Source organism: Crinia signifera, chromosome 5 (assembly GCF_055691185.1).
Source record: "Crinia signifera chromosome 5, ASM5569118v1, whole genome shotgun sequence".
Taxonomy (NCBI): Eukaryota; Metazoa; Chordata; class Amphibia; order Anura; family Myobatrachidae; genus Crinia; species Crinia signifera.
This window is the reverse complement of record NC_139221.1, coordinates 41,989,532-42,061,620: the sequence shown is the minus strand read 5'-3', so window position 1 is coordinate 42,061,620 and position 72,089 is coordinate 41,989,532. Positions and strand designations below refer to the sequence as shown.

General features: G+C 46.2%; 2 protein-coding genes across 3 annotated transcripts; one reads left to right on the top strand and one right to left on the bottom strand.

Annotated features, from left to right (window-relative positions):
- Nucleotides 1-21,655: 21,655 nt before the first annotated feature.
- LOC146080152 (cytochrome P450 2D20-like) lies at nucleotides 21,656-63,758 on the bottom strand. Of its 2 annotated transcripts, XM_083187093.1 has the most exons (9): nucleotides 63,373-63,755; nucleotides 60,872-61,034; nucleotides 46,503-46,655; nucleotides 30,788-30,948; nucleotides 28,285-28,458; nucleotides 26,486-26,627; nucleotides 25,699-25,886; nucleotides 24,281-24,422; nucleotides 21,656-22,121 (listed from the first exon to the last, which is right to left on the bottom strand). In XM_083187093.1, the coding sequence occupies exons 1-9, from the start codon at nucleotides 63,574-63,576 to the stop codon at nucleotides 21,943-21,945; spliced, it is 1,506 nt and encodes a 501-aa protein (XP_083043219.1). In that variant the 5' UTR covers nucleotides 63,577-63,755; the 3' UTR covers nucleotides 21,656-21,942. The 2 variants fall into 2 exon arrangements, with proteins under 2 accessions (XP_083043219.1, XP_083043220.1); XM_083187094.1 differs by lacking the exon at nucleotides 24,281-24,422 and having other exon boundaries at nucleotides 63,373-63,758.
- LOC146080153 (uncharacterized) lies at nucleotides 34,786-38,366 on the top strand. The gene is made up of 4 exons (XM_083187095.1): nucleotides 34,786-35,403; nucleotides 35,474-35,617; nucleotides 36,000-36,641; nucleotides 38,016-38,366. The coding sequence occupies exons 1-3, from the start codon at nucleotides 34,902-34,904 to the stop codon at nucleotides 36,620-36,622; spliced, it is 1,269 nt and encodes a 422-aa protein (XP_083043221.1). The 5' UTR covers nucleotides 34,786-34,901; the 3' UTR covers nucleotides 36,623-36,641; nucleotides 38,016-38,366.
- Nucleotides 63,759-72,089: the final 8,331 nt, after the last annotated feature.

The following is a 72,089-nucleotide window of genomic DNA, read 5'->3' as shown; positions in this document are numbered from 1 at the left end:
CTAGGTCAAAGAGCCAAGGGCACTCAGTAAACGAGATCCCTGCCTCATAACTTTCTGAATCTGGATGGTCTGAGCAAGGTCGGTGTTACTATGTGTGTCAGCCTGGTATCACATGCAGTAATCAGTGGTAAGATACTGTAAATTCATCAGAAAGAAAAATAAAAGTTTAGTGATTGCAGGTGACATGGTCAAATGGTTCCTCAGCAGTCAGATAGTTAGGGAATCATTTGGGAGATACATTATTAGACTTTAGAGATGCTGAGTAGCAGGGTTGCCTACCCTCCTGGAATGGCCGGGAGGGTCCTGAAAATGGGGTCCCCCTCCCGGACCCCCGGAAAGGTGGGCAACCCTTCCGGATACCGGCGGACCCCCGCATTTCCCCGGTGGCAGAGGTTTAAATTGCCACGATTCGTGGCTGTTTTTTTTTCTCGGAGGGACAGGGCTTAATATGCAAATAGCGTCGATTTTGCCTCGCCCCCTCTTTGGAGAACCACGAATTGTGAGATATCTCCATCAAACCCCACCCCCAGAAGTACTACTGACAGTGTCCTCACCAGGGTTCTCCCGGAGAAATGTAAAAGTCGGCAACCTTGCTGAGTGGTGGGTAAAACGTTCTCTGTCTGCCTTTAGCCCCAAAGTTATTGAACCTTTGTTTAGTAAAATGTATTTACTGAAGATTTCCAAATGGATATGGAACATGGTAATTGGTGTGTGAGAAGTCAGGGACAATAGGGGTTATTCTGGTTCACTCGCAAAGGCAAATTCACTCTCCAATGGACAAAACCATATGCACTGCGGGTGGGGCTGATGTAACGTGCAGAGAGAGTTAGATTTGGGTGTTATTTTGTTTCTGTGCAGGGTAAATACTAGTTGCTTTATTTTACACTGCAATATAGATATCAGTTTGAAGTACAAACCCCACCCAAATCTAACTCTTTCTGCACATGTTACATCTGCCCCACCTGCAGAGCACATGGTTTTGTCCATTAGAGAGTGTATTTACCTTTGCAAGTGAACCAGAATAACCCCCTAAGTGAGTGTTTGTAGTCAGGGACTATGATATTCTCCGGTTTAAATAGGATTAGAATAGTAGCTGAGCTAAAGCCACAGTACATTATAAAGTAGGTTTGTTTGGCTATAGAGATTCTGGTATACAATATTGCTAAAGCTTTCCAGGCACAGCGCAATAGCTGGCCACTGACTTAAGGCTCATACACAGTAGACAATACCGTCTGCGGCTGACGTAGTTAACAATATCGGCCGTGGGTCCCGATATTTAGCATACAGACTAAACGATATCGGTAAATGACATCATCCGGTGACATAAGCTGTCCCCGCTAGACATGCATGTTCAGCAGAAATCAATGGTCATTAACGATGCATGGGAGTGCGCATAGTTCTGGGGGAGCCAACTCCAGTCCTCCAGAGCTACCAGCAGTTCATGTTTTCCAGATCTCCTCACAGAAGAAAAAGTGAAGTAATTAGCTTCACCTGTGGATCTTTTAAAATGTGTCAGTGAGTAATGAGCGCACCTGTGCAGCAGCTAGGTTGTCTGTAAAATGTGAACTGTTGGTAGCTCTCAAGAACTGGAGTTGGCTACCACTGGCATAGTTAATGGTACTGAGTGTACACACTAGACGATATGTTCAAAGGGTCCCGGTGACATCAATGAACGATATCATTTTCCGATATCACTCAGTGTGTATGCTCAGTATCGACCACCCGTAGCCGCGGCCCATATTGATAACTATGTCAGATGCGGCCGGGGTCTTCTAGTGTGTTTGGGGCGGCAGCTGGGTGGCAGCTGGCTATACATACTTTATTATGAGTTATGTGTATACCAAGCATCATATCTCTTGCCAGAGCCAGATTAAGGTGTAAATGGGCCTGGAGCTGAAAATTATCAAGGGCCTATTATGCGCAACAATAGGGGCTGTGACCAGCACCTAATAATGTGGGGGGCGTGACCAGTGTTCTGGTTGGGTGGTCTGCTCATGGGTGTGTCTGTATTTGTGTAAATACTTTCAACTAATTATATATGCCTGGAAAAGGCAGGGGGCTGGCATAGGAAAATAGGGAGATATATTGCAGGGTGCCCTCCAAAGGTGCACCCGCAGGATGCCAATGTCCTAAGATACTTGCGGGGTGAGGTGGCACTGCAGTCATAAAAAAATTACTGAAAGCCGAAACTTGGTAGACAACATTTCAGCACCTTTTATGTGGTCACCTAAGTTTACCACACCATATACCCCTAATGCTGCTTTCAGACAGCATAACTGGCTTTGACCCTGTATTTGAAAACGTTTCCAAAAACGGGTCTGCCAGGTTTAACCCCTTTCACACCGCATCTCTTAAACGGTATATTACCGTTTAAGTGCCTTTTTTTTTTACCTGGCAGACCCGTTTTTGGAAAAGCTTTCAAATACGGGGTCAAAGCCAGTGCAGGCAGCCCCCCCCCACTTCTGTTCCCATGCTCCTATTTGGGGAGACCCGCTGTGCAGTGGCCGGCAGCGCTGGGACCAGTATACACGTGTGTGTCCCCCCAGAACCCCCAGGCAGCAGCGTCGTCCATCCCCCCCCCCTCGCAGCCCAGCCTGAGCCGCCCGTCCCCGCTCACCTCCTCGGCTCCCCCGTCCATCCAGCCCCCCCCGCCGGTCACTGCCCATCATGCGCCCTCACATGGAGCTGGGGGGGCGGCGGCATGCTGGCCACAAGAGGAAACTTCGCCCGATTCCCTGCGCTGCCCAGGGGGGGGAGGGCGCTTTTCACAGGGGCTGCTGCTACTACTGGCACCGAGGAGGTGAGCGGGGACGGGCGGCTCTGTCTAGGGTGTGGGCGGCTGTCTGCCCTGACTCACCGTCAGCCTGTAGGTTCCGGAGCGGGGCAGCAGCGGAGTGCGGGCAGCGGGAGCCCGATGTGGATGTCCCGCTGCCTCCTCACCCTCTGGGGGGGGGATGTGGGTACCGCTTTAAACTATGATCGGAGAGACACAGGCAGCAGCAGTGCAGGGTGTGCTAATAATGAGAGGGACAGAGAGCAGCCAGCGGTGCTGCTGATGGAGAGCGGGCAGGGGGGCGCATCACTTCACCATGCACCCCCCTGCCCGCTCTCCATCAGCAGCACCGCTGGCTGCTCTCCGTCCCTCTCATTATCAGCACACCCTGCGCTGCTGCTGCCTGTGTCTCTCTGATCATAGTGAAAAGCGGTACCCACATCCCCCCCCCCCCCAGAGGGTGAGGAGGCAGCGGGACATCCACATCGGGCTCCCGCTGCCCGCACTCCGCTGCTGCCCCGCTCCGGAACCTACAGGCTGACGGTGAGTCAGGGCAGACAGCCACCCGCACCCCAGCCAGAGCCGCCCGTCCCCGCTCACCTCCTTGGCGCCAGCAGTAGCACCAGCCCAGCTCTCACCCCGGGCAGGAGAGACCACTGCCCTGGACACTTGCAGGGACCCCCTGCCCCCAGCGTGACCATTCCCTTCCCTGCGCTGGGGGGGGGGGGGGGGGGAATACCGTTTCAGACCCGTTCTAGACACCAAATAAACGGGTCTGAAATGGGTAGGACCCTCCATATTTACCATTTCCCAAAAACTTTTTTTGGAAACGGTAAAGTCACTCTGCACTTTTCAGACCGCACACATTACCGTTTTAAAACGGTAAAAAAAGGCAATATAACGGTTAATAAGTGCGGTCTGAAAGGGGCATTATTCAAATCATGCAATACAATAGTAACCCCCTTATACTGTACTTGCCTCTTACACAATATACCACATGGAATGAGCCAAAATTCACACGGACTGAGCCAAAATTCACACCATGGCACATGGATTGAGTCAAAATTCACGTTATGTCACACAGATTAAGGCAAAATTCACATTTTGCCACATGGATTGACCCAAAATAAACACTATACCAAACAGATTGAGCAATAATGCATAATATGTTCCACAAACTGGGGCATTGCGCGCCGAAGGCGCACATTAAAAATTTACACCATAATGCCCATTACATGTTAAAGCCACACACCATAATGTCCATTACGTATTATGCCAAACACCATAATGCCTATTAAAAATGATGCTACATAAGTGCTGCTTACCTACATGCTCATTGCCATGTGGGATTACATGCTCATTACCAAAGGGGAATACATGCTCACAGTAACTGAGGGACAGCCGCGCCGGGCAGAAAGGATAGCCGGGCCGAGAACAGGAGGCTGCCCGGCTGTATTCAGAGCACTGCAGGTCCCGGCTATTTGAAATAATACCCCTTTCACACCATAAAATGCAGGGATTTACCCAGTAATATGGTCCCACGATCATGCAGGGACATTCCCGGGCATGCCCCTTTTATACCAGCCTAGTCCCTGCATTTTCTGGTGTGAGGGGGATATAACCCCCCCTTTAAACAACCAGCTATATCTTCGGAACCAACTGACCCATTTTCATGTGGGCTTCAAATGATTTTGGTCCTGTGAATCTGGGCCATTTGGTTCCAGAGAAATCTGCCCTCAAACAACATGAACAGCCATGAAATTACATTTCAGAAATTAAAAAAATCAGTTTACCCGCAATATATCTAGAACCAATGAACCCATATGGACCAGCCTGGTATAAGATTGAAGGCCCAGAGATTTGAGATCAACCTCAAGCTTCTGTGATGCCGGAGGGGGAACTGGCAGCCGTTGGAATTAGCGGGTCCCATGTTATCCTATGGGGAAACGTTCCAGCTTTGCCTGGCGGTATCTCCGGTTCCCGGAAGGCTAGCAATGCGGGGCCAGGCTCGTTGGAAAGCCCTGGCCCTCAGCTACATTTGAAGAGTGGGCCTGGAGCTGTAGCTCCATCAGGCCCATTGTTAATCCGGCTCTGTCTCTTGCAAGGCAGGTGTAATTTCTTATAGTACTGGAGATGATGCAGCCATAGAGATCAGTGTGGCTCATAATATGGATAAAACTTGCATTAGATTCCCCCTCTGTACTGAAGTTCAGCAGAATCATTCAGTCTTACTGTAGTTGCATTTTTTGGTTAAAGGAGTTAAAGCACTTTAAGTGCAGTACGTGTTACAACTTTACAGGGTTCTTATTAGTGGATCACTGTCGCCATCTAGTGGCAATTTATAAGAAGGATCAGAGGCTTAACTAAACATGACAGGACAAAAGAGGAAAAGGCTGAAATAAAGGCCTGATGCTGAGTGATATATGTATGATGTAATTTCCCTTTTATAAATGCATCACAAGTTGACAACATGTACACATACCTCCCAACTTCTGCATATTGGAAATAGGGACACTCGCCCGAAAATGGGGTGTGGTCTATGCTAATTAGGGTGCAAAATATGCAAAAATGGGACAGTTGGGAGGTATGTGTACAGATGTGAGCAGCATAAAGCAAACAGTACACTTGTATACAAATATAGGGCCTAGTTGGATTGCTAATTAGAATCAGAATCAGCTTTGTTGGCCAGGTACACTTGCGTATACTAGGTATTTGATTTGGATCACTGTGCAACAGCCAATTGGTTAACAGTTAAACAGGGACAGTACAGATATACATACCATGCAGGTATAGGGTACATGTACCCTGGGGATTAAAGACGCAGGGAACACATAACCACTGAGCTGCACAGCGCCTAGGCAGTCGTCAGCGGCGCCACTGGTCATTGCAGCAGCCAGGTAGGTAACAATATAAGCAGAGACAGTACAGTTATCACACAGGGAACTCATACCCGCCGAGCTGCACAGGACCTAGGCAGCCATCAGCGGCGCCACTGGTCGTTGCAGCAGCCAGGTAGGTAACAGTTAAATAGAAAACAACAGTATTCACCACAGGGCGCAACAAGCAGCTAGGAAGGCACTATTTCATGGGTATTTCTTCAGTACACCCAAAACAAGACAATATGTAACAAAAAAGTGAAACAGTCCCTCATACCTCCCAACTTCTGTCCGGAGGAAATAGGGACACGAAAAGGGGGCGGGGCGTATGCAAATGAGGATGTGGCTTATGCTAATTAGCCGCGACCTCATTTTCATACGAGAATAGACGCTGTGCTCATGCGCACAGCGTCTATTCTACTAGATTGGGGGGTCTCCCAACTGCCACCCCCCGCAGCGGGACAATGCCTGCCGCGGGTGGGACAGCGGGACAGGTCCCGAAAATCGGGACTGTCCCTCTAAAATCGGGACTGTCCCTCTAAAATCGTGACAGTTGGGAGGTATGGTCCCTCAACCAGCGCTAGTGTTAGATGTGCAAAATTACTTTCCTTCTTAGGATTTCCTCATGCAAATTTCTTTCTTGTCCCCTCACAAAAAAAATCCGTATCAGAATGCCAGAAGAGTGGTACATGTGAAGATATAAGTACGGGATTTCATCGCATAAAACCGTATTTAATTTGAAACAATGTCATAAAAACAGTACAATTTAAAATTCCATATACATGTCAGAAATAGGCATTCAAGTAAAAAGTGACTGTGTGCATTAGCTCTAAAGAAGGTAATTACCAGATGGATAGGAACTGTTAGGTAAAAAACAGTTCAAGCAGGCATATGAGAATCACAAAAACGGATCCCGGGTCACGCAAGTGTTTCCACAGACTGCTGGTAAGTCCCTCTCTTCGGCGTCCGCCAGTGCGTCCAGCAACGCGTTTGGATCAGTCTCTGGATCCTTTATCAAGCCGCCAGAAGCTATAGCTTTAGCGAGACAGGCATGCAACACTCCAACTAAATAACTTTAATGAATCATGGGGGCTTGGCTAAAGGAACATTTTCATTGGTTGCCTTCTCCTTTATTAAGCAGCCAGACCAGTCACCACCACTCCATCCTCATCTAGACCAGTAGGAACCAGAGCCTTATTGTACTATTACTGTCTGAGATCATCAGGTTGTTTTATACAGATGGAGCCTCCCTCATTGTTGCATTTCCTCTGCCTAAAAAGAGGTATTGTTGCACCTTAGTTGGAGCACGAACAGGCGCTTTTGTGGCACAAAAACTGTAAACATCCAGAGCATGATGCAATACACATCTCCAACACTGAATGGCTAATGCTCCCCTAATCCAGTACTGTAGAGTGAATAGCAGTGGGTGGATATACTGTAGCAGTGGTGGAACTCCGGGAAGCAATGGAGTCATTTGCCGCCAGGCTCCTGACCAGAAGGGGGCACTGACTCCATTGACTCCACAGCTGTCTCAGCCCGCTGCTCCCTCTGCTGCACACAGTGAGTCACATAAAAGTCCGTTCCCTAAATCACCCATCAGCCAAGAGCTGTGCCTTTAGTGTCCCAACCCAACATGCTCACCTCTGTAGTAGCTAGACAGAGTCTGCTCCGCTGCATGTTACGCTAGTAGCGCGCCCCGCTCCTCCTCTCATCTCTCTCTGCTGCTGCTGCATGGATGCCCGGCGGCTCCAGCACTGTGTGCTCAGAGAGGTTATGACATCACCCACATTGCCGTACGAGCATCCAGCCATGCAGAAGCCCAGCTGCGCTGTGGCTGGTTACTGTAGGTAGGTGCAGCAGGCGGACTGGGTTAGGAGATCATGCTCCTTCTGGCCAGTCCCACTTCAGATGGACAGAAGATGAGGGGCTCTGAAGATAAGCACGCCAGAGAAATTAGTCAGTTTTAAACTGATCCAGAATGGAGGAACTGAGGCTTGACAGGGACACATAGACCAGAAGCACACACCACACAGCAGGACCAACCTCATCACCGAGCACCAAACGCTCGCTGCTCACCTCCCTCTCCCAGTGTGTGTATGGGGGGGACCTTTCAAGATTTTGCAATGGGGCCCTCAAATTTCTAGTTATGCCCCTGGCAGAGTTCCTCTTAGGAAGATATATTTAGTGCTTTCAGGCGGCAGCATTGGCGCATACAGCAGCAGTACTGTCAGTGTGAGTAAGTGACCTGGTGCAGCCTGCAGGGGAAATTGAGGGGCAATATAATTTTAGGGACCATGAGGGAATAAAGGAGGTGACCATCCAAGATTTCATAACCTGTCACACAAGCAACATTGTATACATGATTAAATGTGCATGTGACTTGGTGTATATTGGTAGAACCTCCAGGCCTCTAAAAGTGAGACTGGGGGAACACCTACGAAACATAAAGAAAGGGGTGGAGACCCATGCACTATCAAACCATTTCAAACTAAAGCATAACTGTTCCACCGACTCAATAAAATGTTTTGCTGGTATTAAACTCATTAAGAATAACATGAGACATAAAGACACCGCATCGTTATTAGCAAAAAAAGAAATGCAATTAATCTATGAATATGGCATTTTAATACCTGGGGGTAGGGATGCCAATCCCGGGGCATTTTTTCAATCCCGGGATTCGGGATTGAAAAATGCTCAATCCTGGGATTCCTGGGATCCCGGGATTGGCATCCCTATCTCTATCTCACACAAGTGTAAAAATTGAACGGCAGTGTTCAGGCTCCGAGATAAAGCCAAGTGTAGAAGTTAGACTGTGGCATAGATATTTTAAAGTTTACTGGAAAAGGAACAAACGATTACTAGAACCAAGGTGGATGCAGGTTTGAAGCTTTTGATTACTTGATTAACATTAAGTACAGATGTCCACATGCATAATAAAAAACGCCCTGGCCGCCCACTATTTACTTACATTTGCGGAGGTTGCTGAGTGGGCGGCCGGGCTGATTGGGTTGCCGGGAGCCAGGTATGCGTGCGGGAGGGCTGCTGGCTGGGTTGCCGGCTGGGTGGCCGTGAAGAATGGCTGGGTGTGATGGCGGGGCGGACCGGCAGGCGGTCATGATGGCTGGGCGGGCCGGAGGAAGGCTGAGCGGCTGTGCCCTGCGCAGCGTGACCTCTGACCTCGTCACGCTGCGCAGGCCACACGCCGGGTATGGGAGAAGCCGGGCAGCGTCTGAGCAAGTGCTCAGATGCTGCCCGGAATTAGACTGCAGTCTAATCCCGAAATCCCGGGATTGGAAACTCCAATCCCGGGATTGAAATCCCGGCGTTTTAGGGGCCAAATCCCGGGATCCTGCCGATCCCAATCCCGGGATTGGCCACCCTACCTGGGGGCCTGAACTCGGATTTCGAGTTGAAATTGTTTTTATAGATATTTTTTCTTCATCTTTCCCCTACTTGTCCTGCACGTGTCACCTTAATCTAAAAAAGATACCACCCTTCACAGTTTTCACTTTTTTTACTTCCCTTTTAAATAATATATTTTTAAATAATATATTTAGGTGAAATTACTGTTTTTAATATGTACTTTTTTATGCTTGATTATTTATATAGATAAGAAAAGTATGACCGATGAGAGATAAGTTGCTACGGCAACCAGAAACAATATCCTGTGTTTGAGAACATCCAGGGCCGCCAAGAGAAATCCTGGGCCCCAGTACAACAACTTCCTGGGGCCCCCACGGACGGTGCTCCCGCACACTCTACGGACCCGTTGTTACGCCACTGCTTCCAAGGTGGATACACGTACAACAATTTATACTGTAATGCCTATTACACATGTCACACACCCATTACATATTATACCACATGCCATGATGCTCATTACACGTTATGCCACACACTGTAATGCTCATTGCATATTAAGGGGTTAACATGCTCTGCCAGGGGTTAGCATTCTCTGCCAGGGATTAACCTGTCTGCCCTGATTTACATGCTCTGCCAGGGGTTAACATGCTCAGCCAGGGGTTACATGCTCTTTGCAAAGGATTTACACATACCCTCCAACTTGGCCCATTCCATTAGGTACAAAATGCTCTGTTCCTGGACTTCCCTGCCAGTGGCAGTTACAGATGTGAGCCTGCAGCACAGTCCAATATTCAAAAAGGGGGGGTCATATATACTGCCACCCCAAGCATCACTGTCCTGGACTCACTGGCAGTTGATGTGACTGCGCCTCTTTAAATTTTGGACTGTGCTGGAGTCCAACCTCTGTAACTACTACTGGCAGGGAAGTCCAGGAACAGAGCATTTTGTACCTAATGGAATGGGTCATGTTGGGGGTACTTGCCACCAAATAATAAAAACCCTGTGTGTCCAGACCAGGGCCCCCCTGACAGTCCCGGGCCCGGGTAAATTGTACCTGCTCCCCCCCTCTCTCGGCACCCCTGAGAACATCTACTGGCTGCGGCGATCACGTGACCCAAATCATGCGGGCGTCACGGTAGAATCTTTCCCATAGCCAGACATACTCCCACCCGGAAGCCAGGGATCGGCCATTTTGGATAAGGGAATAACGTGCCCATACGCAAGCAGTATGTTTAGCCTATCAGCGGACTGACCGGCAGGAGCGGGTCATGTGACCGCCGGAACGTCAGAAGCGTCAGAGTGCTGACGTGAGGGGAATCGTCTCCCTGATTGGACAGCCGGCTAATATGCGGGACTTTAAATACTGCTGAACGGGGCTCATTCAGGAACACTTCACAGCCTTGATAAAGACCACGGTCGTGGTCGAAACGCGTCGGCCTATTACTGAGAGGACCACAAGGGACCCACCACCGATGCAGAAATAAGGAGGAGATAACGCTACCTGTGGACTTACTGCAGAAGTCCGGGACTAGCGCTGAGTCGCATACATTGCCCATTTGAGAATCTAGTGGCCCACTAGTTCTCCACAACATCTGGTAATTTGCTGACGTTTTTTCTCTCCTGCTTGTGACACATCTGGAGTGGTTTTCCTATTTGTACTATCTATGCTTACTAGAGAACTTTTTAATTTAAGTTCTCCATGTTTTATGGTAATTGTGAATTCAGTCCTTTTGTAAGGATTTTTTTATCCTATGTTATTGTGTGCTATATGTATTAAATCTGTCTACGCTATGATGGCTTTTCTGTATCTCTTTTTCGCATGATATATACTGGAGATACCTGAACAGAGAACAGCACATGATCAATTGGATTATAAAATAAGATTTTAACGTATAATCTGTCTGATTTAAGTATACATGTGGAAGGGTTGAGGCGCAAAAGTGTTGGGAGATAATATCTTTTTCTGTGGAATAAAAAGAACACCTATTTATACTACCCCGCAGCCAGTCGGTGTTCCCCAAGGGTCAGTCCTTGGCCCTCTCCTCTTCTCACTCTACGCCACCTCTCTGGGCACCCTCATCAGCGCCTATGGTTTTCATTACCACCTTTATGCTGATGATACCCTAATCTATCTCTCCTCCCCCGACCTATCCCCATCACTCCTGTCCAAGGTCTCCGAATGCCTCACGGCCATCTCAGCCTGGATGACCCAACGCTTCCTGAAACTAAACATGGCTAAAACTGAACTTCTAATCTTCCATCGCCCGAACATCCCCTCTTCTCCCACTATCTTTATCAGCATTGGTGAAACCGAGATCACCTCCACCGACCAAACGCGCTGCCTCGGTGTTATCATTGACTCCTCCCTCTCTTTCACCCCCCACATTCGTGCTCTCTCACAGTCTTGCCGCTTTCACCTACGCAACATCTCACGCATCAGACCATTCCTCTCCACTGACGCGACCAAAATTCTCATTCACTCTCTTGTCATCTCCCGCCTTGACTACTGCAACATCCTTCTCTCTGGGATACCTCTCACCCGCCTCGCACCTCTCCAAACCATTCTTAACGCTGCTGCTAGGCTCATCTTCCTCTCCCGCCGCTCTACCTCCACCTCCCCCCTCTGTCTATCTCTTCACTGGCTCCCCATTCCTTTCCGAGTTCTCTTTAAACTCCTCACCACCACCTACAAGGCTCTCTCCTCCTCCACCGCTCCTTACCTCTCTTCACTGATCTCTATCCACACTCCCTCCCGTCCTCTTCGCTCCATCGCTGACCGCCGACTGACCTCTCACCTAATCACCTCCTCCCACTTCCGTGTCCAAGACTTCTCTCGCGCTGCCCCCCTGCACTGGAACAACCTCCCGCCACCCATCAGGCTTTCTGATTCCCTTACCTCCTTCAAGCGCTCCCTCAAAACCCACTTTTTTCGACTAGCCTATCCCTCCTCCTAACCTCTTTTGATCCTCCTATCCTGCCTCCGTTCCCCTCCGTTCCTACTTATCCTGTTGTTTTTCTTTCGTCCACCCACCTATTTTTAGTATGATAACTCTTATGAATAGTGTCCTCCTGCCTCACGTACTCACCCTACCTCTTTACCTCACCTGTCCTCCTGTCCTGTTCTTCCCTTCCTTTACTTCATCTTCAGTCTCCTCGACAATTTTGACACCTACTTCTGAACTGATGCTGATTTAATTTCTACCAGCTATACACCTATTTATACTGTATTTTTCAACACACCCTGTACGTTACCTTGTCATTTGTTTTTTTGTTTGCTATGTACGGCACTGCGGACACTTTGCAGCGCCTTATTAATAAACGTACTACTACTACTACTATTTATTTTTTGGGATTATTCCACCATTGCAGGATCTTTGGCACATCAAAGACTTAGGGGTAGATGTATGAAGCAGTGATAAGGGAGGAGAAGTGATCCAGAGAAGTGGCCCATGGCAACCAATCAGCTGCTCTGTATAGTTTTATATTATGCAAATTACAGATGATCCGAGCGCTTTTTGGCCGCCAATGAAAGCCGCCGCTCCCGGCATTTGAACAATGGCGCCATTCGGGAGCCAATCACGGCTCCCGAATCGGCAGCTAATCGGAAGCGGCCGCGGCAAGCCAATCAGCACTCGCCGCGCCGTAATCCACCCTGCCCCCGGCATCTGACGTCAGATGCCGCTGGGAGGCGGAAGAAGAGAGTTCCCTGTCAGTGGGATGCAGGAGCACCTGCAAAGAGAGAAGACGCCGGAGGGGGAAGGAGACAGCAGCGACGAACTGAAGAGCTCCGGCGGCCGCTGAAGAGGCCAGAAGACGCTGGGATCAAGAAAGAAGATCTCCGGCGCCTCCTGCAAGAAGAAAAGAAGCGGCGCCACCACTTGCCAGGACAGGCCAGTGGCATAAGAAAGAAGATGGCGGCTGGTCCTGGAGAGGCCAGTGGGGGTAGTTAGCACTAGAGCTGACTTCCCCCCGTGGCCTCTCCCAACACCAGGTAGGCGGCCCCCAGCCACCTAACCCCTACCCTAGACCACCAGGTGATTGGGCACTAGGTCCGTGGGTAAAATCAGGCCCTTCCGGCCTGTGGGCAAGTGAGTCGGGCCCTCTCGGCCCCGGGGCATGTTATTGTTGGGCCTTTCTGGCCCATTGTCTCTGGTTAGGCCCTAAGCCTGTTTGTTGTTAGTCAGGCCCTCCTGACCCATAGGTGAAGCAGCTGGGCCCTCCTGGCCCAAGGCCCCCCTTCCTGGCACTAGGCCCGTGGCACAATAGTCGGGCATAAGGCCCGAGGCCCGGTAGGACAGGCTCTAGGCCTGGGGGCTATTAATTCAGGCACTAGGCCTGTGGCCATTGAAAGGCATTAGGCCTGGGTGCAGCTAGGAGGGTGGTAAGTGGCTCTGGTACTAGACCAGAGTCACTGGTGTAATTGTTTAGTCAGGCTCTAGGCCTGCGCAATCGCTTCAGGCCTGTCAGACATTTTAGGCCTGTGTATTCTTGTTGATTGGGGGTGATTTTCATTCCCCTGAAGTGTCCTGCCTCTGGGAACATTTGGCTCAGCGGCAGCTCTTCCCAGGGTCAGGATTGAGTAGGGAAAAGGGAACGGTTGTTCCCTTCACATCACAGTGAATGGCTGTTTGTGAGTAGGGCCGGTTCTACGTAAGGGGAGGTTGGTAAGTAAACTTCCACTGAACGTATTCTCTGTCCCTATTATTGTTGTTTGTGTGTTTTTGAGATGTTACTGTTTTGCATATTAGTCAATTGTTTGAGGGACTAGATACCTGAAGCTTAAGGTAATGTTGTTAAGTGAGCGTAGGGCAGTTAGTCTCGTGTTAAGAAAGTTATAGGATAGAGAGGTTGTGTTTCCCCTACAGGTGCGGGAGAACGCCGTCAAGGTGACAAGAGCCTGGGAGTGAGTAGTCTTTACGTTTGTCTGTCTCCCCTTCCCTTATGTACCGGCTTAGGGAATGTACATGGACGTGTGAGTCCCCTATCTAAACACTTGGGTGCACAAGCGCCTATAGGTGAAACTGGGTGGCTGAGGCTCCGGCCAATGATGACCATTCACCCAGCCGGTGAAGGTCGCGGCCACCCATAACCCCGTCCACATTCAACCCTCCGTGAGTTGAATTGTGGAGCCCTCTTAACCACCCTTTTGTTCCTGACAGTACGGCGAAGAATACCGGGAGAGGAATCTATCGGGAAGCAGATCCATCGTGTCCGGGTGCGGCGCCGGAGACACCTGCACGGCAGCAGGCACCACACCGCACCTCCCCAACACCCCTCTCAAACACCACTGCATAGGAAGGAGATTATACACCACCACCCCCCCACCCCTGTGCGCCACTGTGCGTCCACACAACATTTAACTGATACATTATTTATTATATCGATATCATTCTGTGGCATCTTAAAACTTATATTAAACTTATGTATTACATTTCTAACTATATAATAGACAGTTGTAGAACAATGTATAACTCGTATATAACACTGCTGCTGTACACCTGCTTTCTGTGCATCGGTTGCAAGTACTAATTTATTGAGTTTGGCCGTATTGTGCTTCAATGGTTTACTGATACGAAGTTCCTGAAGCTTCTGATCCTCTAGAATGTTTTTTTATTTTTGAGAGGGGACACAGGGACAGAGAAGCCAGTGCTACTGCTGAGTATGGAACTTTGAGAGGACTGTCTGTACAGATTGACCTGTCTGACTAGCATAAACATGACGAGACACATTTGATGTGACAATGATGACTTAACTGTCCTGTGTCCTGAGAGCAGCTTAGGACAGAGGATCAAATGAATACAAGGCAGTCGATTTCTGCATGAAGTTCAGTTTATGTATTAAGAGCGATCTGCTGCAGGCCTTCTAATTAGATCCACATATCAGTCTCTATAGAAATCTAAAGCTTTGCTTTCCAGTGGTTGATTCCAGTCAGCTGAAGCTTTGGATTGTGTTAACCAGTGCAGCCTGCAAATGACAATCAGGGCTTGACCTATGCAGACCCCAAAACAATATTTTCAAGGTACCCCCACCTTAATGCTTCTAAAGAGAAATATCTATCTGTACCAGTTCTTCATTATTTGACCCTCCATTCGCTGTATGTTCCAAAGCCTAACCCTCCTTCACTCTATGTACCCCAATCTGGCCCCATTCACTGTATGACTCTCATTCACTATGTCCCACAGCCTGCCCCCCTTCCCTGAGGAAGAACTTGCTTAGTCATTATAATTGCATGAAGTTGAAAAACAGAATTAAGGACTTAACGTAGAGAGCACATTAAGCATACTGTTTGGTTGGTGCAGACATTTTGCATAATAACTTCTATGGGTTATATACTGTATTCCAACCATAAAAGGTTCCAGGCGCGGCAGATGTCTTGGGCGCACCACGTAGGAGGAGAAATAGGTCACACTCAGAAGAGATAACCCAAAATGGGTGGTTTCAGCGTCCTAGTGTCCCAGCGTAACCATCGGGACGGGACCATGTGGTTTTCATCCTATCCACAGGCATATCAAATGAGGCAGCCATTTTAGGCACACTACGAAGGTTATGCTGTAGGAGATAAGCACAATGCGCATATGGGAAAACTGATATGTATAATAGTATGATCAACTCTACATTAATAGAGCCACAAGTACTACATTCTCTATCACTCTAGCACCCTGCAACTCCCAAAACCCAGGGTGTATGCCAACAGGGTGTAAATGCCGATAGTCAATAGCCCCATTAGGTACATAATACGGATGTTTAAAATGCAGACACTCACTATATACCAAAATGTTCATAATGCCGAACATGTTAAAGTGCCGACACAGTTGTAAGGTCAACATGTACGCTGTATTAGGGTACCGCATCCCTGCACTTGGCGCTTACTATTATACTAGGTGATTCATCGCGCCCTACGGGCGCTCTTCACACCGTCGTAAGGGGCTGCGCCCCCTTAATTTGTGAACGTTTGTATATGAGAAATATGGTTAGAATTGTATGAAAGATGCCCTGTATTGCAACTTAGGTGTCCGCGAATCGCGGGAGGGGGGGTCGCGGAGGGTGCCGCGAATTGCAGGAGGGGGGGTCGCGGGGGGTGCCGCGAATTGCAGGAGGGGGGGTTGTGGGGGGGTGGATGCTGTGAATCGCGGGAGGGGAGGGATTGCAGAGAATCGCGGGAGGGGGGTCGCGGGGTGGGTTGCCGCAAATCGCGGGAGGGGGGTTACGGGGGCGGGGGTTGCGGCGAATCATGGTAGGGGGGGTCGCGGGGGGTGTGCCGTGAATCACGGGAGGGGGGGTCACGGGGTTAGGTGCCGAGAATCGCGGGGGGGGTGTGTGTGTGCTGTGAATCGCGGGAGTGGGGGTTGCAGTGGGGGTGGGGGGGGTGTGACGCGAATCGCCACAAGAAAAAATCAACACAGAAAGGTCAACACATGTAAATGTTGACATAAGTGTGGCACTTCATTGGTGTCCATGTCGACACATGAAAATGAATATGAAAACATTCAAAAAATGAAAAAAAAAAAAACTTCAAAAACTCATGTCAACCTTTTTCATTGTCGACCATAGCCATGTCAGTGTTTTCCATGTGCAATTTAATTCTGGAGCTGCCGCGAATCACGGGGGGTGCCGCGAATTGCGGGAGGGGGGGGTCGCTGGGTTGGGTGCCGCGAATCGCGGGAGGGCGGGGTTCACCGGGGTTCCTGTGGGGGGTTGCCGCGAATTGCGGGAGGTGGGGGGTCACGGAGGGTGCCGCGAATCGCGGGAGGGGGGGTTGCGGGGGGTGTGACGCGAATCGCCACAAGAAAAAATCAACACAGAAAGGTCAACACATGTAAATGTTGACATAAGTGTGCCACTTCATTGGTGTCCATGTTGACACATGACAATGAATATGAAAACATTCAAAAAATAAATAAATCTTCAAAAACTCATGTCAACCTTTTTCATTGTCGACCATAGCCGTGCCAGTGTTTTGCATGTGCCATTTAATCCTGGGGCTGCCGCGAATCGCGGGGGTGCCGCGATTTGCGGGAGGGGGGGGGGTTGCGGGGGGTGGGTGCCGCGAATCGCGGGAGAGCGGGGTTCATGGGGGCTCCGGTGGGGGGTTGCCGCGAATTGCGGGAGGGGGGGGGAGGTCGCGGGGGGGTGCCGCGAATCGCCGGAGGGGGGGTTGCGGGGGGTGTGACGCGAATCGCCACAAGAAAAAAATCAACACAGAAAGGTCAACACATTTAAATGTTGACATAAGTGTGGCACTTCATTGGTGTCCATGTCGACACATGAGAATGAATATGAAAATATTAAAAAAATGACAAAAATACTTCAAAAACTCATGTCAACCTTTTTCATTGTCGACCATAGCCATGTCAGTGTTTTCCATGTGCAATTTAATTCTGGAGCTGCCGCGAATCACGGGGGGGTGCCGCGAATTGCGGGAGGGGGGGTCGTGGGGGTGGGTGCCGCGAATCGCGGGAGGGCGGGGTTCACAGGGGTTCCGGTGGGGGGTTGCCGCGAATTGCGGGAGGTGGGGGGTCACGGGGGGTTCCGCGAATCGCGGGAGGGGGGGTTGCGGGGGGGGTGTGACGCGAATCGCCACAAGAAAAAATCAACACAGAAAGGTCAACACATGTAAATGTTGACATTAGTGTGCCACTTCATTGGTGTCCATGTCGACACATGACAATGAATATGAAAAAATTTAAAAAATTAAAAATAAATCTTCAAAAACTCATGTCAACCTTTTTCATTGTCGACCATAGCCATGTCAGTGTTTTGCATGTGCCATTTAATCCTGGGGCTGCTGCGAATCGCGGGAGGGGGGGTTGCGGGGGGTGTGACGCGAATCGCCACAAGAAAAAATCAACACAGAAAGGTCAACACATGTAAATGTTGACATAAGTGTGCCACTTCATTGGTGTCCATGTTGACACATGACAATGAATATGAAAACATTCAAAAAATAAATAAATCTTCAAAAACTCATGTCAACCTTTTTCATTGTCGACCATAGCCGTGCCAGTGTTTTGCATGTGCCATTTAATCCTGGGGCTGCCGCGAATCGCGGGGGTGCCGCGATTTGCGGGAGGGGGGGGGGTTGCGGGGGGTGGGTGCCGCGAATCGCGGGAGAGCGGGGTTCATGGGGGCTCCGGTGGGGGGTTGCCGCGAATTGCGGGAGGGGGGGGGAGGTCGCGGGGGGGTGCCGCGAATCGCCGGAGGGGGGGTTGCGGGGGGTGTGACGCGAATCGCCACAAGAAAAGAATCAACACAGAAAGGTCAACACATTTAAATGTTGACATAAGTGTGGCACTTCATTGGTGTCCATGTCGACACATGAGAATGAATATGAAAATATTAAAAAAATGACAAAAATACTTCAAAAACTCATGTCAACCTTTTTCATTGTCGACCATAGCCATGTCAGTGTTTTCCATGTGCAATTTAATTCTGGAGCTGCCGCGAATCACGGGGGGGTGCCGCGAATTGCGGGAGGGGGGGTCGTGGGGGTGGGTGCCGCGAATCGCGGGAGGGCGGGGTTCACAGGGGTTCCGGTGGGGGGTTGCCGCGAATTGCGGGAGGTGGGGGGTCACGGGGGGGTGCCGCGAATCGCGGGAGGGGGGGTTGCGGGGGGGGGGTGACGCGAATCGCCACAAGAAAAAATCAACACAGAAAGGTCAACACATGTAAATGTTGACATTAGTGTGCCACTTCATTGGTGTCCATGTCGACACATGACAATGAATATGAAAAAATTTAAAAAATTAAAAATAAATCTTCAAAAACTCATGTCAACCTTTTTCATTGTCGACCATAGCCATGTCAGTGTTTTGCATGTGCCATTTAATCCTGGGGCTGCTGCGAATTGCGGGGGGGGGGGGTGCCGCGAATCGCGGGAGGGGGGTCGCAGAGGGGGTGCCGCCAATCGTGCAAGGGGGGGTCGCGGGGGTGTTCTTTTTGCCGCGAATCGCGGGAGGGAGGTCGCGGGGGGGGGGGTTTCCGCGAATCGGGGGGGGGGTCACGGGGGAGGGTTTGCCGCGATTTGCGGGAGGGGGGTCGCGGGGTGGTGGTTATGCCGCGAATTGCGGGAGGGGTCGTGGGGGGGTTCTTTTTGCAGCGAATCGCGGGAGGGGGGGTCGCGGGGGGAGCGGGTGTTTTTGCCGCGAATCGCCGGGGGGGGGGCGCGGGGGGGGTTTGCCGCAAATCGCGGGAGGGAGGCGCTCACCTGGTGGCTGTGGAGTAGCAGTGCTGGGCAACATGGGAAGGCAGTGGGTGTCTGGCACTGTCTGTGGGCTCACTGGGCTGGTTCTCGGTCACATACCTCCCAACATGACCCTCTCCAGGAGGGACACAATGCTCTGTTTCTAGACTTCCCCTTAATGTATGATTGCCATCACCTGTTTTAAACAGGTTAATTTCTCAGAAAGGTGTTCAGCACAGATGAAGGCAATCACACATTAAGAGGAAAGTCCAGGAACAGAGCGTTATAGACACAGACACCCACTTTGAGTGACAGATGTAGCCAAATATATAGGAGATTTTCCCTCTATGGCCACTGGGATGGAAAAGTATGCACAAGTTGGTTTTTGTGAAAAAATCATGAAAAACTGTATTCGGTATCATTTGTGTATTTATATTGGCTGTTGGCATTGTGGTTTATCTGTTTTTTGTAGCGGTCAGTGTTTTGATTGTTATATTGTGAAGTTGTCAGTGTTCTATACAGCGGCATAGCTAGAATTTATGCGCCCCCCCCCCGCCGATATTGGGAGCGCCGCCCCCCCTACCCCTCCCACCCACCTTCCCAAGTTAAGTTAAAACCCCCCCTTACCCCTCCGCGTGCCGCCGCATTCAGGATCCCGCAGCCGTCTCCGTCTCCGTCTTCTCCTGCAGTTCTATAATGACCATCAGAAAATGGCTGCCCCCTAACAGCAGACAGTTTTTAAGGATGCTAGAGGAGGCCCGCGCCTCCTCTAGCATCCCAAAAAACTGTCTGCTGTTAGGGGGCAGCCATTTTCTGATAGTTATTTTTCATTAGAAGTACTGCAGCAAGATCTGCGCTTCGGCCGGGACTGGAGTCGGGACCCTGAATGCAACGGCGCTGGCGGCAGCTTGCGGAGGGGTAAGGGGGGGGGGGGGGGTTGTTAAACATAGTTGTAACTATAGCCCCGCAGATCGGCGCCCACAGCCCCTTAGCGCCTCCCCGCCACCGCGGGGGCTGCGGGGCTATAGTTACGCCACTGGTTCTATATATTGGTTAGTATTGGTTATATTGTCGGCATTTGGCTGTGGGGATTCTTTCAATTGGTATTTCATCTTCGGTAAATTAACTTCATACCATAAATGAGAACACATTAGAGTACCCTATTAAGATTATGCTACATTATACTGTACCTTTACCCAGGGCTTAAAGTGGTCATCCAGAGGTGGGGGAACTCACTTTTCTATGCCACCTAATCACCCTCTCCCCTCCCCCCATTAGAAAGAGACCGGGCCAGTGGTAGGGTTTTTGGCATCCCCCTGCAAACTAGAATGCTTTTCTGTGAGAATTACTGTGCTGGGCCAATATGGAGGTTAAAATGTTCCACCTCACCATTAGACGTGGAGGAACTCAGTTCCACCCCTTTCCCCATCACATTAACCCCTGACCTTACCTTTTAAACATCCACTACACACAGCACTGAAAATTGAATGTCACCACATTTAGGCCTGGCAGCCAGGACCACCATCAGGGGGGACTTTGGGCCTTATTCTGGTTCATTCGCTCGGATGCGTACATGCACCTTTGCAAATAAACCAAACCCCTTCTTGCGAATGGTTAGCCCGCACCACCAATTCGCACCATGAATTAGTTCTCAAGGTTTGCGAATGGATGTTTTACATGAACATCCATTTGCATGCCAGTGGGACCCTCCCCCATGTTTCGATGGTCGCCAACCATTGAATGATGGTGAAGGCGCCCGCATATGTAAGGGTGGCCCAGACCACTCGTAGATATGAGCAGGGGCGTAACTAGATATTCATAGGCCCCATAGCAAAAGTTTGTAAGTGCCCCCTATTTAGCAACTGATGATGATAAATTAATGTAAAACATATTACTTGGACAGTAAAGATGGGCCCCCTTCAGCTCTGGGCCCCATAGCAGCTGCACCCCTAGCACCTATGGTAGTTACGCCCTTGCATATGAGCAAAGAAATGCAGGGAATTGGGCGGGCAGCTGACATCCGGCTATGTCAGCTGTACGCCCCCCGCACATGCGCCACAACCGCCTTAGTATATGTGCGCTAATCGTTTTAATGAGAACACTGAAGAAACGCGTGACGTACACACATGCTAATGCCCCAGCCCAGCACCCCACGCCCCTCTCCAACACCCAACCGCAAGGCTGGGAGTGTGCACTCGGCGACCAGACTTCTTACGAGTTCGCATGCACCCAGCATATACACATGCACAGAAATGCTGCTGCGCATATGATTACTCAAAACATCGGTCCCTGTACGCATTTGCATCCAAGCGAATGAACCAGAATAAGGCCCTTTATTAGGTTAAAATTATTTGTTTAAGCAGGGATCACCTTTCCCTTAAGCAATGTAGAGGTAGAGTAGTGCGACCAGAAAAAAACCTCATCTGAATTCTAAACAAATAATGTAAAAAAAGTAAAAAAAACTAAATGCATAAATACTTTATTCACTTCATACATGAGATGTGGAAGACGGCAATACGAATGTATTAAACACATTAGGTAACAGTTACTCTCATTTATTGATTAATAGAAAGATGCTATTAGTTAACAGAAATATGTATATACTGTATTATAAATCTACTTTATGAGTGGATGAACGTATTTGTGGACGAATGCAAAATTACATTTGTGAAGTCAAAACTCCTAATATGCACAATGTACATTCAGTGCTTATGAATACATACAGTATATCAATAATGATTCCTTTTATGTTAGCGGACTCGAGCGCAGACTTGGAACGGCCGAGGGCTGTGATTGAATGTAAATATGGGATCATCCCGGGGACGTGGCTGGTCATCTGGAATGTGGAACTGAAAACGTTGCAGCAGGGATGTAAAGAAGATGAATAGATCCATTCTGGCCAGCTGTTCTCCCACACATATACGGCGGCCTGAAACAAAAAGAGAGCAATAAGAGAAAAGAAAACCGCACAACTGAAGCTGAATAAGAAGTATTCTGAAGATCATAAGTGTACAAGGCCATCCCAACCAAAGAGGGCAGGATTTTCTCTATGGGATATATATATATATATATATATATATATATATAAACAGTGGGCCAGTTATTTCCTCTAAGGACAAAATACACAAAGGAAATTAAAGCAGCGCTCAATGATAGAGAGGGTGAATCAAGTTCATTTAATACAATTTAATTTTAATAAACATGATATCAATAAACAAGAAAAAAACTATAATAAATATGTAATACAATTAATTTATAAAATCCGCAGCAACAATATCCAGATCACTTATTTGTGAGTGAATGACCCAAGAGTGGAAAGATATATCCTGCACTATCCACAATAGCAGCAGTCCCGATTTTGATGGGTGCCGGACGGGGTCCCGACAGTCGGGATCCCGACAGGAATTCACCCGACATCGGGATCCTGACTGTCAAAACACCGACAGCCGGGTTCCCGATGGCCACCCGCTATTTTCCCTCATGGGGGTTAATGACCCCCAGTGGCGTAACAAGATACATGTGGGCCCCATAGCAAAAGTTTGTAAGGGCCCCTATTCATCAGCTAATGCTAAAAAATTTATATAACGCATGATACTTTGACAGGCAAAGTGGGCCCCTCTCAGCTCTGGGCCCCATAGCAGCTGCACCTATGGTAGTTACGCCCTTGATGACCCCCATAGAGGGAGTATAGAATAGGTGGCTCACGTAGTGAGCATCTGTGCCCGCAAGGGGCTTGGTTGCGCTCACCATGCTGTCTGGGTCCGGCCAGTCGGGATCCCGACGTTGGGATAATGACTGTCGGGATCCCCACTGTCGGACCCCTATACCACACCCATTTTGATGGAGTCCACACGGCTTGATATATCCTGGAAGCTGTATGAGGGAGTGGCTGTTGATGTTGTGAGCCTACCTACAACCTCGCATCCAGTTGTATCCGTATGTGCCAGGGATATAAGCCAAAGACCTCCGGAATTTTGGGGGGACCAAGTGCTCAGATCAATCAGCAGGTGAGTCCAACAAAGATCAATCAGCAGGTGAGTCCAACAATATTGGTCAAGGATCTGGAAACCTCCGACACGTTTCACTGGACCCAACGCCAGCTTTATTATTTTCTCAAAGGACCTGATTCAGGTTTGCTCGGTAAGCGGTAAACATTGCCGCTTATCGAGCGCCTGAGATACCGCCAGCCACTTATCCAAATGCCACCTCCCCCCACTGCCGATTCCCCTTGGTAACATGTGAAGGGATGTGTAACGAGAACCCATCCCCTTGCATGCCTCCGCTGCAGGAGAAATCTTTTGGTGGCTGCCGACCATCGAATGATTTCTTCTGCCTTCACAAATAGAAGTCATTGAAAACTGACTTTTATTTGCGTGCAGTTGGACGAATACGGGCTGAGTGACTGATGTCTCGTACCCATGGGAATGCCCAGCGGTTTCATGGGGACGCCCTGGGTATTCCCATGGGCAAGCCCCATTCCTGCCGCTGTCCGGAACTCCCTCTCTGAAACAAATGCCGTTCATTGCCGGGGTCTGCACTTGCACATACCCACAAACATCGAAACAGCGCCTAATTCGACCTGTTTCAAATGAGTCTGAATTAGGCCCTAAATGAACATCAATTGAAAAATCCTGGGAACTATTTCAGTAATTGATGCAGTTCTTCCACACTAATAATGAGGGAGGGGGGATTTATCAACTCTTCTGAAGATCACAGCTAGAATTTCATTGGTTGAAATGGGAAACACCTCCACCTGTCATTTATCTCATTTATCTCCAACTCTCATTGACTGCTATGGTCAGACTCTCATTGACTGCTATGGCCAACACATTTAATTGTCTGTTATCTCCCCATTTCTTTATGGGGAGATCAATCTCCCCATAAAGCAATTTGATGTTCTTGCATAACCCAGGACAATCACGAAGGGGAGGGTTCCCATACTAATATTTTTAAATAAAGTTTTTCATCTTAGAACTATATGTGTATATGAAAATATTATTGCCTACAGTAAGTCTTATGGGAAGGTGGAGTTCTCTTGTGAAACAATGTTCAGAATCTTGCAATCCTTCTGGATTGCTCCTATTGTACCTGCAGAAAATGGGATAAATGCTTCGTTCTTTACAAACTTTTCCTCCGCATCCAAGAAATGTTCCGGATAGAACTGATACGGCTTCTTCCAAATGGTCTCATCTTTTAAAACGGATGTGAGGTTGGGTATAATTGTGGTCCCCTTAATAAGCACAGAGACAAAATCCAAAAATATCTATTATTGGCTTTTTTGTATCTTTAGAACATGTGTTAATGTATATAATAGTTACATTTGTCATTCCGTCTGAAGAATAAAGGTGTAGCAATTACAATAGGACACTTTTACAGAATGCATTTCAATTGTCCATTTTTCAAAGCTGGTTTCTGTTTAGTCCTCGAAACTGGTCCTCTGGTCCTCAAGAGTTGCCAACAGTTAACCTTTCCGGGACTCTTCACAGAATCCCAAGTGAAGTAATTAGCGCCACCTGTGGGTCTTTTAAAAAGTGTCAGTTATTAACCACTCCACCTGTGCACCTGCTAGGTGGTCTGGAAAACATGAACTGTTGGTAGCTCTCCAGGGCTGGAGTTGGCTACCCCTGGTTTAGGGTAATGGCCCCAGGGCATGATTTAGAGTGGAGGGAGAGCTGTAACTAGACCAATGCTTTTCCTATAACAGGAAAAGCATTGGTGGCCCCAGCACTGGATTGGGGCTCCATTCAGCCCTGGCAATTTAGGAGGAGTACGTGGCCCTATTACGCGGTCCCAGAAGCTGCTAATTGGGGCTGCGAGTCTAGGGCCTTTACAACTTCCAGTGCAAACAGAGATCCCGGAAACTGTGCTTGCGGCTATCCTGGCTCTCTCTGTGCCTGGTATTTGCCAGAGGGGAGAGAGGGCCAGTCCAGCCTAGTGCCCTTTATGGGCAGCCAGGCGATACTGGGGATTAAAGAGGAGGAAGTTGCAATTGAAATTGATTAAAGAATACGGACAGGTTCTGCAGAGCAACGCTCCCTGCGTTATGGTGCTGCATGCGGCAACACCCTAGTTACGGCCCAGGACTGAGGTGCAGTAGCGGCTGAGACTATTGTTACTGCAACTTCAGGCTAAACCTGCAGCTGATGGGCTAAGGAGATGCCAACCGACAGCGGCTCTAATCCAATAAAACTGTTACATGCCTACCAATCAAAGCCAACCCCCAGACAATTCTGACATATGTTGGTAACCGTTGGAATGCAGTCATGAGCCGATGTAAAATACTGCGCTCCTGCCTCCGATGTTCTGAATCTATCATTTATATATCCTCCATTATTGCACCATAATAAAGCTAGCATGTGGCCTGGGGAAAAAAACAGTACAACATATTTTTGTGGCAAGACATTAGCATTTTTTTTGGGGGGGGGGGGGGAGGGGGGACACGACTAACAACATAACCATAATTTAAATAGCTCCTCCCACTTCTATTCCGGTGCCCTGCACAGTACCTTTGGGATAACAAAGCCTTGAATGTTGGTGTCTCTGTAAGTCATATGAAGCAGACCCATTGGCAAGATATTTCCATAGCGTTGCACTTCATAGATGACTGCATTGGTAAATGTCATGTTGGGTACATCTTCGGTTGTGGGCAACTTATCTCTGCCAATCACACGATCTATTTCTTCATGAACTTTTTCTGTAGAACAATATGGTGACTTAAATATACTAAACATTACACAAGAAACAGGTTCTGGAATCCATTTACTGTAATACACCACTCTGTGAGGGTCTTTGAAGAGGAACATTTACATAGGTGTATTTAGAATGGGTACAGTTGCAGGAGGATGCCTTCCTCTGTCTTGTCTGCTGCTGCACTAATAACTGACATGGGGGGAGGGGTGCACTTAAGGTGCCCATACACTGCTGTGATGTCTCGCAGCAGTGTACGGACACCAGATACCCTGCCCTGGACCTTCCCGGCAGCAGGGACACATGTGATCCATCACAATTTGTTGTGATGGATCACATGAGTCCCTGCTTCCTGTCCGTCTCGCTGCCAGGAAGGAGGTCCCAGGACGGGTGCTCAGAAGGCCAGCAGGTCCGACCACCTGGTCTGGTCCGATGCACATTTGACCATGCATCGGACCCGACGGCATGTCAGGGAGACCCGATTTGGTCCAATTTAGGCCTTTTTGAAAATAAATAAGTGGATGATTAAGAATTGTGCACCTGCCATCCAGTCAGATACAGCAATGCTGCTTTTACTAATGTTCATGATAGGGAAAAAGTACTTACCCTGGATATGAGGGTGGAGCAACATCATCAACAGGGACCAGCGTAACGTGTTGGATGTTGTATCTGTACCAGCTATGAAGAGATCGGCCATGACAATGAGAAGGGTCTTGTCACTGAAACTGCTGCCGGGGTTATCTTTATTCTGAGACAGAGAAGAGATCACAGAAGTGACAAATATATGTATGCACACTGCACACTTATATCTTTACAATATGGGCCTTATTCTGGTTAGGTCGGTGAAACATATGTACGGTCCATTTCACCGTACGTTTCCCGTACGCGGACGGTGAGCGTAAGTCCGCCCACAGAACAGCCGCATACGGACGGTCACAAACACCGACAATGGGGAGTGGCGTACACTTGAGCGTACGCCACCGTATACGGACGGGTCTCCTCTTAGCCACCGTTAACTGCCGTACAACAGAGCATACGCCACCGTATACGGCCGTGTCTCCTCTTAGACACCGTTAACTGGCGTACAACAGAGCATACGCCACCGTATACGGACGGGTCTCGTCCGTTTTCACACCAACATCTTCCGCATATCTGAGCGTACACCACAGTGCACGGACGGGTCTCGCCTTTTTTCAATGGAAAACTCAGCGTGTGTCACCGATCGTGAGAGTGAGCATTCGTCTGTGCACGGTGGCATACCCTTCACATATATGGCCCTGCCAATCTAGCCTTTCAACTATAATTAAGACAATTAATTAATTATTCTAACTGTTATTCAATAATTGTTTTCTATTAACTCAATTGTCTACCTTAATAAACAACCTAATAAAACAACATTTTAACCCTCATTACATGTATATTTATTATGTTCTAATGTGGCATTTTAATCACTATCGATGTGTCCCCACATTGGTTTTACTTTTAAATAAAGTTATGTTGGTGTTACAGTGAAAAAGTTGACACATGTCGACTCCTGCTTTTTAAAGTATACAAAAACACTTACTGAATGGGTGTCGATGGTTATAAAATAACTACCTGGACATATATAAGCAGGTCTTAGAATGAATCTTACCTAAAATTAAAACAACCTTTACATGTAGAGAAGTGTAGAAAGATATGCTTCCAATGTGTTTGAGGGCTGTGTGTGGCTTGCAGGTAGTGAAATAATGGTTTTCACTTAATAGGCTGCAGCATTGCTTATTACATTCAGGTGTAGTAATCAGCGTTAATTAGCAGACCCAGGCGTCCGCTCTCATACGGTATCTCTACGGGTGGTCTGTAGCTATCTTTGGCGTCTGCATGTTTTTGGCCCAAAATGCACCTTGCGTTCGCCGATCGAGCGGTTGTAGCACCTTACATTTTTGGTGCACACCCCCGTGTACGCCCATGTTTACGCCCAGTTTTCCTCATTATTCCGCCCGCTCCCCTAAAAACGCCCCCATGCCGCCAACAATGACCATACTCTTGCGGACAGGTTTTTTCGCACGGAGAGACCCATCCTAGAGCGGCGTGAGGTCGCCGCACCTGCGCATTGCGAAAGCTACGCATGCGCAGATAAAAAAAAAAAACAATCCTCCCGTTTACGGTCCCACCGTACCAAGCAGAATAAACCCCTACGTGTAGATTGAGAACCAACAGAATCAATATGAGATATATGATGCATATATTACACTATACTGTATTTGGCATTAATATATGCACTATAAATGGTCATGGCCTTATCTGTCACACAGCAAATGGTGCTTCTTGAAGCTGTATGATGAGGATGCTAGGCAGCTATATAAAGATCTCCTCTTTCCTCTTATAAATGACCCCACAATAAAGTCTAATAAGCGTTCCCTTACTTTTTCCATTTCCTCAAAAAATACATCAATATAGTCCCTCCTGATGGCAGGATCCCAAGTCTGCCGGTGTTTCTGGATGATTGTTTCTAGGAAGTCTAGATAAGTGCGTTGGATTGTGAAGAGCTTCTGATGGGGTCCCGGCATCTTCATGAGCCAAGGGAAAAGTTTATAGAACTAGAAGAAAAGGAAATCAGATAATTCCGGTGAGAAGAAAGGAGATGGAATTGTGAACAAGTCGGATGTACAGTAAGGACAATCTTTAGTCCTAAGTGTCTTTTTTCCCACGGTCTGTCATTCTCTAGGGATGCAGGTGATGATACCAACAGACGGGTTAGTGGCAGTCAGAAGAACATCGCCAGCATCCCCACTAGCAGCCAGAAGCCTGGTGCTGGGAACCCATCTTACGTTATTTTGATAGTAAGTATGCAGGGCGGGTTAGCGTTTGGCTGGGGGTAGGGTTAGTTTTAGCCAATAGCGGTAGACTTCGTGTAAGGCTGTGGGGGGGGGGTAGGGTTACGCTGCAGGGAGGGATGGTTAGGCTGCGGAGTGGGGTGGGATGGTTAGGCTGCAGTGGCAGCGGGAGGTGTATGTTTGGGCTACACCAGGATAGGAAGGTTAGGATTAGGCACTAGTGGGGAGGGTTAGTGTTAGGCTGCGGGATATGGAGAGATATGGTTGGGGGGACCCGGGGGAAGGTTAGTATACCTGAGGAGCCCCTGTCAGTATTCTCTCCTTCGGGATGCTGGTGTCAGCATTCTGACCACCGCCTCTCATCCATATATATTCCATTCTATGGCTTCTCACTAGGAGGTAAATGTATGAAGCTTGGAGCAGTGGTATCTATCTATCGCCATTAAGAATGTTATGTGCAAGGTGATAATGCACCAGCGAATCAGCTCCAATATGTAAATTGACAGTTAGTAGCTGATTGGCTTGAGCATTATCACCGACTACTACACTGCCCTCTCACATGCACCCTGTCCTGATCTTACACAATAACAAAGATTGCACAATGCACAGGTGCGGGTCTCCTGGCACCATTAGCATGCCCCGCTACACAAGTAAGCTGCAGTCATTTAACTGTCATACTCATACTATCCCGATTACAGTGGGACAGTCACGCTAACTGGACACTATCCTGCTGTCTCGCATGGAGCCAGTGTCTTGGAGGGGGTCTGGTGGACAGTTGGGAGATCCGGTGATAACCTCTGCAGTGTAGTCAGTGACCACTGGACGGATGCTGTGCACATGAAGGCCCATCTATTAGTGTTGGGAGGGGAGCCAGGGATTACCAAGCTGCTTGGGAAATGCTGGGCACACCCCCAAAATGATGAAACGGGGTTGAGACTAAGCCAAATGTCCACCCAAGGCCACGTCCATCCATCCTGTGGCTCCATCCCAAATGAGGGTCCTCTGACTATGACTGCCCCAGCACTGGATAACAGAGGACCCTCATTTGGAGTCCCCTTTTTTTAGTGAAATATGGAACACATGCAAATGATTTCCGGGTCATGTGACCCGTGAATTGCACGATACTGACACAGTGTGCTTAAAAACTGTTTTAAATGTCATTATACCAAAATAAAAAGGAAATATATTATATCAGAAGTTGTTATGGATATTAAATATATGTTTTTTTCAGACGGTTCTCTTTCTTTTTACTTAATATTGTATTTTTTGGTGTGAAAACTACATACAGGTGAATCAATTAGACAATTAAGTCCTCTGGTATATATATGAGCCTTGAGCTCTCATTTGGACACTTGCTCCTGAAGAAGCCGGATGCACAAATCTTCCGGGGAAACGCGTTGAGCTGCACAATACCTGGCCGACTGACCCCATCTCTGCCCATTTGGTGACCTGTCCGATCCACCCACGGATGCTCCTCAATTAATACTGGACCTATCGTATTGGGATAACAGCACGATCCCTAATTTCTCCAGCAAAACAAGAGGCAATCTGTACAAGTGGGAACCGTGAGTCCTTGATATTATAGGACACCTAAGGACACAATTAATCACCAGTCTGGATTCATCTACCAACCAGACCACCCAGGATGGTAACATACATGTCAGTTAATAAGTGCCAATTTATTCAAATATCCCGGTGATATTCTTTTTAAAGAAATTATTGGACATTCAGTCTATTGATTCACACCTTTTAATATTATTTTTATTTTTTACATATATTATTGTATATTATACTGTATTATTAAATTTGTTATATTTTTGAGAACCGTCTGATCCATTTATTGGCATAGCCAGCGCTGACACTCCTTGCTTTTTTAAGGCAAAAATAATGCCTTGTTATTGATTACTGCTTTAAAAAATGTCCGAGATCGGCCAGAATCCTGCTCGTCCGGTAAACTCTGGCCCTATTACAAATTGACCAAAACAGTTTCCACTATTTAGTTGAATTCAGGTAAAGGTACCGGGAGATTTTGACTGGGTTTAAGTTTGGCTCGGATCCAGGATATTCTGGACAGCATATATATAATAATTACCTGAGCAATGGGTTCTGCTTCAAGCTCAAACATCGTTCTCAGCAGGCAAATCATCCTCTGAAATGATGAGTCCGTGTAATCAAATCGTTCACCGAAAATAATGTTACATATGACGTTGCTGACTGCATTATTTAGCACCATAAAGGGATCAAAGGGACTTCCTGAAGAGATATAAAGAGAAGATGTAACAAGCCTTAGGCTGGTATTCAATTAACGGGGAAAAATCATTGGGTGCATTTTCCAGATGTTTTTACATTTTTTGTTTGTTTGTTTGTCTTTTTTTCATGCTATCCAATTTGGACGGGCGGAAAAAGAAAATTACCCAGAAAACACGTTTCATTGAAACCTGTGTGTTTTCACTGGAAAGAGCCTCATTTTTTCCAAAACCGGCCTGTTTTCAGGGAATTTGCTTCGCCTGCTGAATTTATGTGACAATAAATCCCCAATAAGCTGCAGCACGCTCTGCCTTATTGGGGCTAATAGAAAAACCTTGCAGTGAAGCAATTAATAAACTGAAAATGCCTTAGAATTAGAAAATGGAGAAGATGCCCAAAGAAGCCAATCATCTCCTGTGCTGTCATTTACCTAGCACAGTCAATAAGGTGAAAGAAGATGATTGGTTATTATGGGTAACTACCTTTTGGCCCTTATTCAGATCTGATCGCAGTACAAATTTGTTGTCAAAATGGGCAAAACCATGTGCACTGCAGTTGGCAGAGCCGGCCCTAGGCATAGGCAAACTAGGCAACTGCCTAGGGCATTTGGAATGCCTAGGGGCAGCAGCAGCTTCTGCTGATTAAAATGGTATGCAGCATATGCAGTGTGTATGGAAATCACTGTAACATAGCATTCCGTATGCAGGTACAGCCACAGTCGCACACAGAATATAGGCATGCCGCATATCATTTTAATCATCAGAAGCTCCTTGTGTGCCCTGGTCACATAAGAATGCAAATAAGATGAAATTTCAGCAAAAAAGGCACCCAACGTTAGCAGAACTGGCCAGGAGCTGCATGGCCTATTGAGGCAAGATGTATGAGGAAACATCTGTATCCAAGACATCTGTATCAAATCACAGAGGTCACAGTGTTAGCGGCTGTGCGAGTGCTGTCTGCGGGTGGGTTGGTTGTGCAATAGTGTTCGGCATATGTGTAAGGGGCATTATGTGTGTCATGTATAAATGCATTAATAATGTGCGACATACAGTATGTGTAACATGTGTATAAGGGCATTAATAATGTGCAACATATGTGTAATGGGCATTATGTGTGTCATGTGTATAAGGGCATTAATATTGTGCAACATATGTGTAAGGTGCATTATGTGTGTTATTATATGTATGAAGGGTATTAATAAAGGTTGGCATAATGTGCAAGGGGCATTATGTTTATAAGGACATTAATATTGTGTGTCATGTTTAAGGGGCATTACTGTGTGGTATTATCAGGGGTGCCGAGAGAAAAGGGTAGGGGTTACAAATTACCCAGGCCAAAGTCTGATGGAAGGGCCCAGTGGGGGCCCTGGGCCCCCTCCCCTTAAGTGACAGCAGCAGCAGTAGCTGCAGCTCTTCTCCTCTGCCTAGCACACACTGCTGTGTGCTGGGTTGCAGTGTGGCCATGGAGATGCTTTAAATACAATATTTTCTCAGGATTTTTTTCTAAGGGTATACAGCGGGATGTATCAATATTCGAATTCCGGGTGCGAAAAGTGGTATTTCTTTTCGCCGGTTTTTCGCATTTATTTTGCGGAATGCTGCGCGTGATTTATCATTTTTTTCAATTTTTTTTTGGGCGGCGTTAAGTCCGTCCTATCGCGGAAAGCTTTCGTGATTTTTTCTGCGATGTTACTGCGCATGCGCATCGGCTTTGGGCATGTGTCATGCGCAGTTGTTCGCTTCCTCTGGGCGTCTTCTGTACTCGGCGCCATTTTCCACGGAGCTGCGCAGTGTAATGTGGATGTCGAGCTGCAGAGTTTCTGGACAGAAAAGTGATTCTTTGGAGGCAAGTACGATTCAAGCTCCTTTTTATAATTCACCTGATTGCTTGTTTACCTTTGTTTTAGCAGCGATGGGAGCACGTGTATGGTAAGGCAGTATGGTATAGCACAGGGGTGGGCAACCCGCGTCTCCTCAACCACCCCGGCCTGTTGTAGTGCCGGCAGCAGTGATCGGGCAGCCCACGCCTCCCCACAGTGAGCGGCTGCATACCATAGCGAACGGCCGCAAAGCACCATCCCCCCTCCCCATATATGACAGACGTCTGGCGTCGTCCCTGCACAGTGTGAGAGTGCTGCTAGTGGCACCCTCCTTCCCTCCAGGCTGTATATTTTCCTATGCAGCGTTGTGCTGAGCCGACCATTTTGCTGCACTGTTATGTTGGTTGAGGTAGAGTTTGCATTTATATGTACTGTATAGCGTTAGAGGCAATGCATGGATGTATGAGAGACATTGAATGGATATATGTATGCATGTATGTAGTAAGAAGGCTGTTTATGGATTGAAAGATGAGAGTGGTGTATGTACTGTATGTATGAGGGTGGCGGGGTATTAATGGTATGTACAGTATGTATGTATGAGGGTGGTGGTGTGTAAATGGTATGTACAGTATGTATGTATGAGGGTGGTGGTGCGTAAATGGCATGTATGAGGGTGGCGGTGTATAAGTAGTATGTACAGTATGTATGTATGAGGGTGGTGGTGTATATATGGTATGTAGAGTATGTATCTATGAGGGTGGTGGTGTGTAAATGGCATGTATGAGGGTGGCGGTGTATAAATGGTATGTACAGTATGTATGTATGAGGGTGGTGGTGTGTAAATGGCATGTATGAGGGTGGCGGTGTATAAATGGTATGTACAGTATGTATGTATGAGGGTGGTGCTGTGTAAATGGTATGTATGAGGGTGGCGGTGTATATATGGTATGTAGAGTATGTATGTATGTGGATGGTGGTGTGTAAATGGCATGTATGAGGGTGGCGGTGTATATATGGTATGTACAGTATGTATGTATGAGGGTGGTGGTGTGTAAATGGCATGTATGAGGGTGGCGGTGTATAAATGGTATGTACAGTATGTCTAAGGGTGGTGGTGTCCAAATGGTATGTATGTGGGTGGCTGTGTATAAATGGGATGTATGTATGTATGCAAGAGGGTTGTGGCTATGTACTAAAAGGACTGACAGGCTGATCTGGTCTAAATGAATGGAAATTCACAATAATGTATAGAAATTATGTTTATATATAAATGTTTATATTTAAGGATGACTTATTTATATATATATATATATATATATATATATATATATATATTGAAATATTGCACATATCAACACTATTTTGTGTACATATCTTACTACACATTACATATATGAATGCAACCTATATCTTTTTAGGTTATATGATGAGCCTGGGGCTGGTTGTTAAAAATCAGGGAACCCCTATTTATTGTTTTCCCTGATTTTTAATTCCCGGCTCCAGGCTGTGTGCCCGCTGATGGTTTTGGCTGTGGTAGAGACCCTACCCCGTTTTTATTTATTTATCTATTTTTATTTCCTTTTATTTTATATCTGGATGATCCTTGCGTGCTGCTACAAATAATTTGTATTAGCGTCCGTATATACTGCCGCTAATACGAGTTCCTACGATATTTGTGGATTATAAAGCAGACGTAGTGTTCCCGCTACGCTGTTTTAGCGTGGCGCTGCGCCCTGCTTATTTTTCAAAGGGCCAAAATGTTCCCTGCCTCTCTGGCAGCACCATGCTAAAACAGCCTGCCTAGATGTGCCATGGGGAAGTCCGGCGCTGCTGTATATAGCGGTGCACGGCGATTCCCCGGCACTGCTAAACCCCCTGGGACGCCTGGCCCGCCTCATTTCTGACGTTGCAGGGACGGGCCAGCCACGTTTATGACGTCAAGGGGACGGGTCCACCACGTTTGTGACTCTGTCAGGAAGGGAACGCCCCCTTCAACGCTGCCCCATGAATCGGCGTGCCCTGCCTGGCCATGTTCCTAGAAGGAACACTACAGACGTATATGTTTAAAATATGTCTAATGTATAAAATTGAAAATATTGCATTAGTATAATATTTGTACGTTATATTTCTCTAGAATACTATGTCAGAATCTCCAACCTTTGAAGAGGATGTTTCAGACGAATGCTCTAACTATTCACCCACAACCTCTGATGACGAATCAGTATGTGGGAATAGCCAACAAAATTCCAAAAGGGCGCCAAGGTTTAGTTACTACGAAAATGAAGCACTAGTGGAAGGGGTGCTGAAGTATTATCACATTTTATTCGGAAAACAGTCTGGAGTAAATTACCGGTTTGAATTGAAAGAAAAAACTTGGAAAAAAATTGCACAACATGTTTCGGCAGTAGGGAAGATTCCTCGCTCAGCTCACGTGTGTAAGAAAAGGTATTCTGATTGCAAAATAGCCGTCAAAAAGAAAATGTCTCAAATGCATGCTCATTCAAAAAAAACTGGTGGTGGACCTCCTTTGAAAATTGATATGTCTCCATGGGAAACACGTTTATCTGAGAAATTATCAGTATATTCAGTCCGCGGGATATCAGATGCAATAGACACTGAGGAAACAGTATCTGTACACCAAGGTAAGTTTTTATTTTCACAGATTATATAAAGTTTAAAAGTATGTCAAATAATGAATTGTTTTTAATTTAGATTTAAAGGCAAAGACACCCAGGTCGACACTAAAGAAACAAACATCGAAAAATACTCCAAAAAAAAAGAAACTGAAATCTAATATGTATAATAAGGATGATGTGACAAAATCAACAAGGTCTGAAGATATCAACATTGTAAAAGGTATAAAATATCAATATAATATAAAATTTTAATGATTAGGGTTATGATTATATGCTATTAAAAACGAATGATGGGCTGAGTGTTGTTTTTAAATTTATGAAGGCGTCTTAACATATGGGGACAGAAGTACTGCTTTATTTTGTGATATATATAGACAGATATAAATCAATATATCTGCGATATAATAGCCTTTGTTTAATAAATGGCAGGTAGTAGCTGATTGGTTTCTCTCACTCTCCATTTACTGTAGTAGTAGTTTTGTTGAGTTATTACTAAATTCACTTTGATTCATTGGATGTTATTATATAAGTGTATACTATTATTTGCGAATTTACAAAGCAAGATAACTCTTCTAAATACTTCGCTTTTTTTCTCTTAAAAGGACAATTCTGTGAACCTAACAATCTACATGAAGACTCAAGTGGACTTATGCAAATGATACATAACACAGTAGAAATTGAAGACTCATCTCAAGACGAAGGAAGCACAGCTATGCCGTGTTCATCTGGTAACATAGAAAAATTTCAACACAGAAGTGATCTTAAAACAAAAATTAAAAAATTTTCACAACCCAAAAAAAGGGACTTGGGAACAACCGTTAAAGAAGATGTCAAAGTAGAGAAACTGATTGATTCCGCCTTATCCCTAAACAAGAGAATTGTAGAAAACCAATTTGATGTACTGCACCATGATTTCATCAAGTTAACAGATATTGTTGTGGAAATTGGACAAAAAATCTTTGAAAATCAGAAGACAATGATTGCTATACTGCATAATCAAAACCTGGAGGAAGATTTGACAACAACAACAGGGACAGTCTTTGGCAAAGAGGCGAATATTATAGATAACCATGTAAATAACGATGTTGCGCAGATTGGTAGTGAAAGCGAATATAGTTCGATAGATACCAAAGAAGAAACACCCTTGCTTGAAACTACAAAAGGGAACATAGAGAAGGTTCGGCCTAAAAGACAGCACAAAATTCCTCAAAAGTTTGCAGATTGATCATTGAATAATGTACAAGGTACTTAGTTAAATCCATGTTACTTATGTATGTACTGTGCCACCCATTTTAAAAATGGAGAAATAACATTGTTCCAATTGCATGATAACAACTCACGCATGCCATGCTATCAATGCATCTGGGCAGATTTTTTATTATTATTCAATGTTATAATAGATTGAGGACTAGATTAATGCAGCATGACAATGTGTTAAATTGTTGTTTAAAAACCTGCCACCCAATTGGCTCCTACTAGTATTCTTATAGGGTGCGTTTGAAAACTAAAAGTGTAGATTGGTTGTTGGTTTAACAATCTTCATTTTATACATTTTAGTATATGCGGAGGCAAACAGGGGATGTTTGTCCAAAGTATAGCTTTGAAGCATCCTGTTCTTAGTTTTTTCATAGATATTGTTCATATTGTTTTCATTTGCTCACAACCCAAAAGCTCTGGTTGTTGGATATCAGGCATTATCTACCATTTCACAAAACCTAGTCCAAAGCTTAAGTAGTGTATTCAGTTTTTTTAAAGGATTCTTCATCCCGATGTGTGGCTGACTATGCTCGACATCTGGGTTCCTCGCAAGAATTACCCCATGTGTATTTCCAAATCAATAGGTAGTTACTTTTATTGGATCTTCTATTACAGTTATATGTGCAATAGATTGTTAATGTAAAAATGTGTTGAATTCCCCAGGTATTATGTCATGCGGATTGGTTGCATGTGATGTCAATTATTTTGCACCACCAAATCGCAACTTCGGCGGTCCTATAAATATTGCTCATGCGAATTCATAGTCAAACCAATATTGGCCACATATATCCAACAATTTTAAGTACTTTGTACAAGAGCACACTCACCATTCTTCATCTATCTAAATTTATTCCACAAAATTTATTGTAACATGTTAAATTAATTGAGGTGCAGGTTGACGTTTTTGGGTCTATAATTGCCACTTAAAAAAGACAGCACTATTGTGTTAGGCTATCCATTATGGCTGCTGAAATAATGGAGATCTAATAAGAGACTGCTGTCTTGACAAAGTTTCAAATCAGGATCAAAATTATTTTAACATATTAGAGTAAAGGTTACAGAAATCAAATTATAAGGATGAGCAATGGTGGGTGTGCTCTTGTAGTTGAACAAAGTACATAAAAGTTTTGGATATATGTGTATATGTATATATGTATGTTTATATTTATATATATATATATATATATATATATATAGTTATATTTTATTTATATATATATATATATATAGAGATTTTGCGTTTGTGCGATTATGGTTCATAATTTGAATAATGTTAATCCAAATTTTGAATGTTAAACTGTCAATGTATCTATATTTTTGAAATAATAATTTTTAATTGATATATAAAATTTTTCCAACAGGTTTATACATGGAGCATCTACGTTACAAGATGTACCAGTGCAAATATTACTGGAAAAAGAAAGTTTCTTGAATTTCAAGTCTGCAATATTTGAACAATTGCGAAAATTATCCAGTTAATTTTGTTTAGTTACCCTTTCAATTTCTAACTGTTATAAGTTTAAAAATTGTTTAGAAAAATTCTTCACTGGCAAGAAAAAACTGTTAGCGTTCTTGGATTTATGGAAACATTCCAATGCCAGAAACTTTCTTATCTTTATGATAAGGTCAATATAGATTAATATTTGTTTAAGTTTGAGTCAACTTCACTCTGTATCATGGTCTATATAAAGTTACTTATATAGACTGTCATTACATAATCTATCGGTTTAGAGATCATTTCATTGTACAGTGGGTAAATGTGTAACATCTGAACGCACAATTTTTTTCACAGGGTACATTGAACTCCATCACATCGCATGTAACCAAATTTATAACAATACTATGTGATGCAAAGGAGTAAATTTTACGAAACAAATCCATGTTAACATGGGCTGATTCTATGTTAAGATAGGATTATATTTAAAAAAAGGGACCTTTTCATTTCATAAATATGCAAATATGCATGGAGTTGGATATAAACCTGGGGTGAATCAACATAGGCAATGAGTGCAATGCTTGGCGAACTATAAAAGTGAATCCCGGAAGGGAACACAGAATACTTTGAAATAAATCCGCAACCCCTTGCGGTGCTGACTTCACTCACCTTGCATCGAACCTAATGGATCTTTTAGATTGCCTCAGGTTTATATTCAACAAATTGCGTTGAAATTGAAAGGACCCTTTATTTAAATGTGATACTATGCAACATCCGGCCCACAATATCTAATCGCAGAGTACTTGGTCATATGCGATGCGATTCTTGTGACGTGGCAATCAGATAATAGCGCGTGCAGCTATTACACAAATACCAAACAGTGAATCAACAAGGTAACAATCTGACTTTTGATAGGTGTGTAGAGTTAACTGACTATAATGCAGGATCATTATAGATTATTGAAAGTGTCCATGAATGTTTGTAAGAGTTATTTAAAGAAATTTGAAATCGCTGAATATCTTCTAATGGGCCGGTTTCATGAATGTGGTTTTGCATGTAAGTTAAATTTTATTGTGTTTTGTTTCATGGCTATAGCAAATGATCCTCTTTGAAAATATTTAACTAGTTATCCGAAATGCCTAAAGGGACATTGTTTAGTGTTGTGCTCAATCACATAAAACCCGTGGGTTATCTAGCAAACCACCATGCCCGAAGCGTGTTAAGCGTTGGTAGATCCGCAAATGGATGCTTTCTGGGTCAACCCACTGGAGCTTGTCATGCTATGTAGACGTTTCCATATACGGCTAACGCTCGCCGCGTTATGGACATGGTGGCTGGCTACGCTCAACACAATTTTATATACAAGTCCATGCAGAGTTTGATATTGTTGAAATTAACACACAGGTAAAAATGTAATTTCTCATTGATAATTACCTCAACCGTGATTATACCTGCAATATTGACGGAAATGTGTAAACTTTACTCAGATGGTTCTAACTCTCAGATGTTTCTAACTATGGGGGTTATTCTGATTCACTTGGAAAGGCACAATCACTCTCTAATGGACAAAACCCTATGGAGTGCAGGTGGGGCTGATGTAACATAGGTAGAGAGAGTTAGATTTGGGCGGGGTTTGTACTTCAAACTAATATCTATATTTCAGTGAAAAAAATAAAGCAGTCAGTATTTACCCTGTACAGGAAACAAAATAACACACCCAAATCTCACTCTCTCTGCACATGTTACATCAGCCCCACCTGCAGTGCATATGGTTTTGTCCACTAGAGAGTGATTGTGCCTTTCCGAGTGAATCAGAATAACCCCCATATCTACATTTTGACAGTTGACTAAAGTAGCTTCTCATTAATGTAACCCTTTTCAATTCACAATATTTTCATATAATAACGTTATATGTGGGTCATTAGTCAATGAAAAAATTGACGAATTAGAAATATGTCTTGTGAAGCAAGAACAATGCTTTATTTTGTTATTTATACAATACATTTTATTACTGTTTTATTTAACAAAGATAATAATTTTTTGCAATAAAAATTTAAGCAAAACAGAGAATAGTGTTTTTTTTTATTTTACCTTAACATATATTTAATACTGTCGTTACGAAGACCATGTCAATGCTACATGCTAAAGGAATGCTCTATCTCGAAAGAGAGTCAGTCAACTTAAATAAACTTTACATACTATGTTCTGTTATGAAACTCTAGGGCAGATGTATCATAGCAGCGCTTATCGGGCCGCTATGATACTTCCTACTTCGCTTCAATAGCGAGGCGAAGCAGGAAGGGACATCAACAAGATGTATTAACAGTGGTATGTCGAAGCGGGAGAGCGTTAACTCCCCCCTCCGGCGATGTTCCTCCTGTCCCCCAGACGGCCGCACTGGCCATGTGCGGGATCTCGCAGTTCACGCAATATCCCCAGCGCAGACCACATCTAACACCAGCTCATTAATGTTAGTATGCATAGTACGTCTGTGACATGCTAATTACATACAGACTTGCTGGATCTTTTAGACTATACATTTTAACACTTTCTAATTTGATACATCTGACACTATCTGCCAGTATCAAAAAACATTTGATAGATATGCTTATAAATTTAACTTTTAACTTATTATAAAATCTTTTTGGCAACATATGAATTTAAAGTAAAGCAGCAGGAGTAGAAGATTGCATTTTTTTAACGATTGAAAAAATTACAAATTAATTGATCTCTAACTGCACTCCCTTGAGTAGTGGATCCATGATGTTCATCCGAGGGGTACGAAGCATCCACCTCTGAGTAATCTTGCTGCACATTACATTCTAGATTTTTAGAGATGCAAATATTGTGCAATATGCAACATACTGTAAAGATTTTGCAGACTTTGGCTGCTGAATACTGCAGAGCACCTCCAGATTTTGATAGGCATCTGAATCTACTCTTGAGAATACCAAAAGATCTCTCAATTACTCCACGTGTTGCAATATGTGCACGATTGTACCTTTTTTGATTCCTGTGTCTAGGTCTTAATATCGGGGTTAACAACCATGGTCTGCATCCATAGCCAGAATCACCTATGAATGGTGAAAGAATGAAATATAATAATTTAAATTTCATTTATTGTGAAAATTATCATAAAAAGAATTTTAAATTATATACGGTACTTTGACATATTTTTACATTGATTGTTGTAATTCTTTAAAAATTACGAGCTCAACCCCACAAACATATGTAATGTAAAGTGCGAGTGTCTTAAACATGCACAACAATGTTTCAAGTCAGCTAATATGTCGATCTCCATATGCATGACATGTATACTGTACACTCCTATGCATACGTATGTGTGTGTATATATATATATATATATATATAAATACACATATATATATATATATATAGCAGACTTGTAGGCGGCGGCACTCACGGCGATAAATAAATCAAGCAACTACAGAGGGATGCTTAACGTTTCAATTCTCAAAGCGGAATTTTCATCAGATGAAAATTCCGCTTTGAGAATTGAAACGTTAAGCATCCCTCTGTAGTTGCTTGATTTATTTATCGCCGTGAGTGCCGCCGCCTACAAGTCTGCTAGATTCCCTGGATACCTTGGCGGGCACCTGGCTAACGTATATTATCATTAGAGGGGAGAGTGCCGACACCAGAACTTTTCTATATATATATATATATATATATATATATATATATATATATATATATATATACAAAAACAATACCAATCTGCGCAACACAGGGTAGTATTCTGGTACGTCCAATTAGAATAGTGGTTGGTGCAGCTCACTCCATAGAGGCTTGCTCGAGACTCAGAAATTGCAAGACATGTAAAACAAGGAAGAAGGAGCGCACAAATGAGCGAGTATATCAGGTTTTACTTAAAAAAGTGTATATATATGTGAGCTTTATACACTTTTTTAAGTAAAACCTGATATACTCGCTCATTTGTGTGCTCCTTCCTTGTTTTACATACATACATATATATATATATATATACATATATATATATATATATATATGTGTGTGTTACATATGTTGGAGGAATGTATGTGCATATGTATATAGGTGTTATTGTTTTGTCCTGATGAGGGGCCGTATGGCACCGAAACCTAGACCAGGGAATAAATCTGGTCCCACCAGTTTTCTCATGCCAAACTGACTCCAAGTGGCACTTCTTCATCTTCATTTATCCTAGTGGGGCTTTCTGGGCCTCCACAGTGCTGGCACCGGAGCAAGCTATTACACAGCGTTGGTGGTTGGCTACCCAGTGTATTGGTTTGGCTGCCCTTATCTTGCTTGTTGGTGATCCGGTGTGCCTTTGGAGAGTGCAGCGGGAAACCTCTAGAACAGGTGTAACTCGGCCCAGGGCAGCCCATCCACTCCCCATAACGAGAATTCGGGCTCAATCCAGGTGACATAACATTAATATGGGCTTAATATGGAAAGCATAACGTGAATTTTGGCTTAATCCCAGTTGCACAAAGAGCATTTTGATTTATACCGTGTGTAGTGTTCAATCTAGCACCCGCTATCTTAGAAAACTCATGCAGTTCCTCTTGCATGCCTGGGGCGTCGCTGCCTGCTTTAGTGCTTCTAGCACAGTGTGGTCTGTATATCAGCACTGATATGCTAAGCAGACATGTGCTAGAATCACCACAGCAGACAGCTACACCCAGGCAGGGAACATGAAGTACACGGCTTTTCACAGATAGCGGGTGCTAGAATGAATTTAATGAATTAAAAAATGGATGGCAAAATAAATGCAAGCCATGAGTCACACACTTGAACAATATACTTTAAGCATATGAAACAACAGCACATTAATCTCTATCACTTTTTGGTAGGCCCTAGAAGCCTTTAATATTTACTGAAAATATTTTAAAAAGTTACCGATTTCTAATACTGTGTTCTTTAAACTTACCTAATAACCATCCCTGTGGATAATCCTGATTTTCAAATTTTTGAAAAATGATAGAATGACGCAATATGTATGCATCATGTGTACTGCCTGGAAAAGCAGCAAAAACATTAAGGAATCTGTTTTTACTGTCACAAATTGCCTGCATATTCATAGAGTGAAAGCTTTTTCTATTCCTCGAAATTTCTTCCATTTCCTGTGAGGGTGAATATTGAATGTGGGTACAATCAATTGCACCAATGACATTTGGAAATCCTGCTATCTCATAGAAGGAATTCTTTAAATTTAACCATTCTGCAGCTGTACGTGGAAAATGAATGTAGTCCGAGGCATGCTTTAAAATGGCGTCCAACACTTTTTCAAAAAATCGACTAAATGACGACTGACTTATTCCACCGACTGAGGAAACTGTGCTTTGAATTGAGCCACTTGCAAGAAAGTGTAACGTAGCCAATAACTTAACTAAACCATCTATGGCTTTACTCCTTCTGGTTCTTGGAATAATGTCATTTCTGATCTTACTGTACAATTCTAATATAGCTTCTGTGGATAATCTGTACTTTTTACGAATTTTGAACTCTCTCATCCGAAATAAATTTTTCCTTTTGTTAAATACTCTCTCTCTTCTCCTATGAATGTTCACCCTATTCCGTAAGCTACCAGGCCGTGCAGTTTGGGAATTCAATGCTAGTAGAATAATTCTCAAAAAATTCAAAGAAAAATCCATCTGCAAATTAAAAAATAGTAACTTGATCGTTCAATAAACTAAAAATTAAATTAAACTACATACTTCTTGATGAACGAGTAGAACAAATAAATACTCTGAGTATGATACCAGTGAGGGGCAGCCAGTGGGTACTGGTGCAGGGCAGGAGGGGACAGAGCGAGTGTGTCAGGACCATAGGGAGTATAATACCAGTGAGGGGCAGCCAGTGGGTACTGGTGCAGGGCAGGAGGGGACAGAGCGAGTGTGTCAGGACCATAGGGACAGAGCGAGTGTGTCAGGACCATAGGGAGTATAATACCAGTGAGGGGCAGCCAGTGGGTACTGGTGCAGGCCAGGAGGGGACAGAGCGAGTGTGTCAGGACCATAGGGAGTATAATACCAGTGAGGGGACAGAGCGAGTGTGTCAGGACCATAGGGACAGAGCGAGTGTGTCAGGACCATAGGGAGTATAATACCAGTGAGGGGCAGCCAGTGGGTACTGGTGCAGGGCAGGAGGGGACAGAGCGAGTGTGTCAGGACCATAGGGAGTATAATACCAGTGAGGGGCAGCCAGTGGGTACTGGTGCAGGGCAGGAGGGGACAGAGCGAGTGTGTCAGGACCATAGGGAGTATAATACCAGTGAGGGGCAGCCAGTGGGTACTGGTGCAGGCCAGGAGGGGACAGAGCGAGTGTGTCAGGACCATAGGGACAGAGCGAGTGTGTCAGGACCATAGGGAGTATAATACCAGTGAGGGGCAGCCATTGGGTACTGGTGCAGGCCAGGAGGGGACAGAGCGAGTGTGTCAGGACCATAGGGAGTATAATACCAGTTTGGGGCATAAACCTTTATACAACATCCCTCTTACCCTGACAGGACACAAGCAGTTCGCCAGCAATACAAGGCGAAATATATGTAAGAGAAGCTGAGCGCTGCGAGTGTTAGTACATCACACAGCGCTTCAGCTACCATTGACTGCAGTGGGAGGATCTTTCACGCCGGAAACTCCGCGATACTTTAACCCGGCGGAGTTTTTTCATCAACAGGACACGAAAACTTTATTCATACATCACACGAACAGGGGGCGAATGCGAAAACGGGATGTCAACGCTGCGAAAAGCGTTGATACATCCCGCCCATAATGTGAATAATGTGAGGAGTAATGTATATAAGGTAAAGTGGTACTACTGTGTGATGTAGCGTGAATAAGGGACACCATCGCATGATATAATGTGAATAAAGTTGCACTACTGTGTGGCATAATTTGAATTGGGGGTACTATTGTGTTGCCATGCCTCTTCCCAGCAAGAACACACCCCTGTTTGGGCTGTGAACCGAATGTGTGCACTGTTTCTATTTAAAATATTGTGGGTAGGCGCACCAAAATGCTGACTGCTATGATGAGGGTTGATGGTGCTGGGAAAGGGGAGCAGGTCAGAGGCGGAACTAGTGGTGGGGCACCAGTCAAAATCTTGCCTAGGGCATCATTTAGGCTAGGGCCAGCTCTGGCAGTTGGGGCAGATGTACAGTAACATGTGCAGAGAGAGTTCAATTGGGTGGAGTGTGTTGAAACTAAAATCTAAATTGCAGTGTAAAAATATTGCAGCCAGTATTTACCCTGCACAGAAACAAAATAGCTCACACAAATCTATCTCTCTCTATACACGTTATATCTGCCCCACCTGCAGTGCACATGATTTTGCCCATTTTGAGGACAAATTTGTACTGCAATCAGATGTGAATAAGGGCCTTTGTCTCTCAAAGGCTTATTACATTTCACTGAGAGGCATAAAATTATGTCAAAGAAGAAACATTAATACTGTAACTTCATAATGAACTCTGTTGATTGCCAAATGTACACGTTCTGCATGGTAAAGGAAATTACAGCAGCTCCACACAGAATGGAGCAGAAATATACAGATTACAAACACTAAAGTAACATAATTTGTACTTCTTATAATTATCTATTCAAAACTTTCACATATAAACTGATTAATCAATTGCTGTATTAACAGGTCATAATAAAATTAGAAACGTTGATTTTTCGGAAATTCAAAAATGATATTGTTTTATGTTGTCATGGAAGGAAGTCAGATGTATCCCAACCTTTATCGCATGCAAAACAATGTTTAGAAATGTTTTCATGGTAAGAGTTGTCCCTTAGGATGAGAGGACTTTAAGGTTTAGGACCTGGGATTCTTATTGCAAATGGCAAGCCATGGCAAGTGGAGAGGGATGCTTTAGATCTCTCTCCTGGAATGTGTGGCTGATAGAAGTCCCTTGGCTTCGATAGTCATTGCCATTTATAGATGGCATTGCCTTTTTGGCACAAGCTGTAGAAATGTTACCTTTTAAAGGAGCTTAATATGTCCCCTTAGCACGAACCCTGGATTATACTTTTGCCCAGAGTGACCCACACACACAGTCAGGTACTTGGACACTTTCTGCCCACGCTTCCTAGGGAATCGTGTCAATAACCATCTCTAATGTGTTAGAATTATCTCACTGTTGTATTATTATTCTGTTTGTATTATGTTTTAGTTTTATACTATTGTCTCCTTGCATGGCGCTAAGGACACTTGGTGGCACCATATAAGTAAAAACTAAAAACAATACAATATATTTCCAAGGCTCCTGCGCTAAACCTCTAAAAACAAGGCATCTTATTAAAGCAGCACTACATCCCAAAAATATATGAACACAATGGGCATACATTGCCAACTACTACCGCCAAGATACCCCTGCTCTTGTGCATACAATCAAACATGGTTCTCTCACCTTCTTCAGCCTGGAAAGCCGAGCAAAGGTAGTGCGCCTCTTCTCGTACGCGCTCTTCTATAGATTTCTTTCCCATGCCAAAGTTCCTTAACGTTGAAAGGGCAAATCGTCTTTGCTCTTTCCAATGCTGACCGTATCTTGTGAATGCGATTCCTAAAAGAGAACATTGCATTAAAGGAGATCTTCCACAGTGGAGAGAACAAGAAAACTAATACTGAATACTGTACATCTTATTGCTTTGTTTAAGGTTTGTTAAGAAATTCCCTTTTTAATGTAATACTGTACTATCCTATCTCCTCAGGGTTTGGAGTCTAACCCACCCTGTTTCCAACAAAATGACAGATTTGGCCTGGGTTCATAAACATGGTTCCAACCTGTGTCACAGCCGGACCAGACCCCTGCGTGCAGTCTGCCTGTTCTGCCATCCCTTAGAGATGACACCATCTACAAGTGCCGGTGAGTCAGCTCGCTCGCTCTCTCTCTCTATTTCCTTTTAGTGTAACCTGGGTTTGTGGCCATTCCTCTGGCACGGTTACTTGGGTTGGTACCAGGTTCGACCCTACCAGCTACTATAGTCAGATTCCCGGGTAATTAGACCTTGGATATTTTTCTTAGACCCTTAGGGCGAGATGTACGAAGCCTTGAAAGTGATAAAATGGAGAGTGATAAACCACCAACCAATCAGCTCCTTTCTGTCATTTTTCAAACACAGTCTTTGACATGACAGATAGCAACTGATTGGCTGGTGGTTTATCACTTTCTATTTTATCACTTTTCAAGCTTAGTACATCTGGCCCTTATTCACACTGATCTGGGTTGCCCCAGTCATAAACCGGGTTATATGTTTTGTGGAAAATGGAGTTAGACCTCAGTCTAATGAGTAGTGATGCTCACACACAGTGTGCTAAAGGTTTACAGAAAAAAAAAAGAAAAATAGGCAGTTGTCGTGGGGTCCAGTCCTTGCATCCTCTTTAGCTGCCGCCCCACTCACTCGATTATTGGATATTCCGGGGCTCGGGGATGCTGTCGGCATTATAGAAGCATACCTCTGCAAAGAACCAATTGTATCCCTCACATGGCACTAGATGAATCTGCAGATAGGACTCTGGGTCATGAACCTGGCACAGGACAGATCTTACCGCAGGAGCTATACTTTGATAAAAATATATACATATGGCTTTAATAAATGTTGACATGCATGTGATGAGTGGCGGGATGCAGGGCTGCCATCAGAAATTATGGGACCTGGGACTTGCTAAATAGACAGCCTCCCCCCCCCCCCCCCCAAACCCTCACACACACAATCACACACACACACACACACATACACACTGCGCCACACACACACACGGGGAGTTGAAAAAAAAACGCAACACTAAATGGACCTGAGGAGCCACAAGTGTGTTGACGCTTGCGTCTACTCTCGGAGAATGAGGGTATCCCCATTGATGTTACCATCAACCCGGTGCCCAATGCCCAGGGGTGGCGATGACAGCCTCTGGCTTCAGCCCAGGCTGGGGTGTGCTGGAGGTGGGGACCCTTTATTGGGGGGTCCAAACACCCCCAGGCATCTCCCAGAGGTAATGCTTTGGCCACAGGACCTTATATAATAAGTGTCCGATGGCTGTGGCATTACACTGGCTGTTGGAGCCCGGTGCTGGTTTACAAAACATGGGGACCCCTTTCCTTTTGTCCCCTGTATTTTGGGAACCAGGACCAGGTCAAGAGCCCGGTATTGGTCCTTGCAGGCCTCTCTGTGTAAAAATAAGATAAATATATAAATAATAAAAAAAAACTGTGTGGGGTACTGGTTTGCAGAAATACAGGGGGGGGGGGGGGGCATGGGCTACCCCTGTATTTCTGCAACCAGCACCCCACAGGTTTTTTTTATTATTATTTATATATTTTTATTATTTTTACACAGAGAAACCTGCACGGATCTGACTAATCCGTGCAGGCTTCATGCTCCTTCGTATTTGGTTGACAGGGAAACGCGAATCACTGAGAATACAGCAGTTTATTAAATTAGCCGTATTCTCAGTTTGTATTGGGCCGGACTGAGGCGGAGCCTAGGGGGAGGCCCTCTTGACAGGGGGTGGAAGGAGCTTAGGAATAATTGGGTAATAGGGGTTGGGGGGTATCTGGGTGATGACAAGGTGGGGGCGGGGCTTAACAGGGTGGTGAGGTGGTATATATTGAGGGGGTCACGTAGCCCTGGGCAGACATTTTGTCCGGGATCAAAAGCTGGAGCGTTCCTGTGACATTGCTGACACCTGTCTGGCTAGCATGGCAGGTATTGATGCAGCGCTGGCCTCCTTGAGAGAGGCGGCCGGTACGCAGGGAGCGGCCTGGTTACAAGAGCAGGTAGCGGGCCTCATACGGGGGTTGGGAGCAGACGCAAACTCGTCTGCCCCATCTAGCGCCCGGCCTCGGAGGTCCCGGCCTCCGGAGTGCCTTAGCCCTTCCTTCACCCCCAGAACCCGGCGCCGGTCTAGGAGCCCCATTCGGGCCCTTCCAGGCTGTTCCGCGGGATGGACACCTTCCTCCCGTCAGGTTCGGTCTGGGAGGAATCCATCAGGACGGCGGGGTTCGCAGCGCGGGAGGGGTCGCCTCCCCGTGCAAGAAGAAGCAGCAGGAGTGACGTCGGGTCCCGGCGCGGCGGAGGATGTCGGCCACACAGCTGCCCGGCGAGAGGGCGGTGGCGAAAGCGGTGGGAGAGCCACTGGGAGCGAGCGGCAGCCGGCTGGCTTGGACAGCGCTGAAGAGCCAACACACAGTGCGGCACCTGGGGGATCCCTGGCGGGTGTGCGTGCGGCGCCCAGACCTACCAGAACAGAAGAAGTGCCCAGGTCGTCCGGAGGAGAGGGAGCACGTCAGGAAGCAGGAGCTGCGGCTGCTGGGTTCACAGCCCCCAGGCAGCCTGGTGAGTCTACATCTATGTCTTCTGCGCCCCTGTCAGTTAGTCATGGGGGGCGGGGGTAGGTCAGCAGAGTGAGGCTAGTAGGGGAGTTATGGAGTTGGTTACTGGTTTTGCGGAGTGGTTTTCTAGGGTGCGGCAAGGAGCAGGACAGTCGCCGGGGAGCGCGTGGGTTACGCCAGGCAGTGCTGCGGGCAATGGCAGTGTGGGTACTGCACAGGCTAGTGGGGAAACGGAGGTGGAAACGGTACGGGTTAGTGATTCTGCTAAGGGTGAAGTATATGTCTGCTTTGAGGGGCCACTAGGGGCCCACCTGAAGCAGGAGGTAAAATATAAAATTTGGAAAGGGGAGTATGTGGACATCTTTTCATTGCTCCCATTGGAGCGCTTCAATTTAGACAGGCCGCGTAAGGAAGAGAAGAAGGAGGAGGAGGAACGTTGGAGGTATCGGTTGATACCAAGGACGTTTTCCAATTGGCTACAGGCTTTTGCTATTCTGGCAAGTGTGATTGGTGAGAAAGCGCCAGAGAATTGCTCACCCCTTTTTTGCTATATGGATGCGATTGCGGAAGCAGAGAGGGTTTATGGGGGTCAGGCTTGGCTGCGTTATGATGAGCAGTTTAGGCAACGGAAGGCGGTGCGACCGAATATCAGGTGGGACCATAAGGATATTGGGCTGTGGCTAAAAGTAACAGCGCCTAATCGGTTGGGGCAGCCCTTTCGGGGGGACAGGGGGGGAGCAAGAGAGGGGGTCAGTAACACGGCCGTGCAAAAGGGCCTATGTTTCGCATTCAATGAAGGATCGTGTCGCTTTGGAGCAAAGTGCAAGTTTAAGCATGAGTGCTCATCCTGCGGGGGTACCCATGGGGCAAACAAGTGTTTTAGGGGAAAATCGCGGGAGTCCACTGCAAAAGGGGGTGACTACAATACGCCTGGAAAGGATGCTGGGGTATCTGCATAGATACCCGAACAGACAGGCGGCGGCGCTTTTGGAGGAGGGATTTCGGGATGGGTTTAAAATCCCTTCGGAGGTTGAGGCTACCTGGGCTTTTAGGGGAAATTTGAAATCGGCCAGAGAGCACCCAGAGGTTGTGGGGGAAAAATTGGCTAAAGAGGTGCATTTGGGGCGAATGTCGGGTCCTTTTTCATCGCCGCCAATAGCTGATTTGGTGGTTTCACCGTTGGGGGTAGTACCCAAAAAGGAGGTGAATAAGTTTCGCCTCATACATCACTTGTCATTTCCAAAGGGGGCGTCGGTCAATGATGGTATTGACCCTGACATTTGTTTAGTGGTTTATACGTCATTTGATGCGGCGGTACAGTGGGTGAAGCATTTTGGACAGGGGGCCCTCTTGGCAAAGACTGACATAGAAGCGGCCTTTAGGTTGTTGCCGGTTCACCCATCGAGTGTTCGTTTGTTAGGTTGTTTTTGGGAGGGGGGTTACTTTGTTGACCGTTGCCTTCCGATGGGGTGCTCCCTGTCGTGTGCCTATTTTGAGGCGTTCAGTTCTTTTTTGGAATGGGTAGTTAGGGACGTGTCCGGGTGTGGTTCGATTATCCACTATTTGGATGATTTTTTGAGCATTGGCCCAGGGGACGGCAAAGTCTGTGCATCGTTGCTGTGCACTATAGAATGGGTGGCAGCCGATTTTGGGGTGCCTTTGGCTCCTGAGAAAACCGAAGGGCCGGCATCAGTGATTAGCTTTCTGGGAATTACTATTGACACTGTGTTGATGGAGTGTCGCTTACCTGCAGACAAATTAGCGTCGCTGAAGGCGGAGGTTGGGAGGGCGGTGAGATTAAAGAAGATTAAGCTGAGGGAACTGCAGTCTTTGTTAGGCAAATTGAACTTTGCCTGTCGTATTATCCCAATGGGCCGGATTTTCAGTAGACGTTTGGCAGGGGCAACTGCCGGAATCACTTCTCCTCATCATTTTATCAGGTTAGGGAGGGAGTTGCGCGATGACTTGAAGGTGTGGGCGGAGTTTTTGAAGTCATTCAATGGCAGGGCCCTGTGGATGTCAGACGCGGTGGTGGCATTTGACATGGATCTGTTTACTGACGCGGCCGGGAGCGTTGGGTACGGGGCTTATTGTCGGGGTCACTGGAGTGCAGAAAAATGGCCGGAGTCATGGGTCCTTCGGGGCTGGGTTCGTAATCTGGCTTTGTTGGAATTGTTTCCCATACTGGTATCGGTGGTGATTTGGGGGCCATTATTTCAGAACAAGAAAATCTGTTTCCATTGTGATAATATGAGTGTGGTTGAGGCAGTTAATCATTTGTCGGCATCCTCTCCTCCTGTGGTTAAGTTATTGCAACGGTTGGTGCTAGAATGTTTGGCCTTGAATGCTTGGGTGGTGGCACGGCATGTTCCAGGAGTGTCTAACTGTATAGCGGATTCTTTGTCCCATTGGCAGTGGGATCGCTTCAGGGAGCTGGCGCCGGGAGCGGACCAGAGTGGGGTCGATTGCCCGAGGCACCTTTGGGAGCTGCTGGAAGAGTAGCGGATCAGCTCATCAGGGATTCCCTTGCCCCCGGCACGTGGTCGGCATACTGTCAGGAGTGGCAGCATTGGAATGATTGGTGTAGATCTGTTTGCCTGCCGGAAGGAGAGGATGAGATCAGGGTGTTGCTATACATTGGCCATTGTAAAGAGCTGGGGTGGTCTGTATCAAAAATTGGTCGGTGCATGGCGGGCTTGGCGTTTGGTTTTCGGGCTTGTGCAAAGCCAGATGTCACGAAGAGCTTCTTGGTATCACGGGCGCTGAAGGGATGGAGAAGGGGTCATGCAGTGCGGGATAAGAGGAGGCCGGTTTCTTTCAAACTATTGCAGGAGTTGGGGGACAAGTTGGGGTAATCTTGCCGGTCGGTTAATGAAATCAAGCTGTTCCAATTGGCCTTTTCTCTAGCGTTCTTTGGGGCATTGCGGGTGGGGGAATTGGTTAGTCCGAGTGTCGCGGTACCGGGGGGCCTGAGATATGAGGAGGTAGGTTTATTTTCGGATAGGGTGGAATTTGTTTTGAGTCGTTCAAAAACAGACCAATTGGGTAGGGGAAAACGGGTGGTTTTGTTTGAGGTACGGAGTTCTTCTATGTGCCCGGTGGAATGCCTTAGAGTTTTTAGAGAGTGTAGGTTTCCAGGGGGGCAGCTGAGGGACCCATTGTTGGTACACGCCGATGGTTCATTTTTGTCTCGTTTTCAGTTTGTTAGTGTGTTTAGGAAGGGTCTGCGGTTGCTGGGCTTGAGAGAGGAGGAATACGCAGGGCACTCTTTTAGGATTGGGGCAGCGACAGAGGCGGCACGCTTGGGTTTTGGGGAGGACTTAATTAAGAAGATTGGGAGGTGGGATTCGGCTCGGTTCAAATCTTATGTGAGGTTGGAAAAGTTGTAATGTCTTTTGTGAGCTGCTGACCGGGAGTTTTTTCGTGTTTTTGTTTCTTCGTTGTTTAGGGCAGCCTTCGTGCCTCATCTGGATTATGGGACATTCGTATGTTTTTTGGGGCGCCATTCGAGCCGGAATGAAACCGAACGTACGACGGTTGGGGTTGGACAGTCGGGAATTTAAAGTCCGCTGGCTGGGAAAGCGTGGTATGGTGTGGAGTGGGGTGTTGCCGGAGTTTCATCGCTTTGTTCGGCTGGATAGGCCTCCTGATATTTTAGTTTTGCATATAGGGGGTAATGATTTGGGGGTTAGGCCTTTCCGTGAATTGATTCGCGACATTAAGTTTGATTTATTACGTCTTTGGGCGTTATTTCCAGATGTGATTACTGTCGGGTCTGATATAGTGCCCCGGCAATTTTGGAGTGATGCGCGTTCAGTGGAAAGGATCAATAAAGCTAGGATAAAGGTTAACAGAGCTGTTGGAAAATTTGTGGCTAGGAATGGTGGAGTTATGGTGCGTCATTTGGAGCTGGAATCTGGTACTGACGCATTTTGGAGGGGAGATGGGGTCCACCTGAACGCGGTGGGCATGGATCTATGGTCTCTGGCGATACAAGACGGGGTAGAAGTTGCTGTGGCTTTGTGGCGGGTACGCAGGGGTTTAAGGGGTTAACCCCATGCGTTGTGGCGGAGGGGATCCTCGAGGTTGGTGGTCAAGGAGGCTTGGCTTTGTGGAGGGGAGGGCCCCATGGCGGGGGCTGGACTCCTCGGGGTGAGGCTATATATATATAGATAATGAGCACTGGGTCTATGCAGATCGGTGCCCTCGAGCCAGTGTCATCGGCTGGGGGTAAAAGCGTGAGGGAGAGTGCTCGGATATGTATGCTGGTTTTAGGGTTTTGGGCCTCGAGGATCACCTTTGTCGGGTAATGTGGGGATTATTGTTGTAAAAAACTGTTATTGTTTAATAAAGATGGCTGCTGTGGCCAAGTTCATCCAACATGAAGGAGTGGAGTGTTATTTGAAGGGAAGGGGGTGGGGGAGAATGGTCACAGCGAGTTGACAATACCCTGTCATGTATTGGGCCGGACTGAGGCGGAGCCTAGGGGGAGGCCCTCTTGACAGGGGGTGGAAGGAGCTTAGGAATAATTGGGTAATAGGGGTTGGGGGGTATCTGGGTGATGACAAGGTGGGGGTGGGGCTTAACAGGGTGGTGAGGTGGTATATATTGAGGGGGTCACGTAGCCCTGGGCAGACATTTTGTCTGGGATCAAAAGCTCCCACCCACCCTCCCTATAGTTTAAGGTTAGCAGGGCTGTATGTTAGATAAGGTTAGTCATTAGGGTAGGTTTTTAATTTCTGTCACGGTGGCCAGGGCGGAGGGGATCCTCGAGGTTGGTGGTCAAGGAGGCTTGGCTTTGTGGAGGGGAGGGCCCCATGGCGGGGGCTGGACTCCTCGGGGTGAGGCTATATATATATATAGATAATGAGCACTGGGTCTATGCAGATCGGTGCCCTCAAGCCAGTGTCATCGGCTGGGGGTAAAAGCGTGAGGGAGAGTGCTGGTATGCTATGCTGGTTTTAGGGTTTTGGGCCTCGAGGATCACCTTTGTCGGGTAATGTGGGGATTATTGTTGTAAAAAGCTGTTATTGTTTAATAAAGATGGCTGCTGTGGCCAAGTTCATCCAACATGAAGGAGTGGAGTGTTATTTGAAGGGAAGGGGGTGGGGGAGAATGGTCACAGCGAGTTGACAATACCCTGTCATGTATTTTTGGACCGATTATGTCCGGTTGTACCTGTTTGTACGCGGGATCGGCCGTAACCGGGAATGTTAGTAAATTTCGGGTTGGGATGATTTGGTCTACAGCATTATGGTCGACAGTCATTAGGTCGATACCATTTGGTCGACATGAGAAAAGGTCGACAGGGTTCTAGGTCGAAAGGTCATTAGTTTGACAGGTCGTTAGTTCAACATTGTCTAGGTCGATAGTCAAAAGGTCGACATGGGGTTTTTCACTGGTTTTTTTACCTGAATGTCAACACAGTCGACATGGACACAGTTTAAAGTGCACCGCATCCCCTTGCATCGCTCGCTATGCGTCGGGCATGGTGCCTCGCTAGGCTCAGCACACTATTTTATTCTCCCACCACCCCCTAGTGGATGGTAGGGCATGAAATACCGCCTGTCGGCACATGTTGGCTCAGAAAACAGTGAAAACCCCCATGTCGACATTTTAACTGTCAACCTAGACAATGTCGAACTAATGACCTGTCGAACTAATGACTTTTCGACCTAGAACCATATCGACCTTTTCCCATGTCCACCTAGACCCATGTCGACCTTATGGTGTCGACCACAATGCTGTAGCCCAAATGACCGCATCCCGTAAATTTCCCCCTATGAGTTATTATACTGTACATCATTGGAAAATAACATTTTAATTTAAAGTATAAAAAAAAACCTTTGAACTAGGTAACAGACATTACCAATATAAGTTGGATAGGTGGTTAAACCAATAGACCAGGGGTTCCCAATCTTTTTCCAATCACGGCACCCTAGAGTATCAGAATTTTTCCAAGGCACCCCTAGGCCCCCAAAATATATATATCAAATGAAGTAGATTGTGTTTATATGTGCTTCTTATGTTCAGTTATGTGGTAAAGGGCAGGATTTGGGGCCTTATTCTGATCTGAGCTCAGTACAAATTTGTTCGGAAAATGGACAAAACCATGTGCACTGCAGGTGGAGCAGATGTAACGTGCAGAGAGAGTTAGATTTGTGTAAGTTATTTTGTTTTTGTGCAGGGTAAATACTGGCTGCATTGTTTTTACACTGCAATTTAGATTTCAGTTTCAGCACACCCCACCCAAATTTAACTCTCTTTGCACAGGTTACATCTGCCCCACCTGCAGTGCACATGGTTTTGCCCATTTTGAGAACAAATTTGTACTGAGCTCAGATCAGAATAAGGCCCTTGGTTCTGATTGTACACATTTTATAAATGGCAGCCACCAGCACTGGTTTTGTCCAGAAATCATTTATCATAAATAATTTGAATTGGTCCTGGACGACCAACCCGAGGCACCCCTGCAAGTGTCCCGAGGCACCCCAGGGAGCCTAGGCGCACAGTTTGGGAACCACTACAATAGACTCTACCTTTGATTCTGCAGGTCATGTTTATCTAATAGCTTATGTGACAGTGGCTACATATAAGTGATGAAGAAATTTGTCATTGTTTGTGCAGTGATGCAATGGTCTGCTGCAATAGGAAAATTATTTTTGTATAGGAAATAGCCATTGAACATTGAACTATGATGTCTCATCTTAAAAGATATTAGGATGACATAATGGTCACTGTTTCATGTTTGAAGGGCCCCTGCTTATTCCTTTGAAGAGAAACACATTTAAAAATACCATCAGGCTATAAAGAAAGGAACCAATAGTGGGCACTATGTGGAGTGATTGGATTGGTGCATATTAGAATTTTTAATAATAACAAAAAATGAAATTACAATTATTTTAAAAAAAAATATATGCCAATTAAGGATAACAAAACATCTAAATTGTCTGTGTCTCAACACTTGAGAAAACAATATGTAAATCCCTAAAAATACAATTGGAAAATGTTAAAGATGCATTAAGTCTAGATAAAGTGAAGAATTTGCCAACAGCGACTCATCAGCCTGTCATTTGTTCTAGAGCAGTCTATAGAATAACTGTTATAAGCCAATTGGTTACTATGGGCAAATTCCTCTTGAAGGTTTTTTGATAGAAATGAAACCGGAGGTTATTTATGAAAGATAACAGATGCACATGGTGTGTGTGTGTATATATGTATATATATATATATATATATATATATATATATATCACAAAAAAAACAGTATATATATATATATATATATATATATATTTATTTATTTATTTATATTAGAGATGAGCGGGTCCGGATCCTTGAGATCCGACAGATCCGAATATCGGGGATCCGGGCCAGATCCGAGCCGGCTCGGGAGTTCCCGCCTGAATTCCGGACCAATAACGAGGCCGAACGTCATCATCGCGCTGTCGGATTCTCGCGGGAGCGGGATCTTATAAAAGACGCACGCGCGCCCCGCCATCTTCACTCCAATCTTGGAGAGGGAAGAGGGTGGTTGGGAAGCTCCGTGTGCTCCGTGCTGTGCTCTGTGCCATGTGCTCCGTGACCTGACCTGTGCCCTCACTGCCCTGTGCTGTGCTCCGTGCCATGTGCTCCGTGCTGTGCTGTGCTCCGTGACCTGCCCTCACTGCCCTGTGCTGTAGACTTGAGAGTCAGTGACTGTTTATAGGCCTGAGCCCTGTAGTGTGATTTAACTAACTAGGTGCTGCAGTGCTCACACGCAGGGGCTGCAGTGTCCACTGTCCAGGGGCTGTCCTGTGGCCCGTGCCCTGTTGTGATTTATTTAGCCCTAAGCCCTGTGTTGTGATTTATTTAGCCCTGAACCCTGTGTTTTTTGTGATTTAACTAACTAACTCAGTGCTGCAGTGCTCACACGCAGGGGCTGCAGTGCTGCTGAGTAGTACACTGTGTACAGGGGCTGCAGTAATACAAGGGGCTTTGTCCAGTGTGACGGCCTATATCTTATCCATTGTCCAGTGTCACGAGTCACTCACGACATATATCCTGTGTCCTGTCCTGTGTGACGACTAACGACATATCCTGTGTCCAGTGTGACGACATATATCCTGTGTCCAGTGTGACGACATATATCCTGTGTCCAGCGTGACATATATCCATTGTCCAGTGTGACGACATATATCCTGTGTCCAGTGTGACGACATATATCCTGTGTCCAGTGTGACGACATATATCCTGTGTCCAGTGTGACAACATATATCCTGTGTCCAGTGTGACGACATATATCCTGTGTCCAGTGTGACGACATATATCCTGTGTCCAGTGTGACGACATATATCCTGTGTCCAGTGTGACGACATATATCCTGTGTCCAGTGTGACGACATATATCCAGTGGCCAGTGTGACGACAATATATCCTGTGTCCAGTGTCACAAGTCACAACATATATCCTGTGTCCAGTGTGACATGTAATGTGTGCCGGCATATATCCTGTGTCCAGCGTGACATATATCCAGTGTCCAGTGTGACGACATATATCCAGTGTCCAGGGTGACGACATATATCCAGTGTCCAGTGTGACGACATATATCCTGTGTCCAGTGTGACGACATATATCCTGTGTCCACTGTGATGACATATATCCAGTGTCCAGTGTGACGACATATATCCAGTGTCCAGTGTGACGACATATATCCAGTGTCCAGTGTGACATGTAACCATTGTGTGACGGCATATATCCTGTGTCCAGGAGTGACATATATCCATTGTCCAGTGTGACGACATATAGCCTGTGTCCAGTGTGATGACATTTATCCAGTGTCCAGTGTGACATATCCTGTGTCCAGTGTGACGACATATATCCAGTGTCCAGTGTGACGACATATATCCAGTGTCCAGTGTGACGACATATATCCTGTGTCCAGTGTGACGACATATATCCAGTGTCCAGTGTGACGACATATATCCAGTGTCCAGTGTGACGACATATATCCAGTGTCCAGTGTGACATGTAACCATTGTGTGACGGCATATATCCTGTGTCCAGGAGTGACATATATCCATTGTCCAGTGTGACGACATATAGCCTGTGTCCAGTGTGATGACATTTATCCAGTGTCCAGTGTGACATATCCTGTGTCCAGTGTGATGACATATATCCTGTGTCCAGTGTGACAGGGGCTGTGTCCAGTGTACAGGAGCTGTGTCCAGAGGCTGTGTCCATTGTCCAGGGGCTTTGTCCAGGGTGACAGGCTGTGTCCAGTGTCCAGGGGCAGTGTCCAAGGGGCAGTGTCCAGTGTCCAAGGGGATGTGTCCAGTGTGACAGGCTGTGTCCAGTGTAAAGTAAGAAAAATAAATAAAAGTAATAAATAAAATAAAAACACATTTTTGGAGGATGATGGAGGAGGAAATAGTGGGAGATCAGCAACCTGATAGAAGTGCTGAAGCTGCTACCACCAGTCATGACAAGGCCGATACCACTTTGTATTTTTTGCTCTTTGGAGCATTTCTCTTTTTTTGGGATAGTTTATTAAACTGCCACCCTGTCTGCCCCTGTAGTGCCGCACTGCTTCCAAGATGTGCCAGGTTGGAAGTGTAAGGTCCACATGTATGTGATGCCGACTGCTGTCGCTAAGCTTAGTCATCCAGGTACCTCGGTATACCCTTTTGGCCCAACTACAGTAAATTAAAACAATTTTGTAAGCTGTGAAGTGATCAAAATTGTCTTGAAATGAGTGGAAACTAATGTTATTGAGGTTAATAATACTTTAGGGGGAAAAACAGGCCCAAATTCTGTTATTTTAGCCATTTTTAGCATTTTTTCATAAAAATCCAGATCCAAAACCAAAACCCACAAGGGTGGTTTTGCCAAAACCAATCCAGATCCAAAACACGAAGGGAGATCCAGATCCAAAACCAAAACCCGAAAAAGTGGCCGCCGCACATCTCTAATATATATATATATATATCTATCTATATCTTATAAACTGCACAGCTCACATGAAAGCACACACCTATCCTCCACTCTTTGGAGATCCCAACCATGAATTTTGTCTAGGCATGTGGTAATGGGGAACAATTCTCCATTGGTGAACTGTATAATGAAAGTGTAATGTAACATTAGTTTCAATATTCCGATAGTTCCGCCAAATACTCAGCATACTGTACAATATAATCTGAAAGTTATCAGTGTTTGCTTGCAAGAACAGGCACTATGTTCAGATGAGTTTTGTTCAAGAAGCTTCCCGAGGGGTTATAAAGAGGGATCCCTCAGCTGTGTGCATGTGTGACCTTGGCTTACAGTTGTGCAGAAGCGAACAACATGGGTTATAAGTATCGGTGCTATAGTACTTCTGTATAAGTGTTACTTAATTTGGGGATATCTGCTTTTTCAGAGTAGCTGTCCACAACATTGAATTACTCTGTGTAATTCCACTGAACTACATGTGTAATTCCATAGGACTGTAAAAGAGAAAGATGTGATACAACTGCACAAAAATGGAAGCAAGGAAGCAGCAAGTAACTACAGACCAGTAAGTCTTACATCAGTGGTAGTAGGGCAAGTAATGTAAACACTATTAGGTACTTGTGTACTTTCACAGCTCCCATCGCATGCCATATGTAGTGGCATGCGATGGGATGCGATTTTCCCGTGTTTTTATGCATTTTTTGATGAAATCGCATGTGATCGCATTGCATGCGATCGCATGAGATCGCATGCAATCTGATGCGATGCGATGCGATGTCATTTTTCCACAGAAATAATAGACATGAGTTGACATCATGTAAAATGCACCCCAAATGTCATTTTTCACACTGTACCACCCCCACTATCAACGCCAACCCAAATCGTGGCGAGCCCGCAAGGGGCGGCGGTACGCGTCCTTCAACCTTTTCATACCCCCACTATCCACGTCGGCGTGGACTTGAGAATATAAAGTGTGGCTCGCTGCGCTCGCCACCGAGCCCGAAGCGTGGCGAGGGGACGTGGATACCTTCACAGGTATCCGTGTCCCCTCGCAGGCTTCACATGTATCCGTGTCCGCTCGCCACACTTTCTATTCTCAACTCCACGCCGACGTGGATAGTGGGGGTATGAAAAGGTCGTATGACGCGTACAGCCGCCGCTCGCCACGCTTCGGGTTGGCGTTGATAGTGGGGGTGGTACAGTGTGAAAAATGACATTTGGGGTGCATTTTACATGATTTCAACTCATGTCCATAATTTCTGTGAAAAATGACATCGCATCGCATCAGATCGCATGCGATGCAATGCGATTTTTCCCTGTATGATGCACATCCTGGGAGCCGTGAGGGCCAGATGTAACAAGCTTCAAAAGTGATAAAAAGTGAAAAGTACATCACTAAAAGCCTTTAAGGTCCACAGAAAAGCAACTGGAAACTATAGAGAGATCTGTCATTAATTAGGCATAAAATAAAAACCATTGACTTACCATTATGAAGTCCTAGATGTTCGAACATAGGTATAGAGGGACGGTCAGCAGTGTCCTCGGATTTTGTGACTAGTCCCTCCTTTATAGCATTATACCCATTCAATACAACCGTGTTCTCAAAGAATAACTGCAGGCTGAACACGTCTCCATAATGTGTCCTTAACTGGAAGCAGAAAACATATGATTTACATACACAGCTACTAAAGGCTTCATCATCAAGCCTGGCAATTCATTCTGTTCGGAGACCTGTGCCAAACCCTATTAAACTTATAGCCTGATTCAGACCGGTTCCCTAGGCGATGTATACCCGCAGCCTAGTGAACTGCTAAATGAAGCCTGCCAAGCGCAGAGGTACGCCTAGTGTTTTCATGGGCGCACCCACGTTTTTTGTGGTCACACCCATGAAACACTGGATGTAACCCTGCACCTGCTCCCTGTCCATCCACCCACAGGGTCTCATTATAGGCCCCTTAATGTAATGAGAGTCCCAATGTGTATTTTGGCTACAATTAACACAATGGACTAACGAAAAGAAGAGAACAACTGACCATTTTAAAATAGATAGATATATAGATAGATAAATAGATACGTTTCTGTGCTGAACAGAAGGATTAACATCTACAATGCAACACTTGCCACAAAAACTGGAACCTTAAGGTGCGTACATGGTGAGATTTCACTTTCTATTTGACTCCTATTCTATCTAGGTCTGTGTCTGGATCCGGGTTGGTTACAGTGTTCACATTAGATTTGACTATGTAATACAGATCTGTACTATATAGTCATGTCTGTCTATTCGACTTACACTACAAGGGAGCGCGCATTGGGATCGAATCTGTATTGAACGTAGAAAAACCATCAACTTCAATAAGCTAAATTGAATAGAAAAATAGAGGGTACACACAGCGAGATATGCACCATTAGTCTATCATTTTGTGCAGGTTTCCCTAAAAACATTACTACTGGTCCCTGTAGCATCTGTAATACCTAAAATTCTTTATTGATGATGAGGTTCTGTCGTTTACAATATCACTTACATATGTTCTTTCTATGTTTGTAATATTACTTTAGTAGGATTCACAACAACGTGATTACTAGGAATGAATGTATTGGATTGAAAAAAACCGAGACCTTAAATGTGGTCACTAACAAATGCATATGTAATTTGTAGTAGACACACTAGATAGAATCCTTCAAAAACAGATTTAGGGTTTAGTTGCCTAATGATTCAAACTATGGTTGCCCCCCCCACACACACACACACACACCACACTAAAACACACCACCACTCACCACCACCACGAATGCAGTTGAGACTGCACTGGCTTCACTGTGACTGACCGTGACTTCCTATTGGAAACCCTACCTGCCAGACACCCACAGTACAGGCTGACCTATTGGGAGGTGTTTTCTCTCTCCAGGACTGCCAGTCCGGGCTGCAATAAGCAGAATGTTGGCACCCTACAGGAAGCCACTCCCTGCCTTATTGTGCAGCCAATAGAAGCCAGGCTTCGTGCATGTGCAGTACCATCGGCACTACTGTGCATGCACTGGGCCTGGCACCTGTTAATGGCATTGTACAGGTGTTTGGACCCTGGACGGCGGTAGTTCCTTTCCTATACCCAGGTAGAAGCTGCTGCTGCCTAATAGGGAGCAGTTCTCTTATAGGTAATACAGTAGCTGTCAGAGGACTGTGTGTAGATATAATGTAATATAGTGTAAAGTCCCCAGAGGCATGTACATGTACTTGTCACCTGCACACAGTGAGTCTGAGTCTGTGTACCTACCTGCAGCGAGCAGGATGCTAATACAACTACACAGGGCCACCAATAGGGGGGGTTATGTGGGTACAGCGGTCCCGGGACCCTGCCTCTGGATGGGCCCGGGCAGCTCATTTTGCCCACCGCAACCCCCCAAACTGCCTCTGCTGTGCTCAGTGCGCTGAACAAAGCAGGTCCTGGAGCGCATGCTTATTCAACTAAGGACGGTGGCAGCTAATTCAAATTCTGCACCAGCTTTTGAGCCAATCAGAGCGGCTGCCAGTACGCAAGCTCTAATTAGCTCACCAGCCGGTGCTGCGTTTTAATTGGTCTGAGCTCCGGGACCTCCGGGCTGCAGCTCAGCAGAAGAGGAGATGGGGGAGCTGGAGCCAGGTTACGGTAAGTCAAGTGAGGAGGGTGGGCCGGGGCCAAGGCAGGAAATGAGTCCTGGGCCCCAAAATTCCTGATGGCAGCCCTGTAACTACATGCCTGTACTCCGAGTCATACGTATCTATGTGCTGGCACATTCTCAGTGGGGCAGGAGATGCATGTGAATGTGCATAACACCAGATAATTGGTAGTAACGCTGGTTATGTACCCACAACACTCACATGGAGTTGGTCAGCACCCCAATACCACTCGGACAGTTACCACTTCCCATATCTGCAGGCGCACCCCATAAGTAGCTACAAGGGAAGAGAAGATTACAATGCACAATTACTTTGTATATGATTCATTTACCTTTGCTAAACTTTCAGGAAAGTTTTTGAAATCCAGATAAAACATGTTTCCAACCAGAGGCAGAGGGAAGGGTCCTGGGGGGTATTTACCTCTTCTTTTGTTCTTCACCCAGTGAATTAGCAGAGCGAGTGCAAGGACAGCGAGCCCTAGGACCGCTGTGTTCCAGACAGACAGCAAGGACGATCGGAAAGACAGAAGCTCCATGTCCAAATATGACCTCTCCTCAGTTATGGGACACGTTTTCCTTCTATAATGTCAATATAAAACCCTTGTAACTTTGTAAGATCCTCCCTGTCCTCAGTAATAACATTACACTGCTCTATACTTGTGAACAGTGCTTGGTTATACTCCCAGCAGCCTCAGGCAGACGCACATCCTGCCCTGCGCAGTCTCACATATTACCAGCAGGACAGGATGACATACACAGTGACCGACAGTACATTAGCTTATGCTTACTGGTCGCCTGCCAATTACAGCCCTGTTTAGTTGTGTATTATAATCTCACCCAGATGCTTCGGTTATTATAATGCTGAGAAATGATATCCCAGGCTAATAATACACAGAATCTGAAAAGCATCAGATCTGAATTATCTGGCAAACGCAGATGGGGGGTTCTGGTTGCCTGGAAACCCCCCTCCACTTGTTCCTGGGGCCCCCATGGACAGAGCTCCCCGAACACTCTGTTGACCCTTGTAAATTCCACTTACCTAAATGCTCATTGCTATGGGCTTCATACGTGATGCCATGGGATTAACCTGCTCTGCCAGGGGTTACATGCTCTGCCAGGGGTTACATGCTCTGCCAGGGGTTACATGCTCTGCCAGGGGTTAACATGCTCTGCCAGGGGTTACATGCTCTGCCAGGGGTTAACATGCTCTGCCAGGGGTTACATGCTCTGCCAGGGGTTAACATGCTCTGCCAGGGGTTAACATGCTCTGCCCAGAGTTAAATGCTCTGCTAGGGGTTGAATGCTCTTTGCCATGGGATTAACCTGCTCTGCTAGGGGTTACATGCTCTTTGCCATGGGGTTAACCTGCTCTGCCAGGGGTTAAATGCTCTGCTAGGGGTTACATGCTCTTTGCCATGGGATTAACCTGCTCTGCCAGGGGTTATCATGCTCTTTGACATGGGATTAACATGCTCTTTGACATGGGATTAACATGCTCTTTGCCATGGGATTAACATGCTCTGCCAGGGGTAAACTCAAAAATCACATGACGGACTCTCAGCAGGCCCTGGAGTTGGAGAGCGGAAGGACCTCTGTGATGCTGCTGCCACCATGCCGGCCCACGTCCGCCCAAATCAGCACACCCAATGCCGCCGCTGAAAAGTTGACTACAGCACACTCAGACCCAGCGCACTCGCCACCAAATAAAAAAAATCTGTGTGTCTAGGCCCCTGACAGGCCTGGGCCCGAGTAAACTGTACCTGCCCCCCCTCGGCTCCCCTGCCAGGAGGAAGAGACAGGAGCCATAACATTGGGTGAGTTTAAATTAATGTGAGTTTAGAAAGTGCAGTACCGGTTCTAGGCCTTTGTATTTATTTATTATATGTTTAACCTTTTCCTGACCAATTATCTTATCTAAATGTTTGAAACAGCCTATTCTATAAAGCATATGTACTGCTACATTACATTAATGCTGTATTCCATACAGTATCCAGTGTATAAAATGACTAATTACTTAGGCCCTTATTCTGGTTGACTCGCTGGGGCATTAATTCACACCCTTCCGAGTCATCCAGAACCCACCCTGTGAATGATGGTACGCCCACCCCCCTTTGCACGCCGGATTTATTTGCTCTGATAAATTACCAGATTTAAATACCAACCAGCTAGATTGGATCTTTAACTGTGTACCCAAGTTAACTGTTCTGAGCTCAAGGATGGATTTCCTTAAAATTGTTGGTGTCCCTTGAGCACTGATGCTGCGAAACACTGGTCTGCGTGTATGATGCTCTTCTGACACCTTTTCAGAAAAGTGCTTATGACAATTCTGCAGTGCACATCCCTCTTGGCAATGCCCACAGCAACAACCACATAACTCTGGTTCCGGTTGATAGATCTACAGCAGGGGTACCGTAGCCAACTCCAGTCCTCGAGAGCTACCAACAGTGCAAGTTTTCCGGCTCACCGCACAGGTACACTCATTACTGGCTGACACATTTTAAAAGATCCACAGCTGGAGCTAAATACTTCACTTGTGATTCTGTGAGGAGATCTGGAAAACGTTATAAACTGTTGGTAGCTCTCGAGGACTGGAGTTGGCTACCCCTGGTCTACAGTGTCTAGATCAGGTGGAGCTAATTATTTCACTTATGATTCTGTAAGGAGCCCTGCAAAACATGCACTGTGTGGGGTCCTGAGGACCTAGTTTGGGAACCTCTGGTCTAGATCAGGCATTCCCAACCACAGTCCTCAAGGCACACCAACAGTGCCAATTTTAGTGCTATCCAGGCTTCAGCACAGATGGTTTAATCAGAATCCCTCAGATACTAATTAAGTCACCTGTGCTCAAGCCTGGATATCTACAAAACCTGCACTGTTGGTGTGCCTTGAGGACCGTGGTTGGGAATGCCTGATCTAGATAGACAGTCAAGAGGTGTACCCTAAACGGTTGACAGGTTTAAAAGGTCGACATGATCAAAATTTCAAAATGCAATAGGTCAATAGAGTCAAAATGTCAACATGAAATAGGTAAACACAGGACTAGGTCAACATGAGTTTTTCATGATTTATTTTTTTTTTTTTAAACCAGCTTGTTTTTTTTTCACTATTCATGTCGGCACATAGGGAGAATATAATGGTGTTCCGAGCGTAATGAGGCACCGAGTCTGAAGCATGGCACCAGGAAGGATTTTTTTCCATCCCTCTCCCAGATGGCAATACTCTACGCTAACCCCCATCTTCAGGTGGTGTTAACGCTGGTTAACTATGAGGCTACTGTTGGTTTAGGAAATAGAAGGGCCGTAGTACACATAAGAGATATTTGCTGCAATCTCTCCATCTTACAAGCTGTGGATCTATAATATTTGCAGGTAGCCAACCAAAACCAGCTGTTTTCGGGGGGGGGGGGGGTATTCCACAAATATACTTTAATAAATATGCCCCATAGACAGCTCCCACAAGAAAGACACAGACATGTAGGGGGACATTTACCAAAATGGATTCGTAGAAAAAAGGTGTATTCGTAGGGAGAAATACACCTTTTTTTTTTTAATTTGTATTTTCGGGATTTACAATCCCAAAAATACAACAATTCGTATTCCTAAAGATGGAACATTCGTATTTGTATTTACAAATACGAATGTCTACACCATCGATAGAATACGACAGAAATCACCATTCAAAAGAATGGTGGTTCCTGATGTACTAAGCAGCCGTACTGACAATACGGCTGCTTAGTGGTGTAAAACACCCACACAAATACGACAGGAAAATACACCTTGCTTTCCCTGTCGTATTTGCTTTAAGCCTGCACGGATCAGTCAGATCCGTGCAGGCTTTAGTGTAAAAAAATAGAAAAAAAAATAAATAGAAAAAAAAAACGGCGTGGGGTCCCCCCCACAGCTATAACCAGCACCAGGCTGAAGGAGCCGGGGCCGGTAATTAAAAATCAGGGAACCCGACAAATAGGGGTTCCCCGATTTTTAACAACCAGCCCCAGGCTCCAGGTCCGGGGCTGGTTCCCAAAATACGGGGGACAAAATGACTAGGGGTCCCCCGTATTTTAAGAACCAGCCCCAGGCCAAACCAGCCAGCAAGGTAATGTCACAGCTGGGGGACACTTATGATATAAGGTCCCACGGCCAAAACATTAACCCTACCGACCAGTCAGCCTGGCCAGGGGCCCTGGGGGGAGTGGGGACCCCCCCAATGAAGGGGTCCCCCCCCTCAAGGACTTACCTGACCAGGCTGAAGCCTGGTGCTGTCCTCGATGCCCCTGGGCGGTGGGCATCGAGCTGATAGTGGTGTAAAAAAAAGATTAAACTATTAAACATACATAAAAACATAGAATTTGACGGCTGGAGGGAGGTAGGTTCAGGGGAAATGTTAGAAAGAATTACTTCACAGAAAGGGTAGTGGATAAGTGGAATAGCCTCCCACCAGAGGTGGTAGAGGCTAAGACAGTAGAACAATTTAAACATGCTTGAGATAGGCATATGAATATCCTTACAAAGAAATAAGGATTAAAAAGGGTTGAGTTTACCTTAAGGGTAAAAAAAGGGGCAGACTAGATGGGCCAAATGGTTCTGTCTAATACTGGGGCACTATGAGTCCCAGCAAGCCTCCCCCGCAAGCTGGGACTTGGAGAACCACAAGTCCCAGCCTGCGGGGCATTAAAGGGCCCGCTGGGTCTTGTAGTGCCACAGTATTAAAAATAGTACAATAAAACACACTGACACATACTTAAAATAAAACTTTAATACATACAAAGCCCACACATACTAATACTTACCTATCTTCTTTCCCTAGGTAGCCCTGGTCCTGATGTCCTGCAGTCCTGTGTCCTCTTCGGGATCCATGTCGACCGTCGCTGTCCATGTCGGCGATGGCGTCCGGAGTCCGACGAAATCCATTTGGGAAGCTGTGGAAGGAAACCATACTCACCTGTCCCAGCGCGACGTAGTCCAGGTAAGGGTCTTGGCAAAAAAACAAACCGACACCCGAAACCAGCCGGACAGATGAGCCGCACGGTGTTTGTGTACATCGTGCGGCTCCGCCCCCGAATGCCGCTATTGGCCGCCTTGCGGCCTAGCGGCTCCTGATTGGCCGCTAGGCCGCAAGGCGGCCAATAGCGGCATTCGGGAGGCGAAGCCGCACGATGTACACAAACACCGTGCGGCTCTCTGCTGTCCGGCTAGTTTCGCGTGTCGGTTTGTTTTTTTGCAAAGACCCTTACCTGGACTACGTCGCCCCGGGACAGGTGAGTATGGTTTCCTTCCATAGGTTCCCACATGGATTTCGTCGGATCCGGACGGGGACGCCATCGCCGACATGGACAGCGACGGTCGACATGGATCCCAAAGACGACACAGGACTGCAGGACATCAGGACAAGGGCTACCTACGGAAAGAAGATAGGTAAGTATTAGTATGTGTGGGCTTTGTATGTATTAAAGTTTTATTTTAAGTATGTGTCAGTGTGTTTTATTGTACTATTTTTAATACTGTGGCACTACAAGACCCAGCGGGCCCTTTAATGCCCCGCAGGCTGGGACTTGTGGTTCTCCAAGTCCAGCTTGCGGGTGAGGCTTGCTGGGACTCATAGTGCCCCAGTATTAGACAATAGTTTAATCTTTTTTTTACACCACTATCAGCTCGATGCCCACCGCCCAGGGGCATTGAGGACAGCACCAGGCTTCAGCCTGGTCAGGTAAGTCCTGGAGGGGGGGACCCCTTCATTGGGGGGGTCCCCACTCCCCCAGGGCCCCTGGCCAGGCTGACTGGTCGGTAGGCTTAATGTTTTGGCCGCGGGACCTTATATCATAAGTGTCCCCCGGCTGTGACATTACCCTGCTGGCTGGTTTGGCCTGGGGCTGGTTCTTGAAATACGGGGGACCCCTAGTCATTTTGTCCCCCGTATTTTGGGAACCAGCCCCGGACCTGGAGCCTGGGGCTGGTTGTTAAAAATCGGGGAACCCCTATTTGTCGGGTTCCCTGATTTTTAATTACCGGCCCCGGCTCTGTCAGCCTGGTGCTGGTTTCAGCTGTGGGGGACCCCACGCCGATTTTTTTATTTATTTATTTATTTTTCTATTTTTTTTTACACTCTGCAACCTGCACGGATTTGACTGATCCGTGCAGACTGCCTGTACGAATTCGTATTAGCGGCCGTATATATGGCCAGCTAATACGAATGGATCATATCTGACTGCTTTGTAATTTCCCCTCCGGAACACGACTTTGCATACGACTGAAACAGTCGTATGCAGCCGTAGGGGAAATACCAATACGAAAAACTAGGTTTTTCATATTGGTAAATTTCCCCCGTATTCACTGATACATATCATATTTGGCCACTAGAGGGCGCCCATTCCTTTTGATCTAAAAGCTAGAAGAAAAAAAGGTTTTGTAGCTAATCATTTTGTTACTATATTATATTTACAGGAGGCAAAGGGATTTCCTTTTACTGTACATGCTCGCTTCCAAATGATACTGAAAAATGTATTAATATTTATTTGTATATAAAACCGATATCGATATGAATGTTTTGGGATGATGGGAAGAACCCAGAGCTCCTGGAGAAAGACATCAACCAATCAGATCCAGTAATTTTTCAAATACAGCCTGTAAAATGGCAGTTAGGAGTTGATTGGTACTTTATCTCTCTCCAAACTTTGATACATCTCCTGAGTAAGATGCAAGTTCATACCAGTTGTCCAGAGGAGAGTCCACCTCAAAAAAGGTAAGAAAAAAAAGAAGTGTGTGTTTGTATATAAAACACACACACACGATTTAAAGAATTATATAGATAGCATTTTCAGCTGGTCCTGGGACCGGAGCCCACATTGTATTGGCATACCTCCCAACTTTGAATACAGCCAGGGAAGGACAACATTGCGCGGCAAAGGCGCGCCGCCAAAATTAGGGGGCGTGGTCTAGTGGTAAGGGGCCTACAAATCGCATAATTTCTGAAGGCCACGCCCCCATTTTTCACTGCTGTGCTGGCATGGCTAGCAGCTCTGTAAGCTGCTGGCCAGCCCCCAGCATCTCTGTTTGCGGGAATAGACTATGTGCACATGCGCACAGCATCTATTCACCGGGTCACAGGGGGGGGGGGGGGGGGACTCCCTACTGCCCCACCCCTCCCCTCCTCGGGACACTGCCAGCCGTGGGCAGGACACAGGAACGTCCCCAAAAACCGGGAAGTTCCCGCAGAAAGAGGGACAGTTGAGAGGTATGTATTAGCAAGGCTCCAACTACAGTATATTGGGTGGGCCAGGGCTAGACACAAGATATTCAGCCATCTGCAGCATCAACTTTTTCTGGCGGATCCTTTCTCACAGTACAACAGCACCAGTGGCAGGTGCAGCGTTGTTTGCTGCAGTGCAGGCTAGAGGTGCGCACACACGGGATGCGGTCATCTATTAGAATGAACTTAGGTCTACAGTCATTAGGTCGACCCCACTAGGTCGACTGGCAGGAAGGTCGACCTGACTTAAGGTCGACATGGGCCAAGGTCGACATGACTTAAGGTCGAATTTGCATAAAGGTCGACATGAGGAAGGTCGACTTGTCATAAGGTCGACATGGGTTTTTTTTTTTTTTTTAGCCGACATGTGCCGACAGGCGGTATTTCATGCCCTACCATCCACTAGGGCGTGGAGGAGGTTATTAAAGCTGTGGCGAGCAAAGCGAGCCACCGTGCCCGATGCATTGCGAGCGAAGCGGGCGATGCGAGGGTCCGATTTTCATTGCCAACTGTGTCCATGTCGACTGTGTCGACATTCGGATCAAAAAACAGTGAAAACCCCATGTCGACCTTATGACCAGTCGACCTTCCTCATGTCGACCTTTATTCAAATTCGACCTTAAGTCATGTCGACCTTGGCCCATGTCGACCTTAAGTCAGGTCGACCTTCCTGCCAGTCGACCTAGTGGGGTCGACCTAATGACTGTAGACCTAAGTTCATTCTGACAGATGTACCGATTCCGTACACACGGGGGCGATTATTGCAAATATCGCTGGAAATATGGTCGCTGAGCGACCATATTGCCAGTGATTGGAGTGTGCACCAGCGATAAATCGCCGAGTGTGCGCTCCCGTTTTCAGCCCCTGAATGGTCGCTGGTTGGAGGAGCATGCTCCTCCGACCAGCGACTTCCACTGCCTCTTCTCCCGGCAGTGTGACATTTACATCAGCGACCATCTCTGGTTGCAGATCAAAACGGGACACTGAGCAATATAATTGCTGAGCAATATATTGCTTGCAATGTATTGCCAGCGATCATATTGCCCCGTGTGTACGCACCTTAAGCGATACCAGATGGGAGCTGCTGTGTCATCTCCTATTGCAGGTGTTATGCTGTGTACACACAGGGGCGATAGGGGCTATAATTGCTGGGTATATGGTCGCAGGCGACCATATTGCCAGTGATTGGAGTGCGCACCAGCTATAAATCGCCGGGTGCGCGCTCCCGTTTTCTGCCCCATTGTAATCGCTCCTGCGACCAGCTAATTACCTCTGCAGCTCCCCCAGCAGAGGTCCTTTTCATCAGCGACCATCTCTGGTCGCTGATGCAAAGGAGACACTGGGCAATATATTGCTCAGGAATATATTGCTAGCAATATATTGCTGGGCAATATATTTCCCCCCGTGGGTACGGGGCTTGAGCAGGCCTCTTGGGATAGAGATACTTAACTATGCAACAGCAGCAGTGGATGCACCTCTCAGAGCTCCGTTGGAAGTGCAGTGGCTGCAGTTAAATCCTGCTGTGAACCACACAGGTGCTGCTGTACATGCAGGTGCCCATTCAGGGCTTTAACCCTTTGCTGTCCAATATTTTATTTTTTTGCAATGCATTCTGGTTTAAATTAATTGGAATATTTCTTTTTTTAGTCAAAATGGTCTACATTGAATGTTGAACGATGTTAATGTTCTTATTTTAAAGTGGCTCACCATTGGCTCTGCTTCTAGCACTAGGGCTGTTGAGCCTGACTAGATGTTGGACCTGAAAGGCCTGGAGGCTCGTGAATCCATTGTCCCTGGGAGTTAT

Coding starts and splice junctions, on each gene's coding strand:
- LOC146080153 (XM_083187095.1), top strand. CDS start 34,902: ATGTCAGAATCTCCAACCTTTGAAGAGGATGTTTCAGACGAATGCTCT. Junction 35,404..35,473: donor AACAGTATCTGTACACCAAG/GTAAGTTTTTAT, acceptor TTTTTAATTTAG/ATTTAAAGGCAAAGACACCC. Junction 35,618..35,999: donor AGATATCAACATTGTAAAAG/GTATAAAATATC, acceptor TTCTCTTAAAAG/GACAATTCTGTGAACCTAAC.
- LOC146080152 (XM_083187093.1), bottom strand. CDS start 63,576: ATGGAGCTTCTGTCTTTCCGATCGTCCTTGCTGTCTGTCTGGAACACA. Junction 26,628..28,284: donor TTTTTGAGGAAATGGAAAAA/GTAAGGGAACGC, acceptor TCTCTGTCTCAG/AATAAAGATAACCCCGGCAG. Junction 22,122..24,280: donor ATTTATCCCATTTTCTGCAG/GTACAATAGGAG, acceptor TTTTTGTTTCAG/GCCGCCGTATATGTGTGGGA.